This window comes from Puccinia triticina, chromosome 3A (genome assembly GCF_026914185.1).
Source record: "Puccinia triticina chromosome 3A, complete sequence".
In the NCBI taxonomy this organism is placed as follows: Eukaryota; Fungi; Basidiomycota; class Pucciniomycetes; order Pucciniales; family Pucciniaceae; genus Puccinia; species Puccinia triticina.
In genome coordinates, this window is record NC_070560.1 from 1,772,206 (window position 1) to 1,824,905 (window position 52,700).

The following is a 52,700-nucleotide window of genomic DNA, read 5'->3' on the forward strand; positions in this document are numbered from 1 at the left end:
TCAGGACAGTTCATTTCTGGGTAGCCAAAGGACCAGTTCAGATGATTATTGGAAAGCCTTTCTTGATGGATGTCTCAGCTAACATCAACTACAATGGAGCCAGAGGAGAAGCACTTTCAATCATGGATTCAGCTGGTCAGACTTTTTTGGTTCCAATCATACTCCCCAGTAATCAGAAGTGGGAAACCAGCATACCTTCCAATTCTGGACTGGTAAATTTTTTAGATTGAGACCAGGTTTTCAGTTCCCTTCCCTTACAACTGCAACCCTGGAAAACAACCAAAAGCAACAAACTGTAGTCACTCATTCAGCAAAGTATAAATCAACTCTAAAAAAAATAAAACCAGTAAACCAACCAATGCCATCATCTCTCAATCCCCCATTATCAAGGCCATCACTCTCAAGAGATCCTTACCTCACTCCTTTAAGCCCTTTTCCTCCACCATTCACTCCTACCTCCAAGATTACTCAAGAAAGGCTGGACCTCATCAATTTTGGACCTCCTGGATGGCTTTCTCCTCAAGAATATCTCCTGCTGGTATGGGTAATTGTGATTAGACAAGGTGCTTTGGCTTTTGTAGAAACAGAAAGAGGCCTTCTTAAACACACCTATGGACAGCCTTATATCATTCCAGTCATTCCCCATGAACCTTGGCAACAGAAACCAATTCCAATCCCTGCACCCATCAAAGACCAGGTTATAGAATTGGTAAGAGAAAGACTCAGCACTGGCCTCTATGAACAATCCTTTTCCAGTTATTCCAGCCCTATATTTTGTGTAAAGAAGCAGGATGGTAAGCTCAGAATTGTACATGACCTTCAGAAACTCAACAAAGTCACCATTAAGGACGCTGGACTACCACCAAAGACAGAGGAACTCATTGAATCATTCACTGGAAGGGCTTGCTATGGACTAGGTGATATTATGGGAGGATATGATGAAAGAGAATTAGCTCCAGAATCCAGACCTTTGACCACCTTTGAAACACCCCTTGGAAGATTTCAACTTACCAGATTACCCCAAGGAGCCACCAATTCAGTTGCAGTTTACCAGGCCCAAATGATGTGGATACTCCAGGATGAATTACCTCAACATATGGGAATCTTTGTGGATGATGGAGGTATAAAGGGACCAACCTCTGACTACAATGAAGAAACTCTAAAGGACAACCCCCAGATCAGAAGATTTATCTATGAATATGCCATTACTCTGGAAAGGATTCTTTTCAGGATTGAAGAAGCTGGACTCACCATCTCTGGGAAGAAATTTGCTTGCTGTGTACCTGCTCTGGATCTGGTTGGCCATGTGGTTTGTAAGGAAGGCAGAAGGATATCCATCAAGAAGCTCAACAAAATTGAAACCTGGCCAACTCCCACCACTCCTTCAGATGTCAGAGGATTCCTAGGTATCTGTGTATATGTTAGAATGTTCATTAAAAATTACTCAACCATTACTGCTCCACTCAGAAGACTCACCAGGAAGGACTCCTCTTGGGATTGGACTGAAGATTGCCAGGATGCCTTTGAGGACCTTAAAAGGATTGTTGGAACTGATATCACCCTAAAGAAATTGGACTATGGACCTGATGCTGGCTTAATCAAACTCTCAGTGGACTCCAGTGTTATTGCTGCAGGTGCTGTTCTTACTCAACAGGATTATGATGGATTGGATAGGCCTGTGTTATATGAGTCAGTAGTCTTTTCACCCAGGGAATCAAAGTACTCACAATCCAAATTAGAACTCTGTGGTGTTGCCAAGATCCTCAAGAAACTTCAAACCAAACTGTGGGGTCAACATTTTCAACTCAGAGTGGATGCCCAGTGCCTTATTGGAATGATCAACAACCCTTCCCAGCTCTATTCTCCCATTTGAGTAGTTCCACAGCGGGTGCCTTTTTTCACATCACTGCCAGCATAATTGGCTGGGTTGAGCTTATCCCAGTTAGACTGGGATGAAATCAACCAATTTAAACTTGGTTGATCTCAACTGATGAAATATAAATCCAAGGTACCCCCCTTGGGTTTATATTTTATTAGATGAGATCAACCCATTTTTAATCAGTTGAGTGCATCCCAGTTAAACTGGGATGACTTCATCCCAGCCAAATATACTGGCAGTGCATTAATCTTATGATTTTTTTTGCATGACAAGGACACCTCCAAAAATTCCAATATTTGTTGGAGAGGACAGTTAAGACCCCCTCTTTTGATCCAGCAAAAAAAAAAAAAAAAGGGAAAAATCCCCTCCTTCTTTTGGGGGAAATCCCTGTGCGCGAAGTATTTCTCGGCTTGCGCGCACAGCGGGCTTGATGTCGGGGGACGGTTGATTCTGTGCGCAAAGAGTTTTTTGCTGCTGCGCAAAGTAGGTCCAATTTTTTTTATAATTTTTTTGCATCACAAGGATGCCTGCAAAAACCCTGATTTTTTTTGAGGGGGGCAAGGAAAACACCCTCTTTTGATTGATAAAAAAAGCTAAGAAATATGCACTCCTTCTTTTCTATGCACAAAGTAATTTTTAGCTTGCGCATACATGTTTGTTTTTTATCAATACTAGAGGCCAAGGCGGCTGCGCCGCTGTACACCTGTCAACCTTAGGGTCAGCTCAGCTGACCTAAAGTCTGCCTTTTTCTACTTTTTACATATGAATTACTTCATATCTTTTTCATCTCAAGAGATATCCCTGTTCTGACTTCATATTCTGTTTCCTCATGCAATTTTAACCCTAGTTACAACTTACCAATTCTTTGTAACTCTACTCCTTCCCTGAGTTCTTGAGTTGTGGCGCGCATGCGCAGTTGTGACGTGTCAGCGCTACCAGGCGCGCCAAACCACATATACATATGTAATTACATAAGCAAACTGTGAAAATTTTCGGAGTCAGGATCCCCCTTGCCTGAGGAGGATCTACAGACTTCAGACAACCAGAACCACGCCGCAGATAACCCAGGATCACCACCAAAGAGGATACCACGCTCCCAGTACACCTACCGTCACAGGCGCCTAGGTTATTGACAGTAAGTATACTCTTTCTCTGAACCTTGATTATCCAGAGTGCTACTCTGTGTCTCTTGATTGCTTCCCTTTATTTCTCTTCACACCAACCCCTCTCAAGATCAAGGTTACTCTGTTAATCCTAGACTTAGTCTAAAAATCAGAGCAGATTAGTTTTACTATTCTGTGTCCCCCCACCATCTCCTTGGTGCGCGCGGAGGCTGTAGCCCCTGTTGGTCTGGCACAGCTGTCCTTACCACTTTTCCAGGTGGTTCAAGTTGACTTTGAGGATCCTCTTGTAAAGAGTAGATAGACCCCCTCCAGATCATATCTTTCTCTTTCCCCTTCTCTTTCTTTCTCTCTTTCTCTCACTCTCTGTTTGTAGTTCTTTATCCCAAGAAATACAACCAGTGCTCCCCATTTTTCTTGTGTCCTGTAGCCACTATAGAGGCTCAGGCTCACAACACCTTATATCAAGCACAAGCTGAGGCTACCACAACCCTACCTAGAGATATTACCTGTTAATGCAGTTCTGCACCAATAGATGACTTCCTGTCACATCTGGGACCCTCATAGTTGCGGATATAGACCAAAAAGTCTATATTTTTGCAGGGAAATCTAGCTTTTGGGGCTCCAGATTACTTTTGGGAGGCCCTCAGATCTTGATGGGAAGTTTCTCAATGTAAAAATTACATCAGGTACCTTTATAAATTTGTCTCCCCCTAATTGGAGGTATTATTAGGATTTTCTCATCAATGCTAAATCTGAAAATACAATGTCAAGCAGCATCAATGGGACATTGCCTTGACTGCTAAATGACATTAAATTAATCCAAGTATATTATAGCCAGTGAATCACAGAAAAAAAAATCAAGGGTTCCCCCTACAAATTACCAAAAAACAGGAAAAAAGTCAAGGGTTTCCCCCACATTAAAAAGCAGAAAAAAAAATCAAGGTTTTCCCCACAAAATACAAAAGCACAAAAGCACAATGAAAAAACAATACACAAATCCTCAAGCCCGCAACCTGCCACCCAACATCAGCAAGCTGATGTACCGTGGCCCACTGTCCATCCCTGTCTAGCAGGGTCAAAAAACAAGTGAGAAGATGACCCCCAGCGGTTAAGCACAAGGGGGGCCAACAAGTATTCCCCCGTCAAACTGCGCAAGTGCAACAGCGCGCGGGGGTGAGACAACCCCTCGGCTGGAAACCAGCCCGAGGAGTTGCCTGAGGAAATAACTGTCCCTCAAGGTCCCGTATTTATAGACTCCCAGTCACCACTGCTCTTGCACTTTGAAATCTGTACACCACGCAACACCACCACCGTGGCCCTATTGACTGAACTGCACCACCCTGGCAACTGCCACCGTGTGCTCTGCAACAGTGGTATGGTTGCCCATATCTTGCTGGACTACCTTTTCTCCTTGTATCAGAACAAGCGGACGCTACAACACTGTACAAATCATCACCACTACAGGTCACGTGGACCCCGCTTGACTCAACTTGTCCTTCTGTTCAGCCTGGCTGCACCTTGCTCTTTGACTGAATCAGGCCCAGTCCGATCCTTTCCGGCCTGGTTGAAGATGATTATCTCAAACTTTCACCGCTGCGGGCTTGATTATACGTCGTGAAACATTGATCAAGATCCTTGGTTCTGCCCACTGGACTAAAGAGGAGTCACATTGCATGGATACTGCCGTGAGCCAACTGGGTGATATATGATCTCCATGGTATGCAAAAACTGTGCACCTCAAGCCAAAAAGTGTATTTGCAATGATAGTTATGTCTTGATAAGGCCCCGTTTGGACGCCCGGTGTGATATGATAAATTGCATCATAATATACATACCACCCAATGTGCAATCCAACTGTAATAAAGCCAATCAAGAAATGATTAGATTTATAACATGGCTGTTTGGCGCATCCACTTCAGAAAAATGTTGGAGTCCATTTATAACAGGCTGTTTGGAGAGCAGAAAGTATCATACATGTACACACACCTAGTACACATCTCGATGACCTGTTCAACTGGTTATCCGGAGGAGTAACACCCTCTTGATGACCTGTCATCTGGACATCAAAAAGGACTTCACCTCTCAATGACCGGTCAACCGGTCATCAAAGAGGACCTAACCTCTGGATGAACGGTTCGGCCGGCCATCCAGAGGAGTTCACCTCCTGATGACTGGTTGATTGGTCATCAAGAGGTCAAGTCCTCTTTGATGAACGGTCCATCAAGAGCGTTCAGCTCTGACCGGCCATCCAGAGGAATTCAGCTCTTGATGACCGGTTGATCGGTCATCAAGAGCTGAACTCCTCTTTGATGAACGGTCCATCAGGAACGTCTCTTGGTCCATCAAGAACGTTCACCTCTCTCGATGTCCGGTTGATCGGACATCAAGAGATGAACTCCTCTCAATGACCAGTCAAACGGACATCGAGAGAGCTGAACTCCTCTCGATGACCGGTCAACCGGACATCGAGAGAGCTGAACTCCTCTTGATGACCGATCAACCGGACATTGAGAGAGCTGAACTCCTCTCGATGACCGGTCGACCGGACATTGAGAGAGCTGAACTCCTCTCAATCATCCGGTCATTGAGAGGAGCCCACCTCTCAATGTCCGATCACCCGGTCATCAAGAGCTGAACTCCTCTGGATGGCCGGTCGAACCGGTCATCTAGAGGAGTTCAGCTCCTGATGATTGGTTGAACCGGTCGTCCAGAGGGCTTCAGCTCCTGATGACCGGTTGACCGTTCATCGAGAGGTGAAGCGGTTGACTGGCCATCAAAGAGGACACACCCTCTCGATGACCGGTCAACCAGACTCCCGAGGTTATGTCCTCTTTGATGACCGGTTGACCGATCATCAAGAGGGTCTGTCCTCTTCAATGACCGGTTGGCCGGTCATCAAGAGGGTGTGTCCTCTTCGATGACCGGTTGAACTGGTGATCATTGAGAGGTGAAGTCCTCTGGACGGCCGGTCAGAACGGTCATCCAGAGGTTGTGTCTGGATGGCCGGTCCAACCGGTCATCCAGAGGTTGTGTCTGGATGGCCGGTCCAACCGGTCATCCAGAGGTTGTGTCCTCTTCAATGATTGGTTGACCAGTCATCAAGAGGTTGTGTCCTTCTTGATGACCAGATGATCGGTCATCGAGAGGTGCAGCTTGATGACTGGGGGGTGAGTACATATGTAGTCACCAATATATCACCCGGGTATAGAGGTCCTGACCTCTATTTCCAAAATGGCGGGGGTGATATTTTTTTGGTGATGTGGGGTAATGCATTTTACAATATCATTGGCAGCCCCAAACACCAAATAAACAGGTGTGATACCCCGGGCGCCCCCCGTTATAAATTGCCCGATTTATCATATTACATCGCGCGGCCAAACGGGGCCTAAAATGTAACGGCCTGTCATAAATTAACCAAATTCTTTTTTGCAATTACACAGATGCATGTACCTGCTCCAGTGCAAGAAGATAACCATAGAGGTTAGTCACCAATTATCAACAAAGGATCTTCCTACTGACTCACTGAATTGTTTGCCTTTCCAAAGTCCCATTCAAAGAACGAAAGCCTTGTGGCCCTTATGCCAAGGTAAGTTGAATTCGAGTGCTCCTCTTTTCCTGGTGATTGTCATTGACTTGGCCTACTCTGATTTTCAGACCCTCAAAGCCCTTGCTTCTTGTAATTCTTTGATAACTCCAACAATGACGGCCGCCTCATCGCAGGCGCCCCTTCCTTCAATCCCCACTCGGTGTTCACCGCCAGCACCTCAGCTATCATCATCCGGACCTCAACCTGTACCAACTCCAGCAGCTCAACAACCGCCTCGCAAAACGGGTACCCACCGGCCGTACCTGCCTCAAACCCACGACTTGGCTCAGGGATTGGGGCGTTCAGCAGTCGGACGGCTGCTTGTCACTCTATCAAGGGCCAGTTGGCAGTACCGGCCTTTGGGAGAGTGTATGCACGGCAGTTGCACAATTTAAGGTTTTGGCCATCAAAACCACCGATCAGATTGACGGCTCAGATTTGGGCCTCCGGTCAGTCATCAAAATTGTGACCAACTTGATGGCAGACCCGCTGGCAACTTGAGTTCAGACAAGTTTAACATAACTTGCCTTGGTCGGGCGTGATCTGGCTATCGGAGGGACACGTCACCCTCAGCGGCCGAGGAAGATTTTTCCAAGTCCTTCATCCAGCAGGGCCCAACTTCAAAGTCCGCTCATCAGATGTCACATCATCCTCAGCACATCCAGCATCCACACCCTTTGTCACCTCTTCAGATGAACACACACACTTCACGCCAAACTAGATCCTATCAGCCTATTCACTGTTTTCTCCAAACCAGGTGATTGTGTTTTTGACATTCGGACGGGCCCAGACTTTGATTCTCAAAAATGGCTGACACTCCGACCAGCAACCATCAGACCATCCGAGTTGGAGATATCAGCACCAACACTTTAAACTTGGTCCCACCCAGCTATAACAAAGATTAAAACTTTGCAATTACTGTTGGCTGGAGCTCAAAGTGATTCTGGGATTAGATTGTGGTGTAGAGTGAGATTACGTATTGGCAACACTGATTGAGATCAGCTCGGCCCATTCATAGCCCACTCACCGTTTATGCCTCCAGTGGTAATAGTCCCCCAAGTAAAGTTGCTGGTTCAGTCCGCAATGACCTGAGAGTACTCGCCTAACAAGCAGAGGGAGTCGAGAGTAGCATTTCTAATTAATTAAAATGTAAGACAAGTCATCAATGTTCTTCGGACCATTCAGGAGGAAAAGCACCTAGATAGCGTTAACGTTAACTAAATCGGCCCAATTAGGAATGTCGCAATCAATCCCCTCCCCAATCAGCAGGTCCCAGCTTTCAATGAAGCGAAGTGCCTCATCATGGTATACAAGTAAATTGACAGCTCTTATATCCAAAAACTTCTGTTTTATTGTTTACTCATCACTGACTTGCTTGCTCAGGACTATTTTTCCTTAGGAACCAATCAAATCAGAAGTTTTTGAAGGATTGCAACAAATAACTAAGCTGCACATACCGTCCTACACCTCAGTATTTTTACAATAGTGCCCTTCTTCTAAATCCATTTTGATTTCAATCATTTTTTCCTTCTTTTCTACTTGAAGATTCTGTTCTGTCAGTGTGACGCCCGCGCCAACTGCAGTGACGCGAGGTTCACACAACAGTCCCGGACAATTACATCAGCAACCACCACCGCGACCATTTAGACTCAACACCTCCGCGCCTTCCTAGCTCAGTAGAGAATAGCTGATTCACCTCTACTGAGTTAGATTGTGCAATTTATACTGCTGGGTTCTAGAAATTCTCTCCAAGACACAAGGTCTTGTCTAGCCCCAAAACCCTCACTGGATCCTTCCGGATCATACTCCAATGGACTGTAGTGAAGGACCTAACAGAGGTCCTTACAGTTAGTTCAACTTGCTCTTTGTTTGCGTTAATAGAAATTCAAAAAAGGCCTCCTAGACATCATTAGAGCCCCCTGTAAGTTAATTTTGATAGCTTTGGTTTCCAAGAGTGAATTACTTGGATAGATAACAATATATATGATGAGGAAACTATGACAAGTAATATCCCAATGAGAAAGAAAGAGAAAAGGAGAGGAAGAATGGGATTTGATGAGCACAACATAAGTCAAAACCGTAACAAACTCGATGACATCATAACAATGAAAACACGTCATCGTTTTTCCAACTCGAGTTAATGTGTCATCATTGCCCCGGAGTTCTGATTGCCAATCAAGCTGACTAAAGCTTAATTAACAAAGAAAAGATTATTCAGCATGATGAGTCAATGACGAAAGACAAGTTGTTACAACTCTACATGTCAGATGTTTTGATGCATAACCTAGCAGAGAACAAAGCCCCGGGGCCGAATGCCTCTGAAACCATCTTCAACACATTCATTTTCTTGCTTCATCCTGCTTCATCCCTCATTAAAGAAGTTCATAAGCGTATTTGTAAAACAAGTTTCAACCCTTACCCCTGCCTTACCCAGCTAATCTATTTATGTACATATTTATGTAGGTCTGTTGAGATCTGCGACCCCCCCCTCAAAAAAAATAATCATATTTAGAGCCCCAAAAGCTAGATTTCCCTGTGAATAGCCATACATTAGAGTCTTTTGGGGTCAAATCAACATCTGCGAGGACATGAGACCTATTCAACACCCATTCGGCAACTGAGGATGCGGGCAAAGCATTTGTGAGAGCCGGTGTCTCTTTGGTGACGAGCGGACACAAAGTAAAGAGGGGATAGAACCCAATTTTTGATTACTTGGAGGACCCCCGTAGATGTCAGTTTAGACCCGAAAAGTCTAGATTTTCGCCGGGAAATATAGCTTTTTGGGCTCCAGATCACTTCTGGGAGACCCGCAGATCTCAACAGGAACTTGGAAGTCACCCATTTATTTAAATAATAAGTAAGGTCCACAGCTGCGTGGTCAGGGTTGAGTGCTGGAGCAAATCTCCCTTCAGCTTGATCTGACACACTGCCCACATCAACTGCTCAGACAATCTGGTCCAAGCAGTACAGTGGGTCATCTAATGTTTTTGCCACCACATTTTTGAATGCAGAAGCTCAGGCCACAGCCTTTAAGTCATGAGATTGGCTACAGGGGTGGAAAATAAGTTCATCAGAATGATTATGAAATAAAAAAAGTAAAAATGAAAAAATGAAAAATGTGGAAATTTTTTAATTTCTTGCAAATTTCTCAGATCAATTAGGGTGTTCAAAGTTGACTTGCATAAAATCATAACACCATAAAATCATAAAATTCTAAGCTGAAAAAAAATATGTTGCGCCTAAGCACTCAAATTAGAGCAACATTTCTAGAATGGTATATATGAAATCATCACTTGAAAGTTTTATAATTTTATGATTTTATGCATTGAAAATTTTATGATTTCAACTTTGAACACCCTTAATTTTCATTACTGTTCAAACCAAAGTGGGAAAATTGGAGAACAAAGTATGGCATACAACAAGAATGATAAACAATGAAAATTTTTGAAACCATTGCCAATGATTTTTATTGGATAAAATAAATTGAGTCAAATTAGTGGTGATTTGGGCTACAGTCCCTGAGTTCAAATGAAATGGTGATGTTGATTTTTACATGCTGTGTTTTACATTGTATCCACAATGTAAAGCGCACAGCATGTAAAATTCAATGATAGGTGCAATATCGTGAATTTTACATCTGGTTACAAAAATACCGCAGCATGTAAAGCAGCCTAATGTAAAAGGTGCTGTGTAAAAGTATACCCGGATTTGGCACAATGCAATTTTACAGTCTAATTATCACAATTTACATAGCATGCAAAAAGTGTGCCATGTAAAACTGCAGTTGCTGCAGAAAGTATTTAGAAAGTATTTAGAACTGCACACTGTTGAAGCTTGAACTTTTCCGCGGCAATCAAAAGAGCAAAAAGAGTGAGCTCCGTGGCTCAAGAGAGGAAGGGACAGTGAGGATGAATCTCTCACCGGATGCGGCTCAGTTTGGGGCACGGAAAAGAATCATAATGAATAAAATCACACGCAAGAAGACAAGTTACACTCGGAGAGTTGATAAGCCAATAATGTCAGGGCTCATGACTACAAGACGTTGGTCAGACATACATAACTGAGATGCAAACAGGCTATAATGTTGAGTATCATCAAGAGGGAGAAAATGATATATGTATGGGATTTTTGGAGTGAGTAGGAAACAGAAGACAGTGTTTCAACACACACTGCCTCACCACCATGTAAAGTCCACCCCATGCAAAAAACAACATTGAAATACCTAATCTGCAAATTTGCATGCTGTGTAAAAAAGCCAGAAAATCAAGATAACACATATTGGTGGCAACATCTCAGCAAAAACAAAAAAACAAGGGCCATGAGTAGAGGCAAAAGACCCAACACAACCAAATTTCTCGCACGACCATAGCCCGTGCATCAAGAAAAAAGCGATTGAAAAATCAAGAAAAAAAGCAAGTGAAAAAGAAAAAAGAAGCGGGCAAAAAAACAACAATCAGGAATTGAAACCCCTCAAGCCCCACGGTCTTTCTTACCACACCCTCTCCCTGCCTTCTTTGGTAGGAGGACCTCTGACTCAGCCTGGTGGGTGTTCCAAAAAGAAACAACCTTGCTTGGAGCCGTTGAATGCCTTTCCTTGTTGGCTGTTGAGGGCTGCTCCGTTCCCTGGTCCAGGTTGCCCAGGTTTGCAATAGCCTTCTTTATGGGCTTGTTCCCAGTTGCAGGAGTCGGTGCGGGGGGAGCCAACGCCAGCAAAGCAGCCGACTGAGCATAAGCTGGAGTTGCAGTCAAGACAGGTGCGCTGACAAAGCCATTTTTCTTCCAGCAGGGCTTCTTCTTGGTTGCTGCTTGGGCAGGTGCGGGGATCAACAGATCTGAGAAAATGGCCGGCACAGATGCTGCCGGTAGAGCAGATCCAGGATTTGCTTTCAGGTCCGGCGGACCGCAATCATCATCCCAACTCTTTTTCTTTTGGTGCGTTGAGGAACTCCTACTGTGCCAGGCGGTAGGCAGTTGGTGGAGGGGAAATGAGGAATGAGAAACTGAGCTGTGTATGCCCTCCGGGGTGATTGGCCGTGAATGAGCGCAGAGGAACGTGTAGCGTTGGGGGGGGGATCATTTTCTGACGGCTGGAATTGCGCGTTGGTGGTGTTTGTGTTGAGAGAGGAGCCAGGGATACTGCCGGCCGGAGTTTGATCAAAACCAGTGAGTGGTGGAGATCGGTGTTGCGGGGTAAACAAACTTAGAAGATGTGTGAAAACTGAGAATACGGGCAGAATGAAGCCAAGACAATAACTTTGAATTGATGGAGAGACTGGAAAATGCGGTTCAGAGTAGGTCCATGCCGCTCCAAAGCCTGAGTTCAAACTGAACTCAAACTTTGCAGTTTGTGACATCTAGCAGACATCTCATCACACCCTAGCGCGCACGCGCGCTACAACAACTAGACAACTGAAACAAAACAAGACCAAAAACATAGAAGAGAATAGAAAGAGGAAGAAATCCTGAAACGCCTTGAGGATGCGCGCTGTCGGACCTGAGAAAGTCTTGAGGACTGGGGACTGCGCCATAACTTTCATTGAGTAGCAGGACCCAATCATATTACCTAATCATATTCTATTGAGTCGCGGGACCTAATCATATTTCATTGAGTTGCGGGACCTAATGACGGCCGCCGGCGCGCACCACGCGCAAGAAAAACTTGACCCCCACGCGTGTACCCATCTGTCCACCACAGCGTGCTTTTCTTTGAGAAAGCTTCATTAGGGGCCAATGGCAGCAAACCAGAGGAAACAGACGGTATAGCCAAGGTGGCGGGTGGTGGAGCAGGACCCGCAGTTGCTGTCAAGGCCGGGGGAGCGCCATCATCCGTCAAGAACTGTTTCTTTGGGCGGCTTCTTTTTTTTGAAACCACATCTGCCGAGGCTGATAAGGACACCAAGGGCATTGGGATGTTCCGCTGCACTTGGTACACCTACTTCCACGGCGGGATCAGAGCCAGGATCCCCACCACAATGTCCACTAATGTTTCCGGCGTGTAGTTTTTGTATTGCCCGTCCGCCGCATCTCATGTACACCTAGTTTGATCACAAGATATCTATCCGTCAGCACTCAAGCACGCCGGGCTTGCAGAGACCAATCAGACTTTGCTCACCTGTCCCTTGGATCACGAGGAGCGGGTAGATCTTCAGCCTATCGGACCAGAACGCAGGGTTCTTGAAGTAACTATTCCTTGAACTGCTCCAGGTCCTGCTCAACGCCCACATTCAATAAATCGGGCTGGATTGATCACCAAGCAACGCAAGTCCCGGGTATTAGTCGGGGGCAGGATGATAGGTACAGTCAAGGGGAGAGACGGACCATCATGTGTGAAACAACCTTGAACCCTGCATCTTTGGCTTTCTGGAACAACTTGCATGTTGCCCAGACGGTATGACCACAATTGTTATCTCTGGCAATGTCTTCATAGACCAACTTTGAAAAAATTGGAGCAACTGAAATTGTTTTTCCTTATCTCAATAAATGATTGTATATACATAATTATATTAAGATAAGAGAAAAGATCTGAATGATGAATTTACCTGAAAGCAGCACGAGTGGGTGCTTTGCTTTTAGGGATAATTCTTCTGTGTTGCTTCGTCTGAGTTTGAGCTGAGATGAGAGGTATGGCTGTTTGAAGGCGGGTCTATATATCACGCCTTCGTCAGCTACTTCTCTCACTGTCTGTTTCTGTTCTGGGTGTGGTTTCTAAGCTTACCGACGCAGGAGCCAGTTATTCAAATAACTTGGTCTTATCCTTTCCGTACGGGTGCGCGGCTTTTTGATCTGCTTGTCAAACATAGTTTCATTCAAGTCAGCTATCTGGTCTCTCCCTGATCTCAAGTATTGGGCTACTCACTGGTTGCGGAGCTGGCCGTGATCCTATTGAGTAGGGTGGCTGATGTCTGTTTGCCAAGACGGTCTACGAGGGATCTGCGAGAAAGAGGTCGGTCAGCTTTGTCTGAACTCTAACTCTATCTCTCCTCTATCACGTACTCGGTGGCTGAGTTTGATCTTCCTTTCCCCGGTGCGGTTGCCGTTATGGTTTCCGTATCTGCAAGAGATCAAGCGGGGCTTGTCAGCTTGAGATTGGGTTAGGTCTGGGTCTGGACTGCTCGAGGGGTCTTACCTCTTTGCGCAGCTGGGTTTGGGGCTTTGGTTAACCGCGCGAGCTTCCTTTGCGGTTGCTGCGGGTAGTCTGGGCTTAACCGCGCCGTCTTCCCTGACGGGAGCTGCGGGTGGTCTGGTCTGGTATTCCTACAAACTTCACGCCAATCTAAGACGGACGAGTGGGTCAGAAAGGATAAGAATCCGTTCATTGATGGGAGAGGGGGGGACTGACTTTGAGACGGGTGCAACCGTACCTCAACATTCTTGACAGATGAGGCTCAAGACAGTAGTCCAACCGTGTCTCAATCGTGATCCCAATGCACTTTGTCCGCGCCAGCGCGCTGTACACCACTGCCAAATCAGGATCCATGCCTTGAGATTGAATGGAAAAGAAGATCAATGGCTGGAAGATGCTGGAGGCGAGTGACAGATAACGGCTATCAGATTGAATGAATGAAAAGATAGTATTAGTGGCTGGGTAAATTCTGGAGATGAGAGACAGAGAACTTGAAATATAGAAATGGAAGACAAACTCGGAATGATCCTGGCCATGATAGTGTGTGTACGCTGGCGTGGGGATGTGGCATTTTGATGACCGTCGGGAAAGAATGGTGTACGCAGGCGGCTGTTTGAGGGACAGGATGGCGGTGCGCGGGATGGAGGGAGGTATATCTTGTAAATTTTCCTAACTAGGTTGGAAAATTGCATGTATTGGGGCGAGCTGGGGGATTTACATCCCCTTGGAACATGGTTGTAAGAAGAGAGGGTGTGAAAATGCCCAAACTTAACCCAAGGCCCTCGCTGCTGCGGGCATGTGTCTCGCGAAGTGAGCCTCCAACAGCGCCCGCCGTCAATGATGTGCCGACGGCGGACTCTGACGCAAGCCCTGCGCAGGAAGCAATCCCGACCGCGGTGTTGACGGCCTCCCGCGTAGAGACATCAGGTCGGCCACCAAAATTCTTTGGTGGCGTCGGGGAGGTCGCGCCGGCGCAGTTCTTTGCGTCGTCGCTGTGTCGACTGCGAACCCTGGTGTAACCGCGCTGGCTTACTTTTAGGTTGCTGCGGGTGGTCTGATCCTGGATTCCTCCAGTTTCGACGACAACTATTGCATACTAATTACGTTATTGTACTAGATTTCACCTCGCGGCAGATGTGTTTCGCAGCGTGTCTCCCGTTGTTTCCTGCCATAAGCATTGGGGATCAAGTGGTAATGAACAGTGAAACCACATTATTTCTTGGTATCCTGACTGGACAATCAGGACAAGATGCGTTCTCATCTCTTCATTTTTCCTCTGAAATTAATCACAGCTTCCTTAGTGTGCCCAACGTGGCCGCAAACCCTTGCTCTTCTACCTAGCTACGAGGATGAGAATTACTCCCACATCGACCATAATCTCCACCTCAGTCTAGCGCCACCTAAAGTATACCCCGCTGACCCAGAGGATAGCCCAACATTTCCGTCTATAGACCCATCTTTTAGATGGCGACCAGCTCCTCTCAATTTTGCAAAGAATTTTATGGTTGATGCTTCGGGTACCAGCAACTCCTGGGCTCCTATCAATTCTGGACAGGAAGAAGCTGTTACTGCAGTCCCATCTACCACTCTATCCTTAGGGAGGAACTTCCTGAATAATAAATGGGCTGCCGACAATCACCAGAGCCGCCTGAAAACTGATCAAGCAAATGCGGTCACTACGAATCCACCTGCTGCGGTACAAAGCCATTCGCCAGTGTTTGACATGGCTGGAGGAGAATTCCCGATAGACCAGCCAGATATCAGCTATCATGAGAAATCCATGCAGTCAAGTAAAGCTGTTATTACTTGCGCCCCCCTGAGGCCATCTCCCGGTTTGGCCTTAGAAACTTCACCGGATTCATTCGGAGTTGCAGGAGACATCATTAATAATGTTTCGGCCGGCGTTGATTCTCCGGATTCTATTCCACCAAACCTTCAAGATGAAGAGATCAGATCGGGGCTTGGCGAATATCAGTACAAATCACCGATGTCAATAAACAATACTGTGAAGGATGAATACAGCATTTCCAATCCCAGATTCAAGATTTTCTCGCGAGTACACCCACCCAACACAGACTTTTACAATTCTGCGGGTCAGGGTATCAGATCGAACCCTAAGAAAAGGCCTCTCCAATCACAGGAAGACATAAATTTCGTTGATCCAACCTCAAATTTGGCTGCCAAAGCTTCGCAGTCTCAGCTAGATGTGAGCAAATTGCCAGCCCATCAAAAACCAAAATGTAGGAAGTTGTCCAAGCTTCCGCGCCGCCTCTTGGCGCAAGGCCCACCAGCTCCTACGGATTGTCTTCAGCTAAAAGCATCAAAAAAAGGGAAGCTTACCAATCTGTCGACTGATGGTACTCATACTCAGATTTCTGCAATCAGAACTTCAAAAAAAAGAAGATTCAAAAAGGCCCTCGTGCCACTAGTGACGCAGAAAGATATAAAGCTTGAAGACATATTCAAGTTTGATGTGGAAGTCTTCCAGCGTGATACATATCAGTCACCAAGATATGAATCCAAAGTCAAAAAAATTGTTGCAAAAATTGAATTACTTTGTTCTGGAGATCAGCTGAGGATTCCAAGCATGAATGCAGCAAGTGTTCGTCGTTTTTTTCGGCAATTTTCAATGGGTATGGTAACTCATGATGACCATGAAACAGCCTCTGAAAATCCGGGTTTAGTGCGAAGAAATCTATTGAGTACAGCGATAGATCATTTGGATTCACAGAAAACAGAATGGTTCATGTTTTGGAAAGAAAGGACTGGAACCAACTTTCCTGCAATTAACTTATGCCTAGTTTCAAAACAAATCTCCACAAGAAATAATGCTTCCAGGAAGTTGGCTTTAATTCTATTTTACATTGACATGATTGGAACTATCCTTCAGAACTACCATCCAGTTAAATCAAAATCAAGCTGTGCTTCAGATTATAGCTCAAACCTACTTGTGGAGGCAGCTGTTTTAATCAAACAGCAGATTCAGGATAATACATTTCAAAAAACCATAGTTGAAGAAAAAGGAGTTCAAGTTCCAAATGATACATCTCCTAGAAGTTCAAATTACAAAAGAATTATTACATGTGTCTGGGAATGGATAGAAAAATTTATCCATCAATCAAGAGATGAAAGATTAAAGAAAGTTTTTTTCAGATGTCCGCAACATGAAATTCATTTCCTGACTCGATGTTTCTTTTCTGATCTTTTTGCCTACTCAATTGAAAAAATGAACCAAAGATTATTAAAATACTCTGCAAGAAGAGAATTGAGAAACTAGAATTATGGTGTTTAAATAAGGTGTTCAAAGTTGAAATCATAAAATTTTCATTACATAAAATCATAAAATCATTAAACTTTCAAATGATCATTTTATATGTACCATTTATGGTGTTCAAAGTTGGTTTGCATAATTTTATGCATGCATAAATCATAAAATCATAAAATCTTTTTTGCAGGGGATATGACTGTCTGATTATGTAATACAAAATTTCCTCACCAAAATATTCTTATAATTTACGGACTTACTTCGCGCACTGCGAAAAGCTCTTCGCGCACTGTGCAGTGCGCGAAGTTTGCAAACACTTCGCGCACTGCGCGTGAAGGGCGCAAATTTTTCAAATTATTTTTTGACCAATCAATAGAAAATCTTATTATTGTCCTCTGTGAATTTATTTGGAGTTTTTTGAAGCTTCTCTGTATGCTTAAAAATTCCACCAATAAAATGAACAAGTACAGTCACTTGGGGACCTGGAATCCATATTCCCACCAGTCAAAAAATCCAAATAGTTTAGTGAATCATGATACATATGAATTCAAACTTTTTAGAATTTTTTGGCCACTTTGTGCAAGAATAAGGCTTTCAAAAATTAGGAAAGTTCACCACTTACTGGCGCATTTTGGCATATCTTGAGAAAAAGTTACTGGTTTTTGAAAGCCTTGTCCTTGTACAAAGTGGCCAAAAAGTTCTAAAACTTTTAAATACATATTTAATATGATTCACTAAATTATTTGGATTTTTTGGCCTGTGGGAATATGAATTCCAGGTCCCCAAATGGCTGTACTTGTTTTTTTTATTGGTGGGATTTTTAAGCATACAAGGAAGCTTCAAAAAGCTCCAAATAAATTCACAGAGGACAATAATAAGCTTGTCTATTGATTGGTCAAAAAATAATTTGAAAAAGTTGTGCCCTTCATGCGCAGTGCGCGAAGTGTTTGCAAACTTCGCGCACTGCACAGTGCGCGAAGAGCTTTTTGCAGTGCGCAAAGTAAGTCCGATAATTTAATGATTTATGCATGCATAAAATTATGCAAACCAACTTTGAACACCATAATTTTAGAAATGTTGCTCTAATTTGAGTGTTTGGGTGTACATATTTTTTTCACCTCAGAATTTTATGATTTTATGGTGTTATGATTTTATGCAAGTCAACTTTGAACACCCTAAAAGTTGGTTTGCATAATTTTATGCATGCATAAATCATAAAATCATAAAATATTTTTTGCAGGGGATATGACTGTCTGATTATGTAATACAAAATTTCCTCACCAAAATATTTTTATGATTTTATGATTTATGCATGCATAAAATTATGCAAACCAACTTTGAACACTATAAATAGCTCTTCTCCTTTTGCTTGGTTGATGAAGATATTGTACCCTACATCTGTCATTGGATGACTTCCCGTTGCCTAAATGGCTAGATTTAGCAGGAGGCACTAAATCTTGTTTGCTGGTTAAAACTCAATCTTGGTCAATTTTCACCAGCCAGTAAGTCAATTAACCTTGCCCTCTAGATCTAGCTTTTTAGCCCACAGGAAGTCATCCATTTTTGATAGAATTTGAAACAAGGTTGCTTGCAATTATGAAAAGTTGCTACTTATAACAGCCAGACTGATTGCCTGGTACACATGTGGCCTTCAATCATATTTCCTTTTGTTGATATCGTTATTTCCAGTGTTATTGACCTTCGCGATTTTCTGCTTGCTCTTATGTTATGGTAGCTGTGAAATGTCTGAGAGAAATTGAAGATGATTCAGGAATCATGGGGGTGGCATATGGGAGAGCTTCAAAATATTTCCTACTTTTTGAACAGAAGGGAAATCCTCAGCAAGGCCCGCAGTGGCAGTGCTCTTGCTCACTTAACAACTGCATTGCTTCAGTCCTCAATAACACGCTGATACAGCTTGTACCAGACTACTGAGGGTAGATTCTCTCCACTAGGGGCCATCCCCGACTCGGCGAGCACCGTACATATTTACATCCTCGGTGAGGACATCTCGGCAAGTTATACGTACCGTACTTCGTCGGTGAGGATCCCTTCCCAGCGAGCCGGCACAAGCTTGCCAATAGTATATACTGCCCTCCGAGCCGGTGCAAGCCATCCACCAGGGAGCTGGATCCTTTCTCGCCGAGCTGGGTCAAACCTGTACCAGTTTAACATGGGTTTGGACCCCCGCATCATCTTTTTGGTTCTAATTTCCACAGTGATTGAAGTCAACAATAGAGTCATCATCAGATGGATCTTCCTCAGGCCTAGGTTGCGATTGGTCAGCTTGATTTAATGCCAATACCTGTCTCCTGAGGTACGAAAATAAAGCGTAATGGGCACCTTCATAATTCATATCGCTGCGATGGAAAGGTTTAGATTTTTGTCAGTGATTAGAAGAGTAGAAGAGAGAAGAGTTATGACGGTACGTGGCAAGGATTGTTACTCAACTACCACCAATTACACGCGATGATCAAGCCACTAGGAGTAGTCCTATGGGCTTGAACATGGTGATACCAGAGCGAAGGAAGATAGAGCAAGTCGCCCTGGTGAAGTGTTACACTCATCGATCTGGCGAATCTGAATCTCGGGTACTTCATATAATCTGGCTTGAGAGGATCAATCGGAATCCACGGAACCATATGCTCCTTCTCAGCACTTTTGGGTATGATGGTCCACCTCTGCTCCGATTCGTCCCAGTGATATTTGCTTGATCGGTACTTTCCTTCATGCATACAATAGTACTCCACCGGCGGGAAGAGTGTGAAAGTCTTCGATCCTTCAATCAGTAGGTAGAAATTCTCATACGGATCTTTCATACGAAGTAGTTGTGCATTCGTCAGCTGTTGTGGACATTTTAGAGAGAAAATAACAAAGTCGATAAGCTTGCCGAAACCTGTATATTTTACGCACCGCTGTGAAGTGAGGTAATACTTCTGTCATCGCCAATCCAAAGATTCACAGCGTCAGGTTGATCTGTGCCTAAATGACAAGATAAGCAAGAAAATTGAAACGGAAATAACGGTCAGATTTCAGTCAAAATATCAGATCCCTTTCCTCAAAAAAGCATGTATCTAGGAAACGACTGTACCTAGCGCCTGGCTGGCTACGGGTACGTGATCACCGACATTGGGAAGAAGTGGAAGAAGCTCCTTTGCCAAGTTCCCATCTTGCGATTGCAGATAAACGACATCCCTTGTCGACCCTGAAGACCGGGCAGGATTTGAGGTGTTTAAGGGTGGATCGCGGTGCAGGCTAGTCTCCGAGGCGCGTAGTTCAGCTAGGAAATCAGACATCGTGACTTTCTCATCTGTGGATCGATCAGTCGTAATTATGAAAGGTGTTCACTTCAGCAAAATTACATATGAATCAAATCGGAACCGGATCTTCTGCTAGGTCATACAGCCGGCAGTGAAGCAAACGGGCGATAAATGACAGTCAAATGAGCCGAAGTTACAGCCATCCGATATGATGAAGTGTATAAAGGTGAGCTTTATACACACATGCTGGTTCAACAAAATATTTTCCATCGACGATTGAATCTGCATTACTATTCAGAGAAATGAAAGTCAGCTTCTGCATAGGGAGCCAGACATGCGGGGTCAAAGCTGAAGGAGATAGTAGGTTGCTACTTACCCAGATGGTGTTCTTGCCACTGTAATGGGTTGGTCGCCTAGCTTCTCGACCAGCTTTAAATCGGTCCATTCCGGTAGATCTTTGAGATGATGATGCTGGTCATCCCTCGCGGAATCAGATACTCTTTGCAGTGCAGCATACGACCGAATTACCAGCGGCCTATTACTGGCGATCGATCGCGACAGTTCCAGTGCGGTCGGCAGTCTGTCGGTGATTTCGTCGATGGCCGAGCCGTTTAGTTCTGTCCGATTATAAATCAAGCGAACATCCGTTAGTATTTCGATGATGACTCCAATTCGACGAACAGAAAGAACAGCACATTTGAACTCACCTTGATATTCGCTGACCAGTTTCTGTAGACTTCCTTCTGAACAATCCATCGGAGTTGAGCACGGTTGGAAATGGTTCGCAAACCTCACTCGAAGTTCACTCCTCGATCTTGGGAGCCGGCGGCGCGCCGCGAGTCCTTGCCTCGCGGCCGCCCACTACAATAACATGTGGATTCTGATAGCCTTGTGTAGCTACACCAACTAATTACTGTGCACTTCAAGCAAAACTCAAGAGGTTGACACGAGGTGCCAGCAGTGATGCCATTACCAAGCCATATGTACATCAACTGAAACATAATGGACAATGCTTGTTTATGCATCTATGGTATTCAAAATTGCATAAGATTTTTTTACATAAAATCATAAACTGCAATTTTGGCTGGGAGATGTCACTTTAAGTTTTATGCATGCTGACATCTCCCAGCCAAAATGGGCTTTATGATTTTATTAAGGTGTTCAAAGTTGACTTGCATGAAATCATAACACCATAAAATCATAATATTCTAAGCTGAAAAAAATATGTTGCACCCAAGCACTCAAATTAGAGCAACATTTCTAGAATGATACATATGAAATCATCACTTGAAAATTTTATGATTTTATGATTTTATGCATTGCAAATTTTATGATTTCAACTTTGAACACCTTATATGTAAACAGTGGCATATGCAATTTTGAATACCATAATCATATGGTGGTACTTATCACCCTGGACATCAAGTGAATATTCAACTTTAACTCAAGCTCAGTAAAGCATGCATTGATCTCTTACGTGTTCACTACGACCAGTTCACTTTTTTGTTATGGTGCAGCCATCTGATTCCAAACCATTTTCATTATTCAAATTTCTTAGACAGTTGAACCCAGAAAAAACATTGGCTATTGGTGTTCCTGGTGGTCATAGTTGCAGCTGTCATGATTGCCAGACAGTCTCTAGAGCAACCTATAGATCACTACTGTGGGTGGTAATGGTATCAGAGTGGCGAACCCACCATTGGGCAATGGGGTGGGTTGGTCAAAATGTAAATTTATGCACCGTGAAGCAAAGTAAAATCCTCAATTTGAACATATTAGTAAGTTCTGTTCGAAAGCAGGGTTGGAGGCCTTAAGTGCGGCTCTCAATTGAACAGAAGGAGGGATGAAAGCCGGTTGATTGAGAAGATACCAGCAGATCCCTTCGGATAACTTCCTACAAGAAGGAGGTAAGCGGGAGTATGGTCCGGCGATGGTCCGGCCGGAGGAAGGATGATCGATTGAGAAAAAAGGGACCAGCAATGGCGGCAGGTCTACCAGACAGTTTTCAAAAAAGGCCATCGGACGACTGACTACTCGGTGTAGAAACGAAAGTACAAGCTGTAGAATAGGTCATAGTCAAAAGTCAGAGGGATAAAGCCAATCAAATTTCTCAGGTTGACTGACATGAGAGCTCGCCGGATTCTTGTTTCCTAGCTGCCATAATAACTTAGGAAGGCCCATCATCCATTGGCGCATCTTTTCTTGAGTTTCGGGCGTGAGGATGTCGAGCTCACATGCCATTTGGCAGCCAGGCAAATCATCCATCTGAAGAAGGCCCGGTCCAGCCACGCGTGAGATCAATCAATCAGGTTTGCTTGTTATCCTTTATAAGATGAGAACTTACGATGCACAGCCTGGCAAGAAAGTTGACTCCCAAAAATTTCAATTCTGAGTTCGGGCTCAGGCCATTCAAGTGGTCGATGAACGCTTCGACCACCCGGCTTGCCCAGCTTTCCCGCTCCGCTTTCGGGTTGTCACGCTGAATCAGGTCATGCTTCAATAGCGACCAAATAATCGGAAAGATTCCACAGTATGCCTCTGGGAGCATGGGTCCCGTGCTGCCATTCATGCTGATCACCTGGTTGCTTTTCGTCACCTCAGCCCTATGATCCTGGTAGAATAGGTAATCGAACGATCAAACTTACCTTATTCTCTAGTAAGTGTGTAATATAGTTTCCGACTCGGTTCAACTGAATGGCAACAGTATTGCTATAGTCCGGTTTGACTAGTGCCAACAGAGAAACTAGATCACAGTACATGAGATTCAAATTTTGTAACAGATGTTTCAACTTTAAGACTCCCGGTTAGCTCAGGGCATGCACCTCCTTTGGTTTAGTGACGAAAAATAATCTTACATCTGCTCCCTGTGGGATGATATCGTCGCCTCCGAAAATGAAATACGGTGACATCTTCATCAAAATTGTCTCTAGGGATTTGACGTCCTTGGGTTCGATGGCCAGATCAGCTGCCATACTAGCTTGCCATAATCGGTGCAAGGAACTGATTACACAATTTACTAGTTCTAAGCTGGGTGAAACTGAAGCCGCAGAAGACGAGCTGGTCAGCGTGCCTGAATTGGAACTGAGTTCGGCTTGGAAAGCAGCTGGGGCAGTATCCAAAAAGATCGATAACATCACTGGGTGCATAGTGCGCAGTAAATGCAGTGAGTTATCAGGAGTAGAGTGGCGATTGGTTGTTTGGTTTGCCGACCCGCTCGATTCGGCACTCAGGCCTGAAGGATTGGTAATGTTTTCTTGAAAACTATCAGGTTCTAAGAAGGCTTCACTAAAACGTTCGAACATATGACTGTTGGTGGAGTCGTAGCGCTCTCCATCGATGGTATAACTCGTGCTGGCTGATTCGTCTTGGGCATGAGGTTCAGATTCTGTCAACAAGACTCGAAAGGTGTCGAAATCACGTTCCTTGCGAAATGCACCCCGGAAGATCCACAGAGGCATCGAGTTTTTACTAGATTGTTGGTTGTCTAGGGAAGTCGCAGCGCGAATGAAGCGGGCCAAGGATTTTAGAACGGCCAGTTTGGACTGTCAAAATACAGAGAAGTAAGAAATCGCATGGTGGATAACCGCGTAGGAGGCAGGAAAATAAGTACTTACATTTCCTGAAAGCTGGTTGGAAGAAGTAGATGAGAGCCCTGGAGTAGCAGAATCTGAACCGATGGACAACAGCGATAGATACAGTTGGAGAAGTCGAAGACCGGGCTGTTGAGGAAGATTGGTGGATTGGGTATCTGAGCCGTTAAGTTGCAGATCGACACGTTTGTCCCGAGGCCAGCCTGCAACGATACAATCAGGAGCGACCTCAAGAAGGATATCGATAATATAGATTGCATCGACCCTGATGTCTGCAAAGATGTGGGATAATGCTGAGCTGGCAAAGAAAATGATAATCGAGCAGAAGGGCTTGAGAAGTGGCTGGATGTCGAAGGATTCTTAGTGAGTAGTTGATGTGGGGACGATCAGCTGATAGCAGCTTACCAGCTCTACCCGGGGTATAAACCAAGAAAAGAAGTTCTTGAGCATTTTTCGTACCGCCGCATTCTCGTCGCTGATCAAACAAGCACAGCTATGAATGATGGTGCCCAAGTTGAGACGCCATATTGTACGGTGGGCGTCCAAAATTTCGCGAAGCCCCTGCAACGCCTCTGTACCAACAAAAGACCATATAAACAGCGGGCCGGACTCAAAGTAATTGAATTAACTTGCCTTTCCGAGTGTTGGGGCTGTAATGCCTGAGACGAACAATTAGGTCGTCGAGGGTAAGGTTCGACCTGGTTGTGGGGACGGCGGTATTCTCGGTGCGAATTTTTTGGTTTGGGAGAGCAATGGCTAAAAATGATTCACATGTGGGTCAGAGCTAGTTGACAGTTTCTCAAGATAGCTGGACTCACTCTTGGCAGAGTATGAAGTGTTGGTTGCATTGTTGGCGATCTGTTTCCCCTTTCCGAGCTTGAGTTTCGCCTTGGTAAAGTCGGCAGCTCTGGCCTTCTTCTGCTTCTGACTCTTGGGCATCCTGGGAGGTGGACAAGCGGAGGTTTTTATGTCGGAGAAGAAGATAAAGACATGCGCCGGGAAGCTGGATGGGCCACTCGAGGGGGGGCTATCCCGTGGTACAGTTGACCCAACTTGCTTAAAACACAGAAAAAATCAAGGGTTTTCCCCCATAACAAAAAAAACAGACACGACTTTTCTCCAAGAAAAATGTTGAAACAAAAAACTGGGCCCCAGCACCACCACCAGCTTGGCTGTTGCCAGCTGGGGACAAACCACTGCTTGGAAGTACATCACAAGCCATCAAAAGCCAAACTTAACCAAGTCCTCCTTGCAGGGAAAGTAAATTGCCACCAGACATCAGGTAACATCAAGCAACAATGGCTGTTCACTTTTTTCCAGCTCTGCTACCACAACTAGGGTACAATGGCCCCTTTGTTTCCTATGGGGGGCTATCCATTTTGCCTTGAGCATTGCACACTATGAATATTCAAAACAAGGGCATACCCCCCAAATTTGGGGTTCCACACATTGTGAAAGTCACAGGATGTGAAAGGCCCCAAGGAGAATTAATGAGACTCACCCAAATCTGCTTGAATGCACTCGTTAATACAAAAAGAGCATTGGCATTGGCATTACATGCATACTGACGCCAGTGTTACTCACATGACAGATTATTGTACAGGTTTGTTTGGCCCCTAGAGGCTATTTCTTTAGTTATATGTAGATCTGACTACAAACAAGCAGGAGCAAGGAGTTGGGAAGATAACAGAGAGAGACAGTTAAGACCAGAGGAGTATGTGGCAACAAGTATGGCAATTTATTTTTCATGGTGGTGGGGGTGCTTGCCCGAAAGCATCGTGCAAAATCCTGGTGCAACTTGAAGCTTCAGCTCTGTTAAGTTCAGATTCACTTGTGCTCAAGCTGGTTCAACTTGAAGCTTCAGCTCTGTTAAGTTCAGATTCACATGTGCTCTGTTAAGTTTAGATTCATGTGTGCTCAAGTCCTCAGAGGATTTGTGTGCACTCAAGTTTTCTGTGGTGTGTGCCATGTCAGTGGAAGAATTCCAGGACCCTGGAAACCCCCTATGGAGGTGGGTAACCAAAATGTATGAATGTTTTGGCCAAAATCAAAAAGGGTACTTGCCAGTATGTATGAATGGCCTTTTTTTGGCATACAGGTACACACAGAAAATGTATTGTTTTCTTATGGGGTTGGGGGGTTGGTAACAAAATTTTATGAAAGTTCAGAGGGTTGACCAAAAAAGTGTTGTGAGTGGAGCTTGCAAATAGATGAGTTTAATAAAGGTAGGAAAACATACTTAGTCTATGTACAACTGTCTCTCACATGTGTTGCAGTTGAGATATAAGACTATGTCACAACAAAAAGCTCCCCGGATACCCCCTCCCCCCCCCCTTGGCAGCAAGTTACTTTATTTTCATTTTTTTTACTTAAGACACTACTGGTGGCCTACACACAAAACCAGTATGAATGCCTTTTGAAAATGTATGGATTTTGGCCAAATCTCAGTTTTTTGGTTACCCCCCTCCATAGGGGGATTCCAGGGTTTTGGAATTCCTGTTGATCTGGAAATTCAGATCTGAGCCAACAGATTTCAGATTTTGCAGGGAAATCTAGGTCCCTGAAGATCCCCAAAGTGACCCAGAGTTCCAAATTTCAGATTTCCCTGCAGAATCTCAAATTCCAGATTTATTCCAAGTTGACAGGAAGTCCTCCAGTTGAGTCTGGGAGCCTCCCAGATCTTAATGGTGTGCTCATGGCCATTAGGGGGTTTCAAAGTTGGCCAAGTGTGACTTGCGTGAAATTTTGCAAGTCAGTGTTCAAGTTTATTCTTGAACACCAAGTTGCAAAGTTGCATGCAGGTCACATTGTACTAAGCCCCCTAAGCCTTCTTGAACATCTTTTTGCAAGTTGGTCATCAAGAACAGCCTTGAACACCAACTTGCAAAAGTGCATGCAAGTTGCAATTGTCCAGCTTTGAATCCCCTTATTATATGCAGCTGGAGGTGCTGAAACCAAAACAGGTAGAAAATTTGAAGAAATGGGAAATCTTAAAAATTGAAAAAATTTACAATAGGAACCCCAAGCCTTTGGGTGGTACAGTGCAAAATATTGCACTGCAGGGGTATCAGGCCTATATTTCATCAACTCTTGGTTCACCCAATGTTTACTTTTGAAGTAGCAACAATGCAAACTTTGTTTTGTTCTCATCAATTTTTTGCTTGGTTGTTTTTATTCATTTTACATTTCTCATATTTCAGGCCCTGTTTGGAGCCAATATAATCTGGGCAATATATAACTAGCTAATTCCCTCCTTGGGAGCAAAGCAACCTCTGAAGGAGGGACTTACGTGCTAAGTCAACCCCGCGGAAGTAGTCCATTCTGCCAGCTGGGCATTCACTGGCTTAGGGTTAGGGTATGACTTACTGAGGCAAGGTGTTGCCTGGGTGGCATGCTCAAAGCTTGAGCTTCTCAATCATGTGAGCGGGCCCAATAGCTACTGCCTAGTAGATCCCCAAGCCGGCTCCATGTGGGCTAAGGGGAGTTAGCTACCTCCTCACTTTGGTTGCCGCTACCTTTGCTCAGGAAGCTTAAGGTTTCTGGGGTCCTCCTTCTGGGAAGGAGAGTGAGTCTGGCTCTAGGGGGGTTGTGTCAACCCTCCTTTCTGCCGCTAAACTCTTAATGGTTCCATGTTTCTTAGGTGATTAACACTCTAAGGTCAGAGCCCGCCGGGCGGGTGGGATCCACAACTGGGTGGGTGGGTGGGGCGCAAAATTTACTTTGGGTTTTGACGGAAGGGAGTCGGCCGGAGAGTACGTTAAGGTTCTGGTCGGCGATCCTGAATCTATTTTCTCCGGTTCCTGCCGGCGACACTGGTCTGTGGGCGGGGAACTGCAGCCGCATCTTCTCCCCGTGCTGAGGTCTCCGCGCCTCCTGGCGCTCTGCGCCTGTAGCGCGCGTAGATTTGGTTCATTGGGCACTGCTTCATGGATGTTGCGCACATCCGCTTGCTCCTGTAAACTTTCAAGAATTAGGCATTTTGGTGGGAAATTTTTTGAAACCAATCTCCCACACAAGCTTTTGAACCTTTTTTGCCCTGATTTAAATTTCTGGGATGGATTAAGCTGTCCCCATCTTTCTACTATTTTTTCTCACCATCAACTCCTCTGGTTGAGCTGCATTAATCAAAGTTGTAACATTATCAATTTCAGATTCTGTACAGTGCAAAATGTGGAATACACAATGAAGTGGATGCTTGTCAGTCACTAAAAAGTACTTCATGGGGCACCCAAGGCCCCAAAAAATTTGGAAAATATGTAGAAAGGAACTCCATGATTTTGTGCACATTTTGCTCCCCCAACAAATTATTACCTGGTGACAAATCACCAGGAAAATAAAATAGTCAGTTGATGACAAGTGACATTACACCAGCTCCAGCCAGCTACCCACCATCTATCCAATATCTATCCACTATCTACCCCAATCTCCCAACCATCTCCTCAACTTCAAAAATTTACCAAGGAGGTCCTGTTCAGTTTTTGATGAGCCCAACTGATCCTCAGTTCTGTCCTTTGGTACCCAGCTCATACTCAGCTTTTTTGCCCAGCTCATACTCAGCTTTTTTGCCCAGCTCATACTCAGCTTTTTCACACTGCTCACTCTCAGAATTGGAATAAAGCCTTTTGACTAGTCCTTGCCCAGGTGATGCTCAGCTTTGTACTAGTCCTGGCGCAGCTGATTCTCAGCTTTGTAGCAGTCCTTGCTCAGCCTTTTCCTAGTCCTGTCCCAGCTGATGCTCAGCTTTGACCCAGTACTGGGCCAGCTGGCCAGCTGATGCTCAGCTGAGCCAGGCCAGAGAAAAAGATGGGAATCAGATTGGACAGGACCAGAGCTGAAAATCAGCTAGGCTAGGGCAAAAGCTGAGCATCAGCTGAGCCACGGCCAAGGCTGAGCATCAGCTGTGCCAGGGCCAAAGACGATCATCAGGTGGCCGGTGCTAAAGCTGAGCATCAGCTGGGCCAGGGAAACAACTGAGCATCAGCTGAGCCAGGGTAAAAGCTGAACATCAGCTGGGCCAGGGCCAAAGCTGAGCATCATCTGGTTTTGTCACATTGAGTGCTTTGATCCTGACACCTGTAATGTGAGCCCTAGATGTGCTGGTGGAGAGGAGCAGCATTGGAGAAGTGTTGGAGCTGAAAACAAAGCTGTGTCATGTCACTTGCCATCAAGTGACTACTTTTTTTCCTGGTGAATGGTGCATCCAGAAAGGATTGAAAAACATCAATTTCTAATTCTGTACTGCCACAGTGCCACGGGGTTGACATAGTGCCCAAGTCCCTACTTTGAAGGCCTCCCTCAGTCCAATAGAGGGACTTAGTTAAGGTAGGCTAAATATACTCCTTTAAAAGTTGTAACCACACCTTGCTACCAGTTTCATCATCTTCCTCCGGCCAAAGGCTAGCCGCAGAGCATCTACAGTTATTGTTTTCATTATAAATTTTTCTGCTTTAGCTCCATTATCATCTATCTATATTTGCAATATTATCTTTCCTTGACACTCAACCTGGCTAGTCGCGGGGCGTTTACATTTATGATTTTCTTTATAGACGTGACCGCTTGATGGGAGCAATACAGAACAATTTCTAATTTGGGAATAGAGGGAAACTTCCAACCAAACTAACTTGGCCGTTTTGCAGTTGACTCGAGAAAAAGAGATGGGGATCACCTTGGGCTATGAGAATTAAACAGACTTGAATGTTGGGGAAACATTGTTCAAAAGTTTTTTTTGAAATGTTTGTTTGATGCGTGGTCTCCGAGCACCGTTGGCATCGCCGCAATAAATTGTCCCTTGCAAATGTTACATTGAGCTGTAGGCTTTTCAGGCCTCTTGGAAAGACTGAAAAGCTGGGCTACGCTGCAGAAAGCGGCGATTTTAGCGCAGCGCAGCGGGCGTCGCGAACCCCCCAGCCCAAAAAGCTGAAGCGGTAGCGTCACCGCGCTGCGCTACCGCTTTCTGCAGCAAAACACCACTATTTCCCTGGATGACATAGCGTAAGCGCAGCTGAAAAAGCGGCGCTTTCGCTGCGGGAAAGCGCAGCAATAGCGGTGTGCGCTTTCAACCGCTACTGGGGCGCTTTTGCGCGCTGCATCGCTTTTTAGCTACTACTTCTTCTGCACTTTTGGCGCTGCGCAGTTAATTCAGCTCAAAAAGCGAAGTCTTGGCCCCCGCTTTCCTTGCTACGCCTCGGGATCAGTCCCACAACCGCAGCACAAGCTGCGCTTGTGAGACTGAATGTGCCAATTTTTTTGCTCCGGCAGTCACCGGGACTGCTTGGTCTCATCCCAATTTGGAGATGGCACTTGGCACCCGCCGGCGGGTACCCGTCACACTTCAGCACACAATTCTATGCGCCTGCAGGTGCCCATGGCGGGTGCCAGGGGTTCCATTTTAGTAAAAATACATGCAGGGAGCTGCACGAGCGCAATGGGTACCTGCAAGCGCATAGAATTATGTGCTGAAGTGTGGCGGGTGCCAAGTGCCATCTCCATCCCAATTGCAGATTTCCCAGGACCCACATCACCTACCCAACTCAGTTTGAATTTCCAAATTCTATTTCCATAACCTTTTTTACCATCTATCCGGATAACCTTATTAATATACATGCTTCATTTTACAACCAAGACTCAGGGGGTGTAGTTCACTTTTTTAGTTTCTTTTTGAGTTAACTCTCTCTCTATTGCTGCTAACATGCAGTAATATTAGCTATGCTGCACTCATAAAGTGCTAAAAGCGGAAAAGCGCAAAAAGCGGGAACCCAGATTATAAAAGCGGGATCTGCCGCTGCAAATCCCGCTTTTTTAGCGAAGTGCCGCTGCGCTGCGCTACCACGCAGCGGTTTTGCGCTTTTGAGGTGCTTTTGTGGTCTGCTAAAAAAAAGGAATTTTCCCTCCATTTTCAAAAAGCTTAAGCGGTATAAGGATTGCCAAGTGAACCCGGGTACCCGCGGCGGGTGCGGGTACCGCCGCTGTTTTTTAGCAAATCTGGACACCCGCAATCCCACCCGGCACCCGCGGGCGGGTACCGCGGGTGTTTTTCGCGGGTACCGCGGGTACTTGCAGGGAAGAAATGTGCCTTCTCAATGACCAATGTGTGCCGGTCATCAAGAGGGAGGTGTGCCTTTGTTGTGACACAGATGTCACACGCATCTCCTAGACTCGCCGCAGCACGACCAGTGCTCCTCATCCGGGACAATCCCGGACTGAGGAGTGCACGACGTGGAATATATAGTCATCAAGCCGGTCATACCTGAATAGGTTATGAGCCTTTTATCTCTACCTTAAGGTACACACGACTTCTTGCGATTTTCCAATCTCGATCAATCACCCGACAGGCCGCCAATTCGACCTGACGGCCATATCTTCTCAACCGGTAGCTCAGACTAGAGCGTAATCAACCGTCATCGGGAGGATCTGCGTTACTTTGCCGAAACGCTGTGGGGTGCTCTGGGATAAGTAGACGTCAACTTTCCCCTTCTTACTCTCTGAACGGTGACTGCGGGCCTAACTAATTAAGCTAAGCGGACTAGCCATCCTGCTGATTAAGGTGTGGTGGCCCCACTAACCTGTGCAGAACAGTGAAGCCTCAACTTGCTGTTCTACTCCCTCCTTTTTTTTCTTCTCTCTTAGACTCTGAGCATCTTGCAGCGTTGCGGTGAGTGGCTCTTTTCTTCCCGATCTCGACTTCCACTTCGGATCCCTTCTTGTCTCGTTTCTTTTCTTTCTCTTTGTCTTCCAACCTGCGAAATGTCTACCTCCAATCACGACCTGGACGACTTCGTTCCCGATGGCGGCCTTTGGATGAGCAATCTTTTCGACTCAGTTGCCGGTTCCGCCACGGGAAACAGAGCAGCGGACGAAACCATTTGTGCCTCGACATCGGGACCTCGTGCGGTTTTGGCACCACCGACTCCTGGCTCTGCGATCAATGTGAACAGAAATGCACCCCCTCACCTGGGCCAAACGCAGACGACTGGTGTGACGAATCAACCACTCCCGGGGATTGGGAATGACTTGAGCCGGGCGCAGCAGGACTTCCTCGCGGCCAAGCTTCAACTTGAGCAGGCGAAGTTGGTCAGTCAAACGGCGAAGCTCATCAACAACCGTTGGAACAATGACAAACGGCTGGCGGCCAACGGAAACAACATGGCGCAATGGCTTCACCATTCACAAGAAATCGGAAATGCGCACATGTCAAGCGGCGATTTCTTTTTCAAACCAATCGAGAATCTTGTTTTCAAGAAGATTGCGCGAATGGTTGTTTTGGACGGGGTACATCAATCATTAGTTCCCGATCTGCAACGACTGAAGACAACACTCGAGATGCTCTCTTACCTGAAGAAGAAGTTTTCCGTTGTCTCTCGTGCAGCGCAGTTCAATGTTTGGAACAGATTTCTCAATTTTTTGGTCGACGACTCGGACGGTGTCGGCATGTCTTCAGCGATGTGGAACCTTTACACTGAATGGAATAACCTCAACGTGCGGATTCACTCGGATGCGTTTTTTGGTTTCATCTTCCAACAAGCAGTGATGCACTCTTCGGTTCCCTTCAAGAAGGATTTTGAACAACGCATCAAAAACGCCATGCAAAATGATGAGTCAAAGAACGTCCCGAAGTTCGACGCACTAGTCAACACTTTTGATGTATGCAAAAAACAGCACAAGGACTCGGTCTTGTCTGAAAATTCCTTGGCGACTGCGACAGCGCCTTTGGTTCTCTTGGCGACAAATGAAGAAACCGACTTTGATTTCAAAGCTTTTCTGGCGGACGTGCCTGAGGAGAACTGGCCAGATGCGTTAGATTTTTACGCAGCGACGGCACACCGCTGCTGGCAGTGCAGAGCTATGGACCACTATCTCCGGGACTGTCCGCAACGGGTGAAATTGAATCAAATCAACAAGTGACTGCGTGGACCTGGTGTCTTACCCTTTCCCCTTCCGGCCCATCGCAAACAGGCCACGTTTGTGGGCTCTCTCTACACCCATCCGAATCAACCCAACATACCTGGCCATTCCAACCCTTGACACCCTCCCCCCATGTCCCAGTTTCAAGTTCAAGCCAAGCGTCTCGCCGACCTCTACCGTCCAAAGTATGCCAACCCGACCGGCCACCAGGGCTCGACGTCTCACACAGGCAATGCAGCAAGCGTTTTGACTGGGGGGGGAGGGGCTTCTGCGCAACTCCTGGAAATCGGCGATGTACCGGACGATCTAGACCAGCTAGATTTTAAGAACATGCCGTTGGGGGAAGATGTGGTGAGTAACCCGGCCATTTTTGATACTGGTGCATCCCATCACTTCACTGGGATGCACCATCTTCTTCACAATTTCAAGTGCTTGTCTAAGCCCTTGCCGTTATCGGTAGCTACCGCCGCCAATCATTCCTTCATCACGGGCATGGGAGAACTCCACTTCCGTGAACCAAATGGACGGGTGATTGCAATCCGCGGAGTCCTGTACTGTGAGGATGCCCGCTCTACGCTAATATCCATGGCTGCTCTGCGCAAAACTGACACGTTGGTGTTTTATGATAACGTCAGAGACGCCTTTGACATATACTCAAAGTGCGGCATATTTGCGTTCTGTTGTGTGATGGAGCGGAGACGCAACCGGTGGTACATCCCACATCCTATGATTCAAAGTGATGATGTTGGCGGCGGGGCAACGGGCAATGTTTCTGTGTTCTTCTCATCTACCTCTCATGTCTCCTCCAATCTCTCTAAAAACAGTGGTTCCCAGTCAAGCTGTTCTGATACTCTTTTCCCATGTCTCCAATCAAATTCTTCTTCCTTTTCTCAATCCATCCTCTGTGACCCGATTTCTCTTCATGCTTTGCCATCTCATTCAAACCTCACAGTTTCTCTTTTCAACTCTAAAGCTTGGAATTCAAACTCCTGTTCTACTCAGCCTGAGACAATCATGGAGGACTTATCCTTCCAGGCAGCGAAGACAAAAGAAACCGGTACTACTCTTTTTAAAGAGCCGGTTCCTCAAATTCCAGCCCGTGTATGGAGCCAATCATCTCTTACAAACAATGAGAAAAGACTCCTGTTCTGGCATCAAGTTTTTGGCCATGCTAGTCTGCGGGTGATTCGTAGACTAATCAAAGAAAATGTGGGCCTAGGTTTACCCAAGGAGTTACCGCCTGGCTCCATCCACTGTCCGACCTGCATGGTCAGCAAGTCGACCAAACTTAATCCGCTGGGGCCTGGAGACCGCAAAGCTGAAAAGATGGAGATCTGGGCTGCCAATCTTGTTGGTCCTTTTGAAATTACGGCAGTAGACGGAGGCAACTATATCCTCACGATGCGTGATGTTGCAACGGGCTACAGTTTTTTGAAAGTACTCAAAGCAAAGTCAGACGCCAAATCGGCCATCATGGACATCATAAATCAACTGGAACGCACCACTAATCTCTGGGTTAAGATTTTGCGGAGTGACAACGGCGGGGAGTTTGCCAATAAAAAACTGGAAGAATTTCTTACGGCAAAAGGGATACACACAGAAAGGGCACTACCTTATCACCATTATCAAAATGGCATGATAGAGCGCTTCAACAGGACAATCCAAGCCATGAGCCGCACAGTTCTGGCAGATAGCAACCTGCCACAAAACTTCTGGAATTATGCGTTCCTGTGGGCCGCTCACATTTTGAATAGGATACCAAACAATTCCAGCGGCAAACGGACTCCGTTTGAAGCATTGTTTGGTGTTAAACCCCAATTTGATTCATTCCGTGCGTTTGGCAGCTATGCGTACATTCATGTGCCACCAGTGAAGCGACTAAAACTCGACGCAAGAGCTCTACGCGGCCAGGCCATTGGACATCTTGATTCCAGCAAGGGATGGTTGTTTTGGCTGCCGGAGGAGAAGAAATTTACATCCTCTGCAATGGCCCGTTTTGCAGACAACGAACAAACTCGTTTCATTGATGTGCCAACTACGGGGCAAGTTGTTCCAGAGCCGCCAAAGAAGTTATCTGTTGATTTTGTGATGAACTTGATAGAGTTGGGAGATTTCTTGCGGGAATACGAGTTTCACAATCAGGAACTGATTGTCGACAAAATAATCGAGCTCTGTCAATTCTATTTGATATCTGTACCCGCAACCTTCAAGCAAGCCATGAAGTCTCCTGAGAAGGATGCTTGGTCCAAGGCGATTGCAGTTGAACTGAGCAATCTGGAGCAAATGAAAGTTTGGCTGGTGGGACTGCGACCCCGCGACAAAAATATTTTGAATGGACGTTGGGTTTTTGCGGTCAAACCGGATGTAGATGGCTCAGGAGTACGCTTCAAAGCGCATTTTGTTGCCAAAGGTTTTACGCAAGTGGCAGGGACTGATTTCCTTGAGACATTTGCACCAACTGCAACTTTTGTGTCACTCTGTTTGTTGTTGACTGTGGCGGCAGCGCACAACTGGGCAGTACACAGTTTTGATTTTGTCGCCGCCTATCTCAATTCTCCTATTGATAAAGAAGTCTGGATAGAACCTCCGGAGGGGATGGTAGTACCGCTGGGACATGCTTTACTTTTGAAGAAAGCCCTGTACGGAACACGGCAAGCTGTGCGTTGCTGGTGGCTACACCTGAAACAAGTCCTGGATAATCTTGGATATATTCCCTTGCAATGCGATAACTCCCTGTATATTCTGCGGCACCCATCCAGTCATGGAGTGATTTGGTTACATGTTGATGATGGAGTAGTCACTGCATCAAGCAAAGAAATTCTGCAGAAGCTGGAAGCAGATCTCAGCAATATCCTTAAAATCAAATGGAGTTCCAAATTGGACGCTATTGTTGGTCTAAATGTACAGCGAAATAGAAGCGGTTTTACCTTATGTCAAAAACACCTCATCAAGGAGCTTCTGGCAAATGAATGGGATCAGGCGACTGTCTCAAAGACACCCTTACCACCAGGTTATAATGGTGTAACAGACCCAGATGGGGATCCCTTGCAAGCAGGAAAATATCTGTCTGTGATTGGTACGCTGAGTTATCTGGCAGTAGGGACGAGACCAGATATCTGTTTTGCGGTTAACTATCTGGCTCGGTTTGCGGCGAAGCCTGGTGTGGCACACTGGAAAGGTTTGAAGCATTTGATAGGATATGTTGCAGGTACAGCTGATAAACAACTATGCATTTTCCCGGTTGAAGACAACAAGCCTCTGAAGACTTTTTGTGACGCGTCTTGGGGTGGAGAGTTTGGTAGATCAGCTTACGGAGTCTTTATATCATTCCTTAACTGTCCAATATTGTGGGTGGTACGGCGTCAACAAGCGGTGGCCTCGTCGACGTGCCACGCAGAATACATGGCTTTAGGGGTGGCTACGCGCCAGACTTTATGGGTAAGACATCTTCTTTGTGACGTTCTTAAAACTGACTTTGTAGGACATCTGCACTGCAATAACCAATCAGCTATCAAGGTATCCACCAATGATGCGTCTAACAAAAGAACCAGGCACACAGATTGGGACTTCTACATCACCAATGAAGTGCTTTTCCAAAAGAAGACGGAATTACACTGGGTAGGTACTAAAGAACAGATAGCTGACATTTTCACTAAAAGTCTAGGTCCAGAAACTTTTGAGCGGTTGAGAACTTCAGTCATGGGAACGAATTAATTGGTTTTAATTTTTTTTATTATTGTCTTCTTTTCTTCTTCTTTTCTTCTTTTCTACGGGTTTCTCTTCTGCTTGTCTTAAGATTATATGTACAGCGGCGTCTGCGGCAAGAGGGGGGGTGTTGTGACACAGATGTCACACGCATCTCCTAGACTCGCCGCAGCACGACCAGTGCTCCTCATCCGGGACAATCCCGGACTGAGGAGTGCACGACGTGGAATATATAGTCATCAAGCCGGTCATACCTCAATAGCCTTCTTGATGACCGGTGTGGGCCGGTCATCAAGAGGGAGGGTGCCTTCTCAATGAGCTGTGTGTGCCGGTCATTGAGAGGGCTGAGTGAGACCCTCTCGATGACTGGCCTCTACCAGTCATTGAGAGGGTTGTGCACCTTCTTGATGACCAATGTGTGCCGGTAATCAAGAGGGAGGTGTGCCTTCTTGATGACCGGTGTGTGCCGGTCATTGAGGGGGTTGTGTAGCCCTCTCAATGACCAGAACCAACCGGTCATCGAGGGCCTCAAGAGGTGCTGCGGCACCTTGATCCAAAATACAGTGGCGGGTGTTGACCACGGGTACTGTCAGGGCGCGTCTCTAAAGTGGCGACGCCCTGAATGGAAAAGAACAAGATGTGAGTTCCTAAAGAGGAAAACACGCTTGACTCGACCGTGATACGGGAGGAGAAAGCCGCGCCTCCGTTGGAGGGGCTGGTAGGGCTTAGTCTTACCTGAACCTTTAAGGTGGTTCGTGAAACTCTAGCTTACCTTAAAAGGTAGCGAGTGGAAGAAAACCGGATGAGGTGAGGTTGGAGGTTGGTACGGAAGTGGAGCGGTGGAGGATGAGCGTAGTAAAAGAGAAAGGATATAAAAGGATATGAGACGCGAATAGAAGTAAAGCCCCGGTTGTTTGTATCAAACAAGATGGACGGGCGTAGTATTCTAATAATGATCTGAGGAACCTCCTTTTGCTCGGAGGTCCCAGGTCTTTATAGCCTAGGAAACTGGACACGTGTAGGCTTCATGTCCTCACGGTCTTCTTGTTTGATCACAATCCACACATAGAACATTCGCGTGGTTGTGCTCACTCAAGCACAACAACTGGTGAGAATCACCTAGCCAAGCGTGACAACCAACAGCAGGGATTCACATCTGGTTGAATCCCCAGCTTGTTTGGGCTTATGCGCGCACGCGTCATCTGTGGTGCGTGTTGTTCCTGGAATGGCATTTGGCGCGCACCCGTCTTCTGTGGCGCGTGTCGTGTCAGCGTTGGCACTGTCTGGACTAGCCAATGGCTGACAGGTACCTGGGTTTTTTTTCGCCAAATTCCAACACCCGCACCCGCACCCGGCACCCGTGGGTGGGTACCCGCCGTAAGGCCGCGGGTGCTGGGTATCACTTGGCAATCCTTAAAGCGGTAGCAAAAAAGTGCAGCGCAGCGAGCCCATTTCTGCTGCGCTGCACTACTTTTAGTGCAGCAGTTTCAGCCTTGTTTTTGGGGATTCCTTTGTGAAAGTGAGTTCAAGTGGATGGCGGGAACGCTTTGAGTTAGCAGGGATTTCAATGAATGTTTATGATAGGGATGAGAATCATACCTCCGGCATTGGTTTCTACTTTTGTTCCAGCCTGCACAATATTTGATAATGTGAGCCAGGAATCAGATTTTTACAATGCAATAAGCAGAAGGTTACTGACCCGTTCTTTTTTCCTGGATTCTTGCAATTGCAGCTAGAATTGTTAGATCCGTGCAGGAGGTCAGTTCCGGCAATTGCTTACTCCAAGAAGCACTTGAATTTGAGGCAGGCCTATTATGCGCAAATCTGTTGAGTTTTGAACTTGTGAGACCAAAATGGGGTCTGAGAAGTGAAGCAAGAATATGGACAGTGAGATGGGGATTTCTCACTGGACCGGCTCAAAGGGTGTAAGAAGAAGGAGATGAACCAATGGGTTGATTGCTTTGGACTAGGCTATGGTTAAATAGACTATGTACATGGCATCAACTTGTGGTTTGAGAATAATGATGAATAAAATAATAATGAATTTGAAAATTCTCAACTCAGTGTAACATGTCAAAAGGTACATTGATATCCCCATCAGAGATGCGTGCAATCTAGAGGATAAGCAGTAAACAAGGAAAGCTAACAGTCTAATCTGAGCAGGGATCAAAGTCTACAAGATCAGTAAGAAAGAAGCATGACCGTGAATAAAAGACAGACCACATAGAAAGGGGGCAACATGAGTGTTGGATAGCTTTGATCTGAAAACAAGCCCATAGAGGAGGATAAAGCAGGTGGAATGGAGGGAGAAGGGAAAGTGAAGGGGTTTTAGGGATGAGTGGAAAGACAGAAATCCAACAAAATCACTTGAGGTCAGATTGTTAGTTTGAAGTGAGTTGAAAGTCACAAGCAGAACCTTACATATTGAGGTTGGTGAATCAGATAGACAGGTAAATGAGGAAAAAAGGTGAGAGGACCAAGTCAATGCTATCCGGTTTTCTTTCTGATGAAGCCCAGTGGTTTGGTGGAGGTTGTTGGGATCTAGGATTCAGGATGAGGATGAGGCAGACGGGGAGTTGTGCAAGGTGTTATCCGGCTTTCACGGATTGTTTTGGGTGGTTGCCAAGGGTTTGGGGGACTTCAGGTCCAAAACCTTCATATGCTTATGGAACTGATACAGCCAATCCAAAAAAGCTTGGATTCCTTGGAGGGAATTTCCAGCAGAAATTCATTTTGGATTTGCCAACCTATGTGCATCCAACATCAAGGTTGGACACAGGATATTCAGACCTACAAGCGCAGTCGCTTGCAGGATTCCACAAACAAAGCTGTTCAGTAGCAAAAAACAACACACCAGCCACTGGGACCAGCACCATCCAACCTCGCAACCGGCAGGAGAGGGGCATCCAGAGTAAAATCAGCTGAATCACTCAATTCTGAAATCAGAATGGAGAAAAAATAAAAGGAAGTGGCTTATTGGATTTACTTGGCTACTGTATATGCAACCTGCATATAAGAATGAGGTGGGCATGAATATACATATGTCCAACCTTGACAGCAATTATTGGCAAATCCAATACATAGTTTGGGTGGAAATTCCTCCCAAGGAAGCCAAGCCTTTTTGGATTGGATGTAATTATGCATAAATAGGGTAAACATGAGCTGTCAGCCTGTAGGTAACTAACCGTGTCTGAGAGGGTTGTTACTAGCAAGATGATAGTGTAAGATGCCAAGGATGGGCCAATGGGTTCGTGGTAAGACCTGTAAAAGGTTTCACTCTATCAGTAATCTTTACTGAGAGGCTTGCTCAATCAAGGCGCATCCAGATCAACACAGGGTGTTAATAGGCATCCAAGGAATAACTCAACTTGGGTTTGTGGTTTTACCTATAGAAAGGTAAGGGTAATCAAGAGTTGATGTTATTCCTGAATTGAAAGATGGGTGAGAATGAAGGCACTGTTTAACTATGTATGTGTTAAACCTTGCTATAATAATATTCTGAGGGATAAACATTCCTGGGAGGCGTGTTTATATAGAGGGGAAAGAGCAGGAGGGGATATGAGGCGCTTGGAGGCGCTTCAGGACCAGGGGGGAACTGGAAGCGCTCAAAGGAAGCAGATCCTCATGTGGATCAACATTGGAAATGATCAAGGCAGTGTAATGATCAGTACTGATCCTAGATCAGTAGCAGTGCACACTAGCTGATCATAACTAATCATTGATTCCATTCAATGCTCTTTGAATTGGATTACATCATGCATTTTTTATGTATTTATATCATAACCAATATGTTATGTAAATAGGGACTGAGGCGTAACAGGGGATAAATGAGTGATACCTGTCTTGGGGTATTTCACGTGTACAGTAGTATTACAATGTATTGTAATCTTACTGTTTGCATGTAACTTAACTCTTATAACAACAGTACATTATGGTAACTGTATTTAACTATGGTTACAACGGTGGGCCGCTACGCTACACTACGCTACAGGGCCACTTAGCGTTAGCGTAGCGGCAAAAAGTGCCCACCCATTTTGAGTAGCGTTAGCGCGCTGTTAGCGCCGCTACGCTGCGCTACTTTTCAGCGGCGCTAACAGCGCGCCAATTGTTTGTTAGTGTTAGCGCGCCGCTACAGTCACTACACTGCGCTACAGCGCTTTTAGCGGAAAAAAAGACCTTTTTTCAGCTAAAAGCACTGTGGCGCACCGTAGCGCGCGCTCTTTTGCGCCCTGCGGGTGTAGCGTTAGCGCAATTACGCGCATCTGCGCTAACAACTAAATTAGCTGCGCCCCCTTTGCGCGTAGCGTTAGCGCAGAGAAGGCGCAATTCCGCTAATGCTACGCTAAAATTCAGCGGAATTCCGCTACGCTACGGTTAGCGTAGCTGGCCCACCGTTGATGGTTATCTGTAATGTGATGTATAACAAGAGTACATTCTTAAGCTTGTATCTAATGATATACATATGTAATAAAGGTGTAAAAGGAATGTACTATAAGTAATGTGAACAATTGCAGGTACTTGGTACGTGTAAGGTACTGTGACATGTACTCTGTGGCTGACATGAGCCCAGTATGTAGACCCCTTGGCCGACCGGGTCAGCTGAAACATCCTGAGCACCCGGCGCTGGTTGACCGGTACTGCCATTTGTTGGCGGGTCTATGATTTTCCCGGTTCAGTACACATTCTCACTGGCCGGAAAATCTCAACCATGAAGACTTTGCAGTCTTGATTCGCTAAGAGGATTCCTTCCCAGACATCCAGACCGCAAAAAACACCGCTGGGCCCACAGTTTAATGGTCAAGAGCTGATGTTAAGGTCATTTGATGCAAGCCATACTTATTAAAAAACATACACCTGACGGACAAACAAGTAGATGATAAAATTAATGTTTTTATTGCCAAGTGCTCACCAGCATAGAAGGACCCTCCCACTTGTACAAAGTTTGAGGGGTGTCCCACAACCTGAGGGCCGGTGCGGGTTGGTACATAATATGACCAATAAGATTTTGAAGATCTAAGAATTTACTAGCTGGTGCTTTTCAAAAAAAAAAAAAAAACCTCATTAATGTGGTTGACTTTTGCTCTTTTTGTTTTGTTGAGGCCTATGTGTGAATTTGTGCGTGTGCATAGACAAGTGCAGATAAGAAACAAAAATTGGACACAAGTGTTGGGTGATGGCTGACTTGGATTTTATTATAAAGACAGGGTTTAAGGGCGGCTACGCCGCCCTGTGACTGATCTTATAATTTTGATACCACTAATAATGAATCAACAAATCAAAGGTACCACCTCCAAGGCCGTAGACCGCGATCAACCGTGATTCTTCTTGATCTAGACCATATGCCAAAGCAGCAGCGGTGCGTTTGTTGTTAACACAAAGAACATCCATCTTGGAAATTGCGCCGGCATCCTTTGTTGCTTGCCACTGGGCATTGTTGAATTAGGTAGGGAAGGTGTTAACTGCAAGCAAAAAAAAAAGGAAAGGGCTTGGTGACCACGTAAAGGCATTTCAGATCAGAAGAGAAGCATCTACTAACCAGTGTGTTTAACATCTTCCGTCAGGTAACCTTCATCTTTGGTCATCTAACGGCAAGGTCTCTGGGCCGGTCATTGTTATTGATCTGGGAACAACCAACTCGTGTTGTCTGCATGGGAGAGAGAGGATAAGCAACCGGGAAGACTTGGAGGGGCGCCAGAAAAGGTGTGACAGGATAAGCCACCGGGCAGACTCGGAGGGACGCCGGAAAAGGTTTCAGGCTGATAATGGCTAGGTACAAATGGAGGTGGAAATGGCTCAAGGTCTATTACTTAAGGGAGTTGAAAAATTGACTCCCAAGAATTAATAAATCGACTCCCAAAAGTCGTTTACGTTGCGCGGACCGCCTCTGGACATCCGTCCCCGGTCCGCAGGACCAAATTTTGACCCGCGCTCTTTTTGGGAGTGGGAAAATTAATTCTACTCTCCAGAATGGGAGTCGGAATTTTGATTTCAGAAAAAATGATGGAAAATAAAGAAAAATTTATATCTCGGTACTGGGGCGCCTAAAGCCGCCCAAAATTTTTACAGCGGCCATAAAGCACTCTGAATAGCACCTGATGAGCTTCACAGCATTGGCACACCCCAGGAAAGGGGTGTGATACTGTGGGTCTGATTTGGCGGATTTCCTACTAAGGAAATCCACCAAAGCGTTAGCTACAGTGCCCCAAAGCGCACCAAAATTTTACAGTGGGAATAAAAGCCTCTGGAAGGCACATGGTGAATTTTTTGACAGTAGGAAACCCCATGAAAGGGGTGTGCTACTGTGGTTCTCATTTGGCGGATTTCCTACTACAGAAATCCGCCAAAGCCTTTGCCACAGTGCCCCAATGTGCACCAAAGTTTATTAACTCTTGCGAAGGCGCTATCAACTGTGGCAGAGGGGCTATTATCTGTTGCAGAGGCAATTAGTAGCAGATATGACCAAAAGCCCCAGCTGCCTCAAAATTATTGTATGCTGGTGTGTTACTGCCTTGCAGCTAGCCATTTGGTTACAGGGTATTTTATTTCATGATCCAAAACTTTGGTGCACATTGGGGCACTGTGGCAAAGGCTTTGTCGGATTTCTGTAGTAGGAAATCTGCCAAATGAGAACCACAGTAGCACACCCCTTTCATGGGGTTTCCTACTGCCGAGAATTTCACCATGTGCCTTTCAAAGGCTTTCATTCCCACTGTAAAATTTTGGTGCGCTTTGGGGCACTGTAGCTAACGCTTTGGCGGATTTCCTTAGTAGGAAATCCGCCAAATCAGACCCACAGTATCACACCCCTTTCCTGGGGTGTGCCAATGCTGTGAAGCTCATCAGGTGCTATTCAGAGTGCTTTATGGCCGCTGTAAAAATTTTGGGCGGCTTTAGGTGCCCCAGTACCGAGATATAAATTTTTCTTTATTTTCCATCATTTTTTCTGAAATTAAAATTCCGACTCCCATTCTGGAGAGTAGAATTAATTTTCCCACTCCCAAAAAGCGCGCGGGTCAAACTTTGGTCCTGCGGACCGGGGACGGATGTCCAGAGGCGGTCCGTGCAACGTAAATGACTTTTGGGAGTCGATTTATTAATTCTTGGGAGTCGATTTTTCAACTCCCTTACTTAATCAGGTTTGGGGATGACCCTATCCTGGACACAACCTCAGAGTACATTGGAGAAGAATCCAATCCTGGCGGCACAATAAAATTATGAGTTTTGAAAAGGGGTGCAGTTTCCCATTTTTGGGGGGGTCACTTGCATGTGGAACAGGGACAAGAGAAAAAGGGGAAGGTGAATGTGTGCAAAGGTGGGAGGGGAAAAGGAAATTAATAATTGAGGTATGGGGGAGAGTATAAAAGGAGACGGGGTTGGATGATTGCAGGTCATTGCTTGGCTCTTGGTTGGCACCAATTGCTTGAAGAGCCAAGTGATCCAGGTCAATTGGTACAGCCATTCTTGAAAAGCTTGCAGGCTCAAGGCCGAAAAAAGATTTTTTTTTATTTCAGCCACAGGCCTGTACAGCTTCACTGAACAGGCAGTCAAAATCTCTTTGGGTGGCTGTTTGGCTCGATGAGGGTGCGGGCTGGCCACAGGGCAGGGGAGGGGGATGCGGCGAAGGGTCCGATGAGTGTAAAATTGGTCCAGGATTCCAATGGTCCAACCCTCGAGGCCCCAAAGTTAAAAACAAAGAAAGTAGTGATTTTCTTAGAGCATCCTTACCGGTGACTAGTTTAGCTCAAAATTAGCTAGTTTAGCCACCAATCTCAACCACACCGGGTCTAGCTAAGCCCAAGCTAAATTAGTGAGAAGCTTGAATTTCAGCTAACCGTCACTACATTTAGTGACGGTTAGCTCGAAGCTAACTGCCATTTCCCGCGCCCACCACCCCGCGCAAGCCGAACCGATACGGCTGAATCGCTGTTGCTAACTTAGTTTGCAACAGCTGCGAGTCAAAACTCGCGCCAACATAGCTCGACCGGTAAGGATGCTCTTACAATCACATTACTGTATGCAGCCTGTCATACAGGGGCTATACAGGCTTTGAGGCTGAAAATAGCAGTCCAAAATTTGGGCCTACCCAACCGCAAGCTTTTCCAGAATGGCTGTACCTGTATTTTGTTGACAACTCGGGGGAGGGGAGAAATGCTGCCAAATTTTGTTTTTGGTGGGGGCATCGGTCCGCTTAATGTTAAACCATTAATGGATATGTATGTATCTCAAGTTATGTGTAGGTGTATGTTTCTCTGAGAGCAATTAAAAGGTATGCATGTGTGTTAATAAGTATATATATAAGTTAGGAGGTTATTTTTGAATCGATAGCGATCCATCAGTCCACCTAAAAAACAAACAAAACAGTCGAAAAAAAAACGAAAAAGACGAAAGAAAGAACATCGAGACGAAGTCAGAACGAAAGAACACAGAACAAGTCGGGTTTTGTTCAAGATGACCAAATACGGGAGGGAAGAAAAGGCAGAAAAGAGTGGGGATTAGACTAAGGGGGGATAAAAACGACGATGAATTAGTGAACACTCCTAGTAAGAAGGTTATGATACAATTCAAAAAAAGATGGGGGAGGGGTTGACTGAGGGAGGAGAGAGGAGGAGATCCAAGCAACAAGTCCACGAAAAGACAATCCCTTCGGTATCGGTAAGCGGACACGAGGGCGTATGCTGAGAATATTATGATCACAGGGTCGAGGAGAAAAATGATGAGAATCCAGAGCTAGAGATGAATCGTGTATCCCGGGGTCCAACTGGTGGCGATATTTCCCCGACGTCACTGCGATCGATCCGGATGGCGATGGTGTAAATGTTTATGCATGCTCCAAAATATACTCCACTGATAAATCAGCACATTCGAATCACAATGATCCAGTCCATGAATGCCATTCAACAAAAAAAGAACGATGATAAAAAAGAGGACAACAGAAAAGTAAAGGGGCGCTGGGAAGGACAGTCGAAAGCAAAAGGGATTAATAGTTCGCGTCAATCATGTCTTCTTCGTCTTCTTCGTGGTGATTTTCAGAAGGGTCTTGACCAGTGATGTGCAACGAAACTTCATTGTCACTTCCGACGATAGAGCTATGGTTCTCTTCTTTCTCATCGTCTTGATCGCGGGAGAGGAGGTTGTAGGGGCCCGCTGGGGAGCTGTTAGGCCGGCGTTCGAGCTCGCCAAGACGATTGACCATGCGACCATTGATGAGTTCGAGCTCAGCAATCCGCTTTTTGAGCTGACAGAGTTCCTCGACAGGAGCGTTATCATGGCAGGCCTCGTTGGAAGAATGAGGGTGGAGAGCGTCGGCGAACTCAATTGTGGGCTGGCCGGTGAGGGGGCGAGAAGGGCCAGATGCGCGGCGATGGAAGGAGGCAGGATAGCCAAGAAAGACGGGAGGAGTGATCGGCGGCTCGGTCTGTCGTTGGCGTGTCTGCTGGTCGGACGGCGAGGAGTCGTAAACGCTCGGGCTAGATATCCGGATCGGCGAGAGGACCGAGTCCGGGTCAGAGACAGACGAATGGACCGACAACGCCCGTCGGGGCTCCGCCGCCCGCCCCGCCGGAATCGCAAGCAGGTTGCCGTGGGGGGATACCGGCGAGTGCAGTCGCGCCTCGCGTGCACTCGCCTCGAACGACTTCGGCGGCCCTAGTTCGGTAGTTCGAAGCATCGGCGGTAGCTTTGCCGGCTCACTCAGATGCTGCGTAAGCTGCGAGAGCGGCGGTAGGACGATCGGTGATGGGCTGAATCGTCGCCGATCCACTCCTACGGTGCATTGCATTTTCTCTCTCTCCTCGGGCTTTTCGCGATCTATTGTCGATCTCCTGTCAGTCGGGAACTGTTTCGAAACACAAAAAAGAATTAGTATGATCGCTGTTGATGTGTGTGCTAGAAGTACTCACTTGTTGGAAAGTAGGATGGTCATCCGTAGGGGATTGTTGATGATCATGAGGGATTTGATGCTGACGGCGGATGGGAGGGGAATAACCGGAGTTGGGTGATTGCAAGCGGGGAGCGAAACTGTCGGAGGAGACATGCGGCGTGGGGAGGCGTGGTGGGCCGGAGAATGCCCTAGTGACCGGGAAAGTGTTTTCGGTCGGGGTGGCCCTGGTGGGAGCGTTGAGGCTTTGCTTCCTGCGCTTGGGTTGCAGGACAGATTGGTCAGAGAGCGACAGCGGCTGGCTGAATGGGTCTGGGCCGCCCGGCAGGCTCTTGCGGGTGGAGTGAGTCTTTGCTCTGAAGAGTGAGCCCGGCTCCGAGGGTACCGATTGGGAGTGCCCAATGTGGTGAGAGGGCAAATTGAGCGCTGATGAATTGGCGAGTGGCTGAGGGTTGAAGCGGAACACACTTCCGTTAGAATGGCTAGGTCCTGCTTTACGATAGGCTTGGTCTGGATGGAGATAGGCTGGAGCGGTATTAGCTGATGAGGGCGGCGAGTCTTGGGTGTTGTTGTTGAGCCGGGAGGTTGCCTGCTGTATGAGGTTTGGCTGTTGGTGGTGATGGTGATAGAGGGAGGAGGACGTGGGATGGATGGGGGTACTACAGGAACTGCTGCTGGTGCTGCTAGCACTGGTGTTCAGTCTGCCGGGATGATGGCTGCCGGTGTTGGCAAGTGGTCGGGCCGGGCGGGCGGAGGCTGGCATCCTGTCTATGGCCTTGATCCGGTTCCGTGGCTTGATGACATTAGTCTTGAGGGAGATCGGCCGGGGCCGGCCCTTCATCTTCTGAAATAGAGCACAGGCGTTGCAGAGTGTGGCGCCGGATTGATTCCTTCGCCAGAGCGGGGTAGTCTATAACATAACCCATCATGAAGGTCAGAAATACTCTGTTGAAATTGACGTAAAAGAATGAAACAGTCTTTGAATTAGACGGCCCACCCACCTCAGTTTCACAGTTGGCGCATATTGGAGAACTGCCGGATGGCTGACGAGCTTTCTGAGGAGTGGATGCTTGCTGCTGGGGAGTACTCCGGGGTACTACCGTTGCAGTGCTGCTGCTAATTGACGGCTGGCGAATCTGGTGTGATGCTTCTTTTGCAGGCTGGGATTGGCCTGCAGGTGGCTGTGGCTTGGTTTGTTTCGCGTGCTGATGACGTGGTTCGGTATGCGATGGTGGGCGGGTTGATTGAGGATGTTGATAGGATGGTGAAAACATTATTCGGCTTTGGAAAGGTAATTACAGCTGTTTTGCGTATGAAAGGAGTGGAAACAATATTTTTCGAAATGTTGTTAATCAAAAGAGCGAAGGCTTGGAAGGGATGGACGGGTAAAATTGCTTGTTTGTCGTATTGTGGGATGGATGGAAAAAAATAAACTGCACGCGGTAAATAGTAAAAAAGAGAGACGATGAGAGACTGCCGGCTAAAGTCTGAAGCTAGGGATGGGCTTGAACAGAGTTTACGATAATAGTCTCAGAGGATGGAATTAATGTGGACGATGAAATCTCTAGGGATGGATGAGGAGCCGGAGAGGGGGAGGTACCGAAGGGGGGATTGAAGAAGTTTGTGGCGAGAGACTGACTGATTGGGTGGGAGCGGAATATATATGACAAGGAGTGCTGGTACAATCCTTTTTCCTCTTCGTGGGTGTGAGATTTGGTAGAGGTATCCTGTTGAGCTGATTGCAATTTTACGTATGTCTGGCCCGGAGTGGTTGCTTTGGAAGTGATGACCGGGTGTTTGTAGGTGTTTGTCTAGGAGAGTGGATCCCGAAGTGGAGGGGCTGTTGGCGAGACGCAGTCGGGAGGGGGCAGGGTGAGACAAGAGGAATTAGATTTTATTTATGGCTGGTGTGACTTGGGCTTGCTTTGGATTGATTTGCCGGACTTTCAAGCTTACTGGTGGGTTATGTAGTCTTTTTCTAATCAACAATATCACCTAGACAAATATGTATCCCTTAAATGCCCCCTTAGACGGCGTGATTTGATTGGTCGGTCGGGCAAGCCGTTGGGTTTGAGGGATATGTAGATGATAGAAACATAGACAATCGACTTCCTCCGTCTTTCCTAGGGCAAATTTCTTGCCGAGCAAGAATCTTTAGTCTGTACTGTGCCGGTGCCCACACTGCCGCCGTCGAGAGAGATATCAAAGTCGTGAGCTCTTGGGCTCGGTTACCGATGGGGGATCGAGATTTTGTCTTCCAACGGGGTAACTTGCTGCACTATCTTGGAAAGGGTCGAATCCCAGCCAGTCAAGACCTCGAGTGTCGTCACACCGGTGCAGATTCAGTTTGGGCAGTGCTAAATAGATAAAATATGTAACTCTAAGCTCGAGAATTGCAGAGCATGGCGTTCAAGTCAAGACTTTGTTATGAATGTCTATTGAGCTGAAAAAGAAGCCAACACGTCCAAGGATTTCAACTGTTGTGGTAACAATGTCCCTGATGGGAGAGAAGGGGATAGAGAGGGTGCTCTTTTCGATTGTGAAGTTTGAGGTTTTGGCGGATGGGATAGCTTCAATCACCACTGCCCCGGTTGAGAGAGTGACGGATGCTAGTGTATGACAGAAGAATTGTGAAATTTGGAATTCTTGGATAGAAGGTGACGATAGCTGACGATGATACATATCAATGCATCTTTGGTGATAACCAAGGGAAACACACCAAGCAAGAAGACATTTGAATTGCTATAGTACAACTACACTGCTTCCCATCCATCCCATCCACACATCATACACACGCACACGCTCGAGATATCCAGCAGGCAGCTCTCTGGAAAAGAACGATAACAGCAAAAAGAATCTGGTAAAGTGTATTCATAAGTATTTTTGAACTGAATGAGCTACAGTTATTAGGTTTGAATACTCCAGGTTATGTACGTATTGTTGAGCAAAAAAAGAATGCCTTCGAACATAGTGATCAATTGTATGATGTAGCCAACACGCCCATTTTGAAGAAGGTTGCACCCCCACCATGACCACAAGATTAGAACAAAGATCTCAGAATTAGATCAGCTGGAGCCTAGACCGTGACCCGTGGAAGAGGGGATTCAGATTGTGCAGATTACAGGGAGAAGATTCACCTGAGTGCTTTGTCCAACCCCTTCCAAAAGCAAAAAAATGATGAAATGACTTGTTTTAACATTTTTTCTTCAATCGTTGTAAGTAACTTATGGAGATGAGATTGGCACCGAATCTTTTACATTTCTAGGTATGGTATGTATCCAGATCTTGAAAGACTCTTGTATTAGCACGGCACAATCTTCAGATTAAGACAGGAAAAAAACGAGGGCAACTCTGTTCGTTCACCTGGAAACAGCAAAACCTGTTCTATAACAAACTGTAAATGGCTCAGATCACTCCACGACAATCACGAACCGAGCCATGCTGGGGGATGATATTGAATAGAGCACTGGAGTGAGTGCTGAGTTGGATATGTATACAAATTCAATTCTCGTAGATTCCCGATCGTCGTGACGGGTCGTGATTCAGGGATCAAATGTATTTTTATGTGTCTACGTATCACCGGAGTCTCGACTCTGAAATTATTAAAAGGAAGCAGAGGGCGGGGCTGCCGGCCAGGGCCTGGGACCGATACAACGAACAAAAATGATAATGTTCTGCAATACACTACGGTTCGATTACAATCTTTAATCTCCTTCTCTGCTTGGCCAAACTGCAGGAGTAACGGGAGATATGGAATGTATCCAAGGGGGGGCGATAGATCTTTATTTACATAAAGCGTACTGTTGGATAAGGTGGTGTTCGTTATTCTGGATCTTCAGGAGTTATCCTAGGTCACTTTTATATCCTGCTAAGCGACCAGGGGCGGATCAGGATCTGATGGCCTCCAACGGAACACTCATGACACATGTATACTCAGGAACTCAAGGGTTTTGTACTTTAGCTCAGGTGTTCCGGGACCCTGTTCGCTCTGAGCTTATAGTCTGCTGGTATCGAATCTGATTGATTGAAAGACCGGATCTCGGAATCTTAAACAGATCTGGACCACTCGGAGTGCTCACTGCTCACAGACGTAGGATGAATCCCGGAGTCTGAACGGGCAGCAGATACCCGCTGGCTTCCGAGATATCTCATCTGAAACCGGATGCTGGAGAAGACGTAAACAGTGGCCTCCACCTGTCTCCACAACCTGGCTCCCTTCTCCCGCCACTTCGAACAAGATGACTTGCTTCAAGATCTAGCTATTTAAATACATAAATATCATCCGCGGAACAACCACCGCCACATCACCTCTCGTTGGTTTGTCCGGAGAGGGGACACGAGTTTCGTGTTGCAATGCCTCACTGAGTAAACACATACGTAAACCAATGTTGAGATGAGATCATGAGATTGATTGAGTCATGGGTTGGAACTTGAAGGGACTAAGTATGAATGACAATCTGTCACTGTCGAGTGGCTCTCCTTGGATTGGGAATTGATCTCTTTGAGGGCGAGAGGAGACATCAGTCACTGAGAGCGATTCCAAGGTCTGGTCGATTGCCAGCCTGTCTCGATACTGAGGGGATGAATATGATCGTGTGTAAATGGTTGAATTATATGCATTCAACTTTCTCTACACTCGCTTTTGTCGCTACAGCAGAGCAGACGCATCTAGGGAGTGACTAGTTGAAGACTTCAAGGGCCTGAAGGACAGGAATATGTGGGGCATATCTTGTGTGCTCATGGGCGCACGCTGGCTGCAATTTCGAACAGATTCGAACGACCCCAAGCTCCGATAAGATCACTCCACAGTCCTCTAAATACAGAGATCCATACAGAAGGGTGGTGGCGCCGTACTGTTCACATGAAGCTTGAAGTTTGAACATGTGTATGAGTCGACCGTCGGATCTCCGGATCGGATCTTAAGACGGGGCTTGACTCGGCTTGCCGATACAGAGCTTGCCGACCTTGACTCGGCTTGCCGACTGAGATTAGTGTGGGCGCCCGCCACTCACGAAGGTGTTGTTGTTTATCGCCCGACAGAACCGGCGCATGAAGTTGACGGAGGAGACCCTGAGCTGCAGTAAACTTTGGGTAGCCGGTAGCCCGAGGGGTCACGCAGTCCCCAAGGCGCGCCGCAGCTCAGAGGTCTGGAGATGTAAACTGGGCTATGATTTTTGGCGTACCATTTTGGTATTTTTGATGCTCCAATTTGTTGCTCACAGTGGCTCTGGGGCTCATGAGAAAGATAAAACAAGAATTATGATTACACAGCAAAGAGAAGAAAGAATAAAATAAAGATAGGGTCTTGAAAAATTGACTCCCAAAAATTAAAATTCCAACTCCCCAACGGAGTGGACGTCCTGAGTACCAAAATTTGACATCTCAGAATTTTCTGGGAGTTGGAATGCAAATTCCAACATATTTTTGGTAGTCAGAGTTTTAATTTTACAAAAACCACAAAAATAAAGAAAAATTCATAACTTCTCACTGGGAAGCCCAAAGCACACCAAAAAGCGACAGCAGGCAGAAAAGCCTGTGAAATGCACGTGTTGAACCGCATGGCATGACCAGAAAGGGGTTGCTACTGTTGGTTCAATTTGGCAGATTTCCTACTAAGGTATATAAGTGCCTCTGCCACTGTTAGTAGATCCTCTGCCACTGCTAGGCCCCCACCACTGTTCATAGGGCTTCTGCCACTGTTAATAAGGCCTCCACTACTTTTAATATTGCCTCCACCGCTGTTAATAGCCCTTCTGCTGATTAGGCTCTGTTAGCAGTGCCAGAGGCACTATTAACAGTGCCATAGGCCCTATTTACAATGCCAGAATCCCTATTTAGAATGCCAGAAGCCCTATTGACAGTGCTGGAGGCCCTGTTTAAAGTGGTGGAGGGATTAAAAGTGGCAGCGGCACTATTAACAGTGGCAGAGGCACTATTAACAGTGGCAGAGGCACTATTAACAGTGGCAGAGGCACTATTAACAGTGGCAGAGGCACTATTAACAGTGGCAGAGGCACTATTAACAGTGGCAGAGGCACTATTAACAGTGGCAAATGCCCTTTTAAAAGTGGTGGAGGCCCTCACCAGGGGAGATATGTTCCCACTCCCCAGGGAGTGCCAGAGCTGAATTTTATGTGATTTTTGGTTGGATGTGGGCCTGATGTGGATTAGTAACTCATCCCTAAATGAATGGTAAAGTGGATGGAGAAGTGATTAAAAAGTCAGCCAGAACTGATTTGGGACTCAACACAATGTTGTGTAGAATTCTCTTGTTTTCTAGGTACAACTGGAGGAAAAAATATGATGAAATAATATTTAGCCTAAATCCAACTCATCAATTGCTCCTGTTTACTGATGTTGAAGGATAGCAAAGCAAAATTGATATTCTCA

At 46.0% G+C, this 52,700-nt stretch overlaps 4 protein-coding genes across 4 annotated transcripts; 1 reads left to right on the plus strand and 3 right to left on the minus strand.

The window, feature by feature from the left end:
- Nucleotides 1-14,961: 14,961 nt before the first annotated feature.
- PtA15_3A200 (uncharacterized protein) lies at nucleotides 14,962-16,027 on the plus strand (the record flags this gene model as incomplete). Its single annotated transcript, XM_053167146.1, has 2 exons — nucleotides 14,962-15,918; nucleotides 15,995-16,027. 2 exons carry the CDS (start codon nucleotides 14,962-14,964, stop codon nucleotides 16,025-16,027), a joined length of 990 nt encoding a protein of 329 aa, XP_053018391.1.
- Nucleotides 16,028-19,183: 3,156 nt separating this feature from the next.
- Nucleotides 19,184-20,993, minus strand: PtA15_3A201 (uncharacterized protein; the record flags this gene model as incomplete). The annotated part of the gene is made up of 7 exons (XM_053167147.1): nucleotides 19,184-19,337; nucleotides 19,429-19,789; nucleotides 19,891-19,959; nucleotides 20,069-20,287; nucleotides 20,481-20,527; nucleotides 20,614-20,854; nucleotides 20,945-20,993. The coding sequence occupies 7 exons, from the start codon at nucleotides 20,991-20,993 to the stop codon at nucleotides 19,184-19,186; spliced, it is 1,140 nt and encodes a 379-aa protein (XP_053018392.1).
- Nucleotides 20,994-21,998: 1,005 nt separating this feature from the next.
- On the minus strand, nucleotides 21,999-42,015 carry PtA15_3A202 (uncharacterized protein; the record flags this gene model as incomplete). Its single annotated transcript, XM_053167148.1, has 10 exons — nucleotides 21,999-22,295; nucleotides 22,362-22,502; nucleotides 22,582-22,815; nucleotides 22,883-23,026; nucleotides 23,093-23,779; nucleotides 23,852-24,169; nucleotides 24,233-24,399; nucleotides 24,461-24,583; nucleotides 24,646-24,879; nucleotides 41,970-42,015. 10 exons carry the CDS (start codon nucleotides 42,013-42,015, stop codon nucleotides 21,999-22,001), a joined length of 2,391 nt encoding a protein of 796 aa, XP_053018393.1.
- A 3,395-nt stretch (nucleotides 42,016-45,410) lies between these two features.
- On the minus strand, nucleotides 45,411-47,584 carry PtA15_3A203 (uncharacterized protein; the record flags this gene model as incomplete). The annotated part of the gene is made up of 3 exons (XM_053167149.1): nucleotides 45,411-46,268; nucleotides 46,333-47,220; nucleotides 47,312-47,584. 3 exons carry the CDS (start codon nucleotides 47,582-47,584, stop codon nucleotides 45,411-45,413), a joined length of 2,019 nt encoding a protein of 672 aa, XP_053018394.1.
- Nucleotides 47,585-52,700: the final 5,116 nt, after the last annotated feature.